Here is a 72,089-nt window from a genome sequence, read left to right on the forward strand (position 1 = left end):
GGAAAATGAAGGAAAGACAAAAGAAAGCAAGAAAAAAAAAGAGAGAGAGAGCGACAGAGAAGAGAAGATATAGAGAGGAGGAGGAAGAAGAGAAAATAAAATGACAATATATTTTTGAAAGCATACCACCAATGCATGCTTAAAAGCAAAACAAAACAAAATAAATATGCCTGGCAAGGGCTCTGACTGCTTTAAAATTCCTAAAATCTCATACATTGTTGGAGTCAGCGTTTTCTATTACATTGAGCAGTAGGGCCAGTGAACATTTCTAAATAGATTTAGAGGATCAAGAACCATCCAGAAAGAGTACACACAAAGGTTTTCAACAGGATGTTCATCTCTAGGTTCTGCTTTGGTTCAATTTCAGAAGCACTAAATAATCATTTATAACATGAGACCAGACTTCAGCAGCATGTATTAAAAATAATTTGTGGGGAAAATGTTGTAGATAGAAAAAGAAATATTACCAGAGTTATCAATGAATCAGACTTGGAATTTAAGGCCGGTTGGAACAGTATGGTAGTTAAGAATATGGACTCTGTAGCCAAATGCCTTGGTTTTAATCTTGGTTCAGATACTGACTGTATGATTGTGAGTAAATTAATTAGAGTATCTATTTCAATTTTCTTCCCTATAAAATGGGGATAATAACAGTAACTACCTCATGAGGTGGTTGTGAGGATTAAATGAAATAAATTTTCTAAATGATCGAAGAGATACATTATTGACTGTGTAAGTGCTTACTGTTATTACTGAGATGGGGTGGGGATAGTGGCCACTTGCTAAGAGTCTGCTAGTGTTAGAAAGGGAAGCCTGTCAGTCTAAAAGGAGAAACCGTCTGAATAGGAAAACCAATTTCTTAGAAGACTAGATCTGTGAGTGTAGATAAACAGAAGTCTGGAAGCTAGGTCAGAGGAAAAGCTATGGTCAGCTAATTTATATGGGAAAGTTGAAATGGCATTTAAAAAATTGAGACAGAAATTTTATTCCTGTCTGCTTATGTAGGTAAAGAAGTGAAAAGTCAAGGGGGAGTTTTATGTTGGGTTTTTCAGGGTAAACATATTATAGACACTTGAAACTATATTTTCTAACACTGAATAATTATCAGCACTTATGATCCAATCAAGTAGCTTTGTGACACTTTTCTGGCACAGAATTACTCTTATTTTTACTTTCGAATTTCAAAGTGATGTGTAAGCTAATTTTTTAGGTTTAAAGTCAAAACAGGAAACTTGAATCCTGATTTCTCAATATTATGACTGATATTCAAGAAAGAATTGTTTATGATCTCTGCATTCCTCCTACCCTGACCAACAAAATACTTTCATGGAGTTCCGAATGGTAAAAACATAATGTGGAGAGAAATTGTTGGACTTACTCAGAATCTGATTCACTATTTCACTTATGTGTGTGTCACTTTGAGTAAATCAGGTCTGGGTTACATTTTTGCAATTGCACCTACTACATAATGTTCTCTGAGAGCAATAGAGATAAAATATCTCTGACATTGCACAATGCCTGGCCCATATTAAGTAATGAAGCATAACACTGAGGCAGAAATAATGTCTCTTATTAAAAAAATGACATTGATTTTCAAGAACTATACCTTGAAACCCATGCAAAATATATCAGATCATTGGAGAGGTAATACTTTTGTGCAAATTGCCTACAGGAAGACAGCAGTCAGATCGACTTATATATTTAGTTAAGTTACATGTGTTACTCACAATTATTATGCTTCATTTGATTTGTATGTTTTGTTCTTTTTGATTATTGAGTCTCCATTTCTAAATCTAAACAACATGGATTTTCAAAAGATGCAAGATGGCCAGCAAGACCATCATTAGCAGGAAAGCTTGCAATGCAAAATCTGTAAGCACTGCAAAGCTTTTTAAGGCTTCATATTCCAAATACAGATTTTCAGGAGACAGACAAAATATATTTGTTTAATTTGAAGATAGTCAAAGTGGAACAAAAATATCATCTAAACCAAAAACATGATTTAGGTTTTTCTGGAGGGAAAAAATATTACCCAAGAGGTTGACCTTTTTCATTAATTTCTACTAGGAGCAGCAATAAGATTTCTTGCAGGTAATCTTTGTTTGCGAGGCATATGGCTAGCATCCAGATTGTAACACACCAAAGTGTTAAACCAACTGAAAAAGTCACAAATCATACCAAGTAGGATGTTCTCAGGTAAGACTTAATGCGTCTTTGCTTCAGAGTGGGGAGAGACAACTGAGGCAAACATTTTGTGATCCCCACATTCCTCAGCTGCCTTCTAATGTCTATCAGAGAATGAGGACATACTCTCCTCTCTGAAGGTATAGTTGCCCTTCATGGAGTAAAAAATGAACAAATGATTCTTACTATATATATTGAAAATATAGCCAGTTACTGAATACATAATGAGGAGAGAGGCCGTTTCTCTTAATGTCTCCTATCTCTGAAGAGAAGGAGGATGTAAAAGCTGAAAATCAACAGGAATGAAGTGAGTGGCAAGACCAATAGGTGCCACTGACCAGGCCTGAGGGTAAAGATTAATCCCCCCACTCTAACCACACGTGCTCTACATCTATCACAACCCTTTCACGTGGATCCCTTAGAGTTGTAAGCCCTTAAAGGGGCCAGGAACTCTTTCTTCAGGGAGCTCGGTTCTTGAAATGCAAGTCTGCGGACACTACCAGCCCAATAAAGTTTATTGGGGCACAGCAGGCCCCTGCAGAGGATCAATGCAGCAGCTGAACACTGGGAAGGAACCAGTGCTTGGAGTCTAGACATCTGGAATACGGTAGGATGGGTCCTGGAAACTTGCCCACTCCATTTGAGTAGAAGCGTGGCCTGATCACCCACGATGTGCCCGTATCGGCACTTTGGTCTCAGTATTGATTTTGATTTGGCTTGACTTGTTTGCAAACAGGAAAGTGAAAGTGAGTACTTGAGTCTGAACCAGGCAAGGCGAGTGAGCAACCCCTTTGCCCTTTCCTTCTTGTGGTGTTGTTTTGTCTCGGGAGGAAGATGGGTGGAACGCAAAGTAAGCCCACTCCGCTAGGACCTATGTTGAAAAATTTCAAGAAAGGATTTAATGGAGACTATGGAGTTACTATGACACCAGGAAAACTTAGAACTTTGTGTCAGATAGACTGGCGGGCATTAGAAGTGGGTTGGCCATCAGAAGGAAGCCTAGACAAGTCCCTTGTTTCAAAGGTATGGCACAAGGTAACTGGTAAGCCAGGACACCAAGACCAGTTACTATACGTAGAGAGTTGGTTACAGCTGGCTTTAGACCACCCACAGTGGTTAACAGGACAGGCAGCAGTAGTACCAGTGGCAAAGGGACAGACAGCCAAGGAAGAATCCTGCTCCACCCGTCGAAGGGAGTCGACTGCTAAAGTCCTGTCTGACCCAACGTCAGAAGATTCATGGCAAGAAACGGCACCAGTGGCCGCCGCCTTTCACCAAGAAGGAAGGCCTCCTACTCCTGAGCCCAATGCGCTTCCACAAGGCCTACATACCCTCAGGCCACCCACAGTAGAAAAGAAAGGATGCAAGACCTTAGGAGAAACCCTCCCTTGGCATCCCGTTTGAGGCCTAGAACTGGGATACAATGGCCCTGGGAGAGCAACAGTATACTGGAGTAAACGAGGATGGGCGTATGGTACAAAGGCATGCCTTTGTGTACCAACCCTTCACCTCTGCTGATCTCCTCAATTGGAAAAACAATACTCCATCCTATACTGAAAAGCCTCAAGCTATAATTGATTTGCTCCAAACTATTATCCAGAACCACAACCCCACCTGGGCTGATTGCCACCATTTTCTCATGTACCTCTTTAACACAGACAAAGAGAGGAGAGTGCTCCAAGCAGCAACTAAGTGGCTGGAAGAATAGTTCCAGCTGATTGCCAAAACCCCCAAGAGTATGTGAGGATCCAATTACCAGGAACAGACCCTAGGTGGGACCCAAATGTAAGACTGGGTATGCAAAGGCTAAACCGGTACAGGGAAGCCCTTCTGGAAGGGTTAAAGAAGGGAGCTCAGAAGTCCACAAATGTTAACAAAGTCTCTGAGGTCATTCAAGGAAAAGATGAGAGCCCAGCACAATTCTATGAGAGACTATGTGAGGCCTATCATATGTATCCACAAGGTGACTCTGAGCAGGAGGCCTCAGACAAGGACAAAGTGGCCTTGTTCAATCTGGAGAAGGGTTACTGGACTGAAGGGGACTGGGCTCATTTGTCCCCAAAGAGCCCATGGTCAGGATGACAGTCGGGGGCAAGGATATTGAGTTTCCTGTTGATACTGGTGCTGAACATTCAGTAGTAACCACCCCGGTTGCCCCCTTATCCAAAAAGACTATTGATATAATCAGAGCTACAGGGATTTCGGCAAAGAAAGCTTTCTATTTGCCCTGGACCTGCACTGTGTGGGGGGCATGAAGTGATTCACCAGTTTCTGCACATGAGTGAATGCCCCTTGCCTTTGCTGGGAAGGGACCTACTCAGCAAGCTGAGAGCCACCATCGCTTTTACAAAGCACGGCTCTTTACAGCTAAAGTTACCTGGAATGGGAATCATCATGGCCCTTACGGTTCCTCAGGAGAAGGAATGGAGACTCTTCTTAACTAAGCCAGGCCAAGAGATAGGACCAACTCTGGCTAAGCGGTGACCAAAGGTGTGGGTAGAAGACAACCCTCCAGGGTTGGCAATCAACCAGGCCCCCATACTCATGTAAGTTAAGCCTGGGGCCCAGCTGGTCAGGCAAAAACAGTACCTGGTCCCCAGAGAAGCTCTTGAAGGTATCCAGGTCCATCTCAAGTGCATGAGGGCCTTTGGAATTATAGTCCCTTGTCAGTCTCCATAGAATACTGCCCTCCTGCCTGTTCCCAAGCCAGAGACCAAGGACTACAGGCTGGTACAGGATTTGTGCTTGGTCAACCAAGCTACAGTGACTTTGCACCCAACAGTACCTAACTGGTACACATTGTTGGGGTTGCTGCCAGCTGAGGACAGCTGGTTCACCGACCTGGACCTGAAGGACACTGTTTTTTAGCATCAGACTAGCTCCTGAGAGCCAGAAACTGTTTGTCTTTCAGTGGGAGGATCCAGGGTCAGGTGTCACCACTCAGTACACTTGGACCCAGCTCCCCCAACGGTTCAAGAACTCCCCCACTATCTTCAGGGAAGCATTGGCCAGAGACCTAGGCTGCATGTTGCTCCAGTAGGTCTACAACCTCCTGCTGGGATACCCCATGGCAGTCGGGTGTGCCAAGAAAATGGACACCCTGATCCAGCACCTGGAGGACTGTGGGTATAAGGTATCCAAGAAGAAAGCTCAGATCTGCACACAACGGGTACCTTACCTGGGACTTACTATCCGGCAGGGGGAGTGCAGCCTGGGATCAGAAAGAAAGCAGGTCATTTGCAACCTACCAGAGCCTAAGACCAGAAGGCAGGTGAGAAAATTATTAGGAGCCGTGGGGTTCTGCAGGTTGATCCCAAACTTTGTAGTACTGGCCAATCTCCTGTACAGAGTCACAAAGAGGGGTAACAAGGAACCTCTGAACGGGGGTCCCAACAGCAACAAGCTTTTCATGAGTTAAAAGAGAAACTCATGTTGGCCCCAGCCCTGAGGCTGCCTGACCTGACAAAGCCAATTACAATGTATGTGTCAGAAAGAGAAAAGATGGTAGTTGGAGTTTTGAACCAGACTGTGGGGCCCTGGTGGAGGCCGGAGGCCTACCTCTCTAAACAACTAGACAGAGTTTCTAAAGATTGGCCCCTGTGTTTGAGGGCCTTGGCAGCAACTGCCCTGCTAGCACAAGAAGTGGATATGCTGACTCTTGGGCAAAACCTGAAAATAAAGGTCCCCCATGCTGTAGTGACTTTAACGAATACCAAAGGACATCACTGGCTAACAAATGCTAGAATAACTAGGTATCAAAGCTTGCTCTCTGTGAAAATCCCCGCATAACCACTGAAGTTTGCAGCACCTTGAACTCTACCACCTTACTCCCGGTATCAGAGATGCCAGTTGAACGTAACTGTGTAGAGGTGTTAGACTCAGTTTATTCTAGTAGGCCCGACCTCTGAGACCATCCTTGGACATCAGTAGACCGGGAGCTGTATGTGGACGGGAGTAGCTTCATCAACCCACAAAGAGAGAGGTGTGTGGGATATGCAGTGGTAACCCTGGACCTGTCATTGAAGCCAAATCATTGGCCCAGAGTACTTCAGCCCAGAAAGCCGAACTCGTTGCTTTAATTCAGGCCTTAGGGCTAAGTGAAGTTAACACAGTAAACATTTATTCTGACTCTTTGTATGCCTTCTTAACCCTCCAAGTGCATGGGGCATAATATAAAGAAAAAGGCCTGTTGAACGCTAGGGGAAAAGGCATAAAGTATCAGCGAGAGGTCCTGCAATTATTAGAGGCAGTGTGGAAGCCCCAAAAGGTGGCAAATGCATACATCAAGCTACTGAGGTAGGGCAAAAAGTTAAAACAGTCTTTCTGTTGTATAGTTATCATGAATGTACTGGAACTCTAAAAGGGACTTGTTTGTGTAATACCACCCAGTACAAGGTATGCAGCCCAGGAAGTGACCAGCCTGATGTGTGCTATAACCCATCTGAGACCCCTCTGACTACAGTTTTTGAAATAAGATTGAGGACTGGCAACTGGGGCAAAGCTCATATGAATAAAGTAATAATTAGAACAGAAGAAAAAGGAGTCTTCAAACAAATTATCTTAAAATTTGACTATTGTGCGGCAATCAACAGTAACCCATATGGAAATAGAATAAGATGTGGCTCTCTAGATTGGGAAAGGGGCTATAGAGTAGAAAATAAGTATGTTTGTCATGAATTAGGACTGCATAATGAAGATGAGAGTGAGAACTCCCACTAGTGAGTGAGGTTCTCAAAGAGGGGAATGAGGAAGGAGGCCATTTCTCTTATCATCTCCTATCTCTGAAGAGAAGGAGGAAGTAAAAGCTGAAAATCAACAGAAATGAAGTCAGTGGCAAGAACAATTTGTACCACTGACCAGGCCTAAGGGTAAAGATTAATCCCCCCACTCTAACCACATGTGCTCTCAATCTATCACAACCCTTTCAGGTGGACCCCTTAGAGTTGTAAGCCCTTAAAAGGGCCAGGAACTCTTGCTTCGGGAACCTCGGTTCTTGAGACGCAGTCTGCTGATGCTCCCAGTCGAATAAAGCCTCTTCCTTCTTTAACCCAGTGTCTGATGGGTTTTGTCTGTGGCTTGTCCTGCTATAATAACAAGGACTAAAATGGGCCAATTTTTACTGAAACAGGGACCCTTAGGTTGGAACTTATAGCTGTACATACAAAAGATTTTTCTAACTAATTTAAAAAATTTTATTCTGTGTAATAAAATTCTACTAGTACTAGAAATTCCCACTATATTATTTGAACTTTTGCTATTCATGGATAGATGGATCAATAGTACTCTACTTATTTAAAGACATATACAGTATTAATCAATTTTGCTACTATTAGGTTGGTACAAACATAATTGCAGTTTTTGCCATTAGAAGTAATGGCATTAGAAGTAACTTTTACACCAACCCAATATACTAAGCAACTCCAAAATCTCAGGGGATTACAAAATCAGATTTCTGTTTTTATTAATTACATGTTGGTGCCTATAATTCAGCTGCTCCAAGTCTTTTAATTCCAGAATCTAAGGCAGACATTTGTAATGTCTTTTCGCTATAGGAATATTTTGGAACAAAATAGCATGGAAAGGTAAGCCAGTGTATTGGTAAAAAACATAATATCTTTTAAAGCTCCTGCTCAGATGTGGCACATGTCTTATTCATACTTCACTGGCTAAAACCAACCAGTTGGAAAAGTGCAACAACATCATGGAGATATCGACCACGTCACCGAAGATGCTGCAAGTCACAAGGTGAAAGGTGGAAGTGTATAATCTTTTTGACAACAAAGAAGTTGGGAACAATAATTTAGAACACATACTCAAGGTATATTCTTTAAATATCATGGGTGTCAACCTTGCCAAAAGTCATCATTTCTCAAAGTCACAAATGGGTAAGCAGTTTGAGATCAGTTTTTATATTGTGATCAGATTGCTGGAGTTGAACAGAAAAAATCAGTTGATCAAATATACGAAGACATAATTTTTCCAGTATATAAATATAAGTAAATAATAAGATCTACCTAATAGGTTGCTAAAAAGTTGAAATAACATAAGTGAAACTCCAAAATATTTGATACAGAGTACCATGTATATCGATAAATTTTATTTTCCACCTGGTTTCTTACTAAGAATCAGTTAAATGAAAATTTCTAGTCCTCAAAATATTCAATATAAATCTGATATGCAGTATGTAACAAATGAAGTATTTGAATACATTTTATTGGGCTGTAACAGTGGACATAAAGCCTGAAATAATATAATGTCTTAAAAATTCTTATATGCTGCCTTTCATCTTTTTTCTTACACAAGAGAATGGAAAAAAGGAGGGAGGGAACATGTAACACTAAAGGCTAGATTGAGTAGTTTTATGTCATATTATATGTTCTATTTTTTTTTTAATGAAAGGATTTAAATTCCTGGTCAATATTTAAAAACTTCATTCAGCATAATATTATTACCAAAGGGTTGAAAAAAACATATATTCCACAACAATATTGATTTCTGACATATTTTTTACTTCTGTAGCTTCCTAAAAATATTGTCATTTTATAAACTTTATTCTCATAAAGAATTCCTACTATGATTTCTTTAGAACATAGCATTTTAAAATGTCTAAATAAAAATGCTAAGATCTGTCAATTGTTCACATTATTAACCATTTGGTACATTTATTTTATTCCAAACTTTTATGGAGAAGAATCAATATAGAGATTAGGAAAAAAAAAATCTGGTCCTAGAAGTGATGAGTTAAATTATTATGCAAATAATTGTATTGTACTTCATGAAATATAGTGATCAAGATGGACTTAACATTCTCTTCAGCTTGACTAAACTATAGACAGCCTTCCACAGCACTATAGGCTACTCACCTCCCTTGTCCTAGAGTATTTACTTTAGAAAACTTGCAATTGTAGATTCTTTGTCTGCCCCTTTGAGGTGTAAATCTTCTCCCAAATTCTTGCCAACTGTCATACCTAGGAATGTCTTCAAAGATCAGTGAGCCATTCCTTTGAAATGTAGTCACCCAAGAAAGATAAGATGTCCATGTCTTTATGAAACGATAGAATTCTATCTTTGATAAGTACCAATTAGCAAACACAGATGGTACAATAGCACTGACCAACTTTCCTTCCTTAAAGTCCTCCAGCACATGTCCACTAGCTCATCCCAGTGCTTAACACTCTCCAGCCTTTTGTTTCAGGAGAGTTCAGTTTAAATTCTTTTCCCTACTGCAATAACGACCTATTTCAATAGTCTTGAATAAAGTCTCCCATGCTTGTTTGACTCCATCTAGTGCATATTTTCTTTGACAATATAAATAACTCCTTCCTAGATTCATCTACATACAACCCTAATTAAAGGAAAGAAAACATATTAAAGAATTTCTTGAAGGCTTTAAATTTCTCAAATGGGGAAACACAAAGCAAAATGACTGTTAAGATCTTTGGTTATTTGAGAAGGTGACACCTGCTCCATAGTTTTAACAGAGTCATGGGGCTTTACTTTGCATCTCCCAAAAAACAAACTTTGAAAGTGACATAATTTGCTTAAGAGTAACTCAAATCCACGAAGCAGCCAAAGAAAATTAAATTTACTTGCAGCCATCCAAATGCTGTTTCACTGAACTGGTGTGTGGTAGAAATAATACTAAGACATAAATCCATTTTCCAATTTAGAAAGACAAGGCTTGGGTGATGAAATGGAGTGCAGAGAGCAGCATTATCATAAATTATCATTGAAATATATTTCCCTGGTGGTTTTGCCCAAAAAAGTATGAAATTGAGATAGAAAATAAAACAGGTGATGCTGTAGGCAGAAGGTTGGTGAGTATGCATCATCCAAAATGTGTGACTAGCTTAACACACTGTTGGTTTTCTGATTGATGGGAATTCAGATTATGTCTTTGAAAGTCCCACAATGAAGGTGATGATGGCCCGAGTGCATAAAGAGACTCATTTAAGCTTTACTGTTCCAATCTATAAGCAAGATAGGACACAATAAGTACATAGCGACAATTAGGGTCTTGCTACTGCTGGTGTAACTAATGGTCCTATAAGTGAGAGGGAACAGAGTGGGAGGAGAACAACCCTTCCTCATGTCTGTAGGAAAACTGCAAACTCTGTGAGACTATGTAGATTGCTTTGAGGAACCCACTCGGGTTAAAGAGACCTGCTCAGTACCCACATTATCTTTTGCTTGTTCAAAGCATACATAATCTTTCCAAATTATATACACAATTTTTAACAGGCATTTAACTTTTGACTGTTTATTTAGATTTGTAAAACTGGAAGATATTAAGTTTAGGGTTTCAGTTTAGTGTTTTTCTCAGTAAAAAGAGGGACGACAGAAATCGAGTAACATTGTGCCTATCTTCTAGTGCTGATAAATTAAGCGAAAATTTCATTTAAAAAATCTGTCTATTGTCATCTATGTCTTGATCCACTGATCTATTCTCTTTTTATATGTCTATGATGTACTTATCATCATCACATAGAATATAGTTATTTAGTAGTCATCACAGTTTCTGACACCTAACAGATATATACACATACAAACAGAACTTATGGTTCAACCCAAAATTTATTTTCACTTTGTCTCTTGCCATTGCCAAATATAATGGTTTACTGGATCTTAAGTAATATTTTGCTCATCTTCTAAAAAATGGTAAAACAGAATGAGAGTGGAATATGTGAGGGGAACCTTGATTCTTTCTACAGAAGCAAAGCAGGGGTATTTGTTGCCACATGCAAGTTCTTTAGCTATGAGTACAAGGACTGGGTAAACTCTCTCTGGGAAAACATTTATATTAATTTTTCATCATCCCATTTCCATAAGAAAACTTACATCATTTCTAACAAAAGAAAACAAGAATATGAAAGACTTTAGTCTTTGTATGTTGCATTGGTTCATAAGAATTAAAATATTATTAATTAAATATTTGTTTTAGGAGAACTGAAGATGAACACTTCGTAGGTACCTTAAATAAAAAGAAAAATCATATTTATTTTTATTATATAAAAATGAATACGTTGTCTCAAGAAATTAAAGTAGTAATCAGGATATTTCTACAAAACTTGACTATTACAAATCTCTCTTCTTTTTTCTATTTTTCTTCATAAGACTCATATCTTCTTGAACTTCATTCTCAAAAAGGTGATGGAATCAGTGAGAGAAATCGCTTAAGGTAATGTTAAGTAGGAAACAGCAGAAGTATATTTTAAAGACCAAAACAAATGTCAGGTGCAGTGACTCACACCTGTAATCTCAGCATTTTGGGAGGCCAAGGCAGCAAGATCGCTTGATCCCAGTAGTTCGAGACCAGCCTGGAAAACATAGTGAGATTTTCTCTCCATTATAAAAAAAATCAATTAAAATTAAAATAAAAACCTACTAAAACCAAACAAAACTCTTACTGATGTTTCTCCAGAGAAGCTGGACATTTCATTTATTGTCTGATTCTAGCATCCTCTTCATTGATTTTTGTTAAGATGAGTCAGAAACCTTCTCTAATCTCCAAAATAAAATGGAACATCTAAATTATCTACATATTCAGTTCACATATAGTCATATTGCTACCAAGATGGGCTCACAAAAGATGACCTACCACGGTGCATGAGCTGTTATAATAAACAATCCTTTCTGATCACCTGTTCAGATAAAGGCAGCCTGTTCAGATAAAGGCAGCCATTACTTTCTACACAATTTGCTTTCTATACTATGTTTATTCATTCAACAAGTAATTGCTAGGATTCTGCTATGTATGAAACATAATACCAGACACTAAGGATATAAAGATGAGAAAGACAAGTCTAATGGATAAAATCCCTGACCTCCTGGATAATATGAAACCCTAACCTACCTCACTAAAAACTGTTAAATGGAATTAGTGTCTCAACCTAAGACAACTGTTTGTGGACTATTCAATGGCTAATATAGTGGCCAGATGAGGCAAGTCTGCTCATTTGGGGAGTCCTATATCATTTTTGGCTAGCAGAACAAATTAGACACTTATCTGAGAGTGTAAGTTCTCTGTTTGGCAGAGCACCCTAGGATTGTGTCTATCATAGGAACCCCTGTGTCACATCTATTATTGTTTACAATCATTTGTCGCTTAATATGAATATTAATTCATTTATTAAGCATGTATTTGTTGAAACATTACAAGATGCCAGGCGCTATGCTAAGAGTGAAGAAATTAATCAAATGAAACTCACTTTAATTCGGTGCTTTAGGAATTTACAGAAATTCCAAGTAAATTATATTTGTACAGAATGAAAACATGAAGATTAGGAGATAGCAGGGGAAAAAAACGATATTGGAATTCAGAAATGAGAAGCCTGGATTTGAAGATCTGAGAAATGCTGCAAGAAGAAAGTAAGCTTAGGTAGGATTTGACTGTAGAAATTAAGGCAGTGGTATTCCAGGCGGAAAATATCACCATAAGAGAACAAAAGTTTGGCAGCAGTAAATTGTATATGACCAAGAGTCTTCAGAAAAGAGGCTTGACAGTTTAGATGGGGATAGATTCAAAAGAATTTTGCTTGACCATTGTAATGTTGTTTTTCTGTGTATAATGGCTGTACTGAGATAAACTTCACATGATATAAAATTTACTCATTTTAAATGCAGAAATCAATGGTTTTTAGTACATTTACAGTTGTGTAGCCATCACTATAATTGGTTGTAGAACATTTCCTTCACTCCTAAAGGAAACCTCATACACATTAGTAGTCACTTCCCATTTACCTCCAGTTCATTTCCCTGTTGGGTCTCACAACCTAAATCTACTTCTATCTCTATACATTTGCACATCTGTATATTTTATTTAAATGGAATGATACACTACGTGGCCTTTTGTGTCTAGCTTTTTACACTTAAGCAAAAAAATTTCAAGTTGCCAGTGGTGGGGCATGTATCAGCACTTCATTGAATCCGATTTTTTATTTTTTCTTTTGAGGCAGTCTCACTCTGTTGCACGGGCTGGAGTGCATTCGTATGATCTCGGCTCACTGCAACCTCCACTTCCTGGGCTTAAGCGATCCTCCTGCCTCAGCGTTCCCACTCTGTGTTTAACCAATTGAAGACATGAAAATCTGTTTTCCAAAGTGTCTCTAGCATTTTATATTTCCAGCGGCTATGTATGAGGATAAACATTTCTTCACATCCTTACCAACACTGGTTATTAAGCATATTCTAGATGATAGCCATGTGAGTGAGTGTGAAGTGTATACTTTTGTGGTTTTCAATGTATTTCCCTAATGACTAATAATTTTGAGCATTGTTTCACGTGCTTACCGAACATTTGTTAATTTTCTTTGGAGAAATGTCTCCTCAGATCCTGTATCCATTTTGAAAATGGTTTATATATCTTTTTTATTGTTGAGTTTTTATACATTCAAGCTGTTTTATACATTCTAGATACTGGTCTCTTTTCAGGTATATGATTCGTAAGTACTTTCTCCCATTGTTTCTGTTTTCATTTTCTGCATGATGTCCTTTGAAGCACAAAAGTTTTTAATTTGATGGCATTTAATGTATCTATTTATATTGTTGCTTCTGCTTTTGGTGTCATATCTAATAAAATTTCTAACTAAAGATCATGAGGATTTACTCCTATTTTTCTTGAACCAGACATGTAGGTTTAGCTCTTACATTTAGGTCTATTATCCATTTCCAGTATTTTTTCTTTTGCGATAACAGGCACAAATGTATTCTTGTCCATGAAGGTAAAGAGCCATTCTGTACTAGTGGCCAAAAATATATTCTTCCCCACTGAATTGTCTTAACACACTTGTCAAAAATCAATTAACCAATAAATGTGGGGGTTTGCTTCTACACATCCAATTGTACTTCATGAATCTATATTTCTATCCCTATTCCAATGACATACTGTCTTGATAACTTTATCTTTGAAGTTTGAAATCAGGAAGTTATAATCATTTAACTCTTTTAAAAGATTTAGACTAATAGTTTTCATTTACATTTTTAAAATAAATTTGTCAATTTCTTCAAGCTCACAGATGAGCCTTTTAGAGTGATGTATTGAATCTGTGGATTATTTTGAGGAATATTGCCATATTAACAATATTAAGTCCTACCATCCACAAACAGAAGGTATCTTTCAATTTAGGATTTCTTTCAACTATGTTTAACAGGATTCAGAGCGCAAGTTTTGCACTTTTTTGGTCAAATTTAGTTTTAAGCTTTTTTTAATTTTATGCTACTTTAAGTGGAATCATTTTCCCAAGTCCATTCACGCATAGTTGATTCCCAGTGTGAAAAAAACATGATGGATTTTTGTACTTTGATCTTGTACCCTGCAATATTGCTGAATTCATATTAGGTCTACTAGAATTTAGTGAATTCCTTAGAATTCTGCAAACATAAATAGCTTTATTTCTTGCTTTTCAATATGGATGCCTTTTACTTCTTTTGCTTGCCGAATTGTACTACCCAGAACTTCAAGTACAATGTTGGACAGAAATAGCTAAAGCAGACATTCCTGTCTTATTCCTCACCTTGAGGGGAAAGCTTTCAATCTTTCAGTATTAAGTGCTATGCTTGCTGTGGTTTTTTATACATTTCATTTATCAGGTTGAGAAGTTTTCCTTTTATTCTAGCTTTACTTATTTATACTTTAATGAAAGAATGCTAGGTTTCTTTGAAAAGTTTTTACTGTGTCTATTGAGTTTTTTTCTTTATTCTATAGACCTGGTATATTAATATTAATGAATTTTTGAATGTTAAACCACCCTTGTATTCCTGAGATAAATTCCAATTGGTGATAATATTATCATTTTTCTATGTTATTGGACTCAGTATGCTAATATTTTGTTGAGGATTTTTGCATATGTAAATATAAGGTCTATACTGTTCTTGTAATGTCTTTGTTGGGTTGTGGTATCAGAGTGGTACTGCCCTCATAGAATGAATTATGACATATTTCCTTTTCTTATTTTTTGGAAGAGTTTGTTCAGAATTGTTATTAATTATTTTTACAATATTTGTTAGAATTTATCACTGAAGCTACTTGGTTCTGAGATTTTCTTTGTAGAAAGGTTTTAAAATTACTAATTCAATTTCTTACATGCTGTAGCCATTTTTAGATTTTTGTTGTCTTTTTCAGTCAGTTTTGGCATTTGTGTCTTCCTCAGGATTTGGAAATGTATCTAAGTTAATGCACTGGCATATAATTGTTCACAATATTGCTTTATAATCCTGATCATGACTGTGTTATTAATAACGATGTTTCCAATCTGATTCCTGACGACAATAATGAGTCTTTCTTTTGTTCTACCTAGCTAAAGGTGTGTAAACCCTGTTGATCTTTTCAAGAAAGCAAATTTGATTTTGTTTTCTCTTGCATTGCTTTTCTATACCATATATCATTAACTTCTGCTTTATGCTTTTCTTTTTTTCTGTTTGCTCCAGGCTTAGTTTGTTCTTTTTTCCAGTATATTGATGTACACAGTTAACTTATTGATTTGATTTTTTTTTAATTATAGGCATTAATTCTACAAATTTCTTCTAAACACTGTTTTAGTTGCATCTCTTAAAAGTGACACATTTCATTTTATTTTCATACTACTCAAATCATATTCTATTTTTCCTTGGGATTTTGTTGTTCACTCATTAATTATACAGATTATGTTGTTAAATTTCCACATATTTGCCTACTTCCCAAATGTCCTTCTGTTGTTGATTTATAATTCAAAAGAAATTAGAACAATAGAAGTAATTGCAGAACATACTATGGATGATTGTGATTCCTTTTAATTTATTGGGGCTTGCTGTACGGGTTAACTTATGGTGTATCCTAGAGAATGTTTCATATGCACTTGATGAGAAAGTGTATACTACTCTTGTTGGTAGAATGTTCTGCAGAAGTCTTCCAAGTCTGGTTGGTTTAGACTGCTGTTCAGATGATTATTTCTTTGTTGATCTTAAACTTAGTGGCCCTTTCTATGTTTGAAAGTGTGTTATTCAAGTCTCTATTTTTGTTGAATTGTCTGTCTTTCCCTCTAATTATGTCAGAGCAGACTCCATGAATTTTGGAGTCCTTTTTAGGTGAATATGGAATTACTTTATTTCTAGATTTACTGATAAGTGTATCATTATAAAGTGTTACTTTTTTGTAGGAAAATTTTTATCTTAAACTCCGTTTTGTCTGATGTTTATACAGCTGTTCTTGCTTCCTTATGTTTGCTTTTTGTATGATATATAATTTTCTATCCTTTTGCTTTTAGCCTATTTATATCTTTAAATCTAAAGTGTATCTCCATATATTTGGAATCTTTTTTTAAATTTAGTTTTCCAATCTCTAACTTTTGATTAAATTGTTTAATATGTTCACTGTGTTAATTTGTTCTCATACTACTTAGAAAGACATACCTGAGAATGGAAAATTTATAAAGAAAAGAGGTTTAACTGACTCACAGTTCCACATGGCTGGGGAGGCATGACAATCATGGGGAAAGCACAGAGAAGCAAAGTTATGTCTTACATGGTGGCTGGCCAGAGAGCATGTGCAGGGGAACTCTCCTTTATAAAACCATCACATCTCATGAGACTTATTCATTATCATGAGAATAGCAAGGGAAAACCTATCCCCATGATGCAATTACCTCCGACCACATCCCTCTCATGACATGTGGGAATTACGGGAGCTACAATTCAAGATGAGATTTGAGTGGGAGAAGAGCCAAACCATATTATGCACATTTAATGTTCTTATTGATGTATTTGATTTTGTCTGCAATTGAAGTTTTGGTTTTCTACATATCTCATGTATATTTTATTCATCATTTCTCTTTTAACTTCTTTTTCATGTAGTGACTCCAATATGACCTTTTTTTAGCCATTCTAAAGTTAGTTGGGTTATGTTCTGCCTAACCCTGTTGAGTAGACGATTATTGTCATACTACAATTACTTGTTTAGGCCAAGAGTTTGCTAACCAAAATTTCCAACAGAGTATATATAAATCCCTAAGAGTTGAATCAAAGTAATGCATGATTCAGAATGTCACTATTCAAAAACCCATTTTATACAAGATTTTACATACATTTCATTATGCATAGTTAACAATAAGATATTTATTGTTGTCATACTTTATTCAGTACTTCCCTCGTTGTCTTCTTTTTTTGAGACAAAGTCTCACTCTATCACCCAGGCTGAAGTACAGCGGCACAATCTAGGCTCACTGCAACTTCCACCTCCCAGGTTCAAGCAATTCTCATGTCTTAGCCTCTCGAGTAGCTGGGATTACAGGCATGAGCCACCACACTCAGCTAATTTTTTTTTTTTTTTTTGAGATGGAGTCTTGCTCTGTCCCCCAGGCTGGAGGACAGTGGCACAATCTCAGCTCACTACAAGTTCCACCTCTTGGGTTCATGCCATTCTCCTGCTTCAACCTCCTGAGTAGCTGGGACTATAGACGCCCGCCAACACGCCCAACTAATTTTTTTTGTATTTTTAGTAGAGACAGGGTTTCACCGTGTTAGCCAGGAGGGTCTCGATCGCCCGACCTCGTGATCCACCCACCTAGGCTTCCCAAAGTGTTGGGATTACAGGTGTGAGCCACCGCACCCGGCCACTTTTTGTATTTTTAGTAGACACAGGGTTTCACGATGATGACCAGGCTGGTGTCAAACTCCTGGCTCAAGTGATCTGCTCGCCTTGGCCTCCCAAAGTGCTGGGATGACAGGCATGAGCCACCATGTCTGGCCAGTACTTTCCTCACTGTCATAGAGTGTGTCTTAAAAGACAAACATAAATAAATAAATTACATTAAATAAATATCTAGTAATGATAGTGATTATAATTTTTTATTCATTACAGTACTTAGAATATTCTATGCACAATAATAAAAGATTTCCTCTGGGTCGAATTAGTTGATTACATCTTGCATTAAAATTAGAGTGATGTATTAATTATAATTTGATATCATGAATATTTACCTTGTCTTGGATACTAAACTTTGATTTACTTGAATTTCAAAAATACATAGCCTCACTGTAATTTCATTTCTAAAAATAAAATGCAAATGCCCTTTATCAGAATTTTAAAAATTGAATTTTCAAGCATTTTGTTCTTATACTATTAAAAAATGTGTACAAACACTACCCACATGTAAAGACATTAGCAGCCTATCATTTCTAAGGTCACACATGTTTCTCCTCTTCTCAGTTACATATACAAAACCATTGGAAAATTAAGCTTTTTGGATTGCTATTGCCCCTACCATCTTAGCAATGAGATTATTATAAATTCACCTCTAACGGGAATAGAATTGATATAACAAAAACATGTTAACCAGCTGTTATTTTTAAGTCAACATCTTTTTATAGGCTACACAAAAAAGTTGTCTTTTGAAATTTGATGAACAGCAGATACTTACAGAGAAATATAAAATACAATGAATTTCATTATATGCTGTGGATTTTCAATTGAAGAGAAGATCTTTAAGATTTTAACATTTTATGATGTTATGCTTTTTATTACTGTTTTCCTGCAGAAATAAATTATCATTTGCAGATTTCCTTCTCTAAAATTATAAAAACATATTGTATTCTGAGCAATTGATCAATGTGTCTGAACTTTTTAAAATGAATTTTCATAAACTGTGATACAAAACAATTTTAAATGTTATTTAGTTATTTTTAAATGTTTTTAAATTTTCAAATTGCCAGAACTTTAAAAAAATAAGTCTGGAAATTTTCTTAAGTCTATTTTTTGATATTTTACTTTTCTTTGAATATTATAAATGTAATCTTTCTATCATTACTTATAATTGCTTATGGTCATATAAAATGTTTTTAATTCTATGTTTTAGTTATGTTAACAGTCATCTTATTGAATGTTCTTATGATTTGCAATAGGTTGTCTGTTGTTTTGATTGGATTTTCTAGGTATGCAGTGATGTTAATATCACAAATAGATACATATTTTCCCTCTTTGAGAATACCTAATTCTTTCATTTTGATTTGATGTCTTCATACACTGTCTAAAACTTCCTGAAGGAAATGTTAATCATAGTGGTAGAAATTCCCTTGTCTTCTTCCTAATTTACTTTGGAACAATTTTATATTTCACCACAAATCAAGAATGTAGGTATTATGTTCATTAAGTGTTCTCGTGTTTCTATTTTGCTTCCAGCTTAATTTTTAGTTATAAATAATTTTAGTTTTCAGGAAATGGTTTTAATGGGTACCTGTCAAAGTGGTTATATATATGTATTTTTTGTTGTTGTTGTTCTTTATTAATCTGTTGAATTAAATTAGATTGTCTTAAATTTGCTCTTTTTATTCCTAGAATAATATCACTTTGTTATACTTCTACTGAAATTTATTTTATTTAGCTTCTTAAAATTTTATTTAAGTACTTTAAGTATGTTTTATTGATATTTTTCTTTCCATTTGTGAGGTAATGGTTTAAAGAGTGCATGTCTATATTTTCTTCTTAAATGTTTGAAAAATTTATACATGAAACCATTTCATCCTTCACCCTCCACCCTTTTCTTGTAAAAGTTAAATATATACACATACACACAGAGTAAGAGAAATATTATAACACTTATTTTCTGACCATGCAAAATAGATAATTTGTGTTCATTAATATTTGGCAATTTTATCTCTTTAACTTTGGCCTTAGATTTTTTTAAAATTATAACATAAAATATTTTTGATTTGTCAGTGAAGTATCTGGATTTTTAAAATATATAGACATCTATTTTTTTCTGAAAATGATGCTTTTCTTTAACCCATATGCCCTTTGTGTATTTTTTCTTGGTTTCCTACTTTTGCTAAACCAGCAGTACAGTATCAACAAATACTGATAACAGAAGTATTTTTCTCTAGCTTCTAATCAAAATTCTAGTAATGTTTCACCATTAATTTTATATTTTGTTTAATATAAGATTTTAACATATTTTATTGTGGTTAAAAATATATATGATATTTACTATTTTAACCATTTTAAAAAAAACAGTTCAATGGCATTGAGGATATTCGCCATGTTGTGCAAGCATCACCATTGTCTATTTCTAGAACCTTTTCACCACCCTATCAGAAACTCTGTGGATACTGAGTCTCAGCTGGAAGTAACTTTTAGTGAAGAGCAACATGGACTGGTGTATACTAGCTTTATGTGCAAAGTATTATGGTAACAAGAGCAAGAAGCAAATGAATTTGATTGACAGGTTTGAGAAAATACCAGAATAGATGTGAAATAAGTTTTCTCTCTGAAACATGAGCAGATTAGCAGTAGGTTAAGAAAATGGCAAAGCATATTACAGGTCATAGAAACATTAGAAACAAAGTCCAAGAGGAAGTGAAGTCAATGCTAAGTTTATGAAACTGGATGCAATCCAGTAAACAATGGGTGAGGAGAGTAGATGAAATTGCAAGAAGTGAGATTTTAGAGGATTTTGAAAACTATTTTAGAGTTAGATTTTATTCTGTTAGTCCCAGGAAGTTTATTTGCTATTTTTTACTTGTTGCATGGGGCGAAAGTACCTTTGTTTTTGAAAGTCATTACGGCAGCACTGTAGTGAGAGAAAGGAGGTAAAGAGGCAGGTGGAACCAATATCACCATTGTGAAGCACTGACACCAGGCAGTGGCAGTGGAAATGGAAAGAATAAAACAGAGGGTATTTTAGAATCAGACTCAGTGCGCCTGTAAATCTCCTTCACCCCTCACAGTCCCTCACTCACCCTTCTTCCTCACCTGCCTTGCCAGTCCTCTTTCAAACTGCTGCTCTCTTCATTCCTCCAGTCACGGAAACGAAACCTCCCTATAGCCAATGTTGATTGTACTATTCTCATACTTGAAAGTACTGATGTTGTTCCTCCATACAGATAAATATAATCTTATCTTTTAAACTTGCATTCAAGAGTCATAATGATCTAACTCTACTACCTTTGCAGACTTGTCACATTTCTAAATGCATCCTGTTTCAATAAAACTATCCTCTACCTCTCTCTAAGACTACTCTTCATTTTCTGCTTTGTGTTGCCTTTGTTCCACGAAATAAAGCCCTACTAATACTTAAAACCTCAACTCAAATATTACCTCTTTAATAAATGTGCACCAAAAGTATTCAGTTAGGTATACACTCTTCTAAATTCTTACAGTGTTCTGCTCTTTTTTTTTTTTTTTTCTCATGTGAAGAGTTACTGTACGTATGGTACCCCATATAGGATTTCTACATGACATCTATGTCTTAATTTCTTAACCAAGTCTCTCATAGATGTTTACAAACATTTAACAAATTAAAGAATTAATACACCCGTTTGTGTTCCATTACACTTAGTGTAAAGTCCAGACTTTTACAGCAGCCTAAAATGCCACGCCTAACCTGGGCTTCCTATCTCTCCAACCTCGTCTACCACCAATTACCTTTTTATTGGGCATCCGCACCAAGTTTGTGCCCCCATTAGGACTTTTATATTCACTACTTCCTCTGTAGGAGGCTCAGCTACTAGGAGGATCCTCGCTACTCTTTTAATTCAGACCTTGCCTTCCTCAATGAGGCCTTCCTTGACTGCCCCAATTACACTCAGTCACATCAGGTCTTTCTTTTCTGTTTTTTAATTATCACTACCTAAATTGTCTTTTAAACTTTTAAAGTATTATTAATTTTCCCTCTACATTTTCTGAAATCTAAGCTCTGTTAGAGCAGAGATTGTGTTTTTCACAGTCACCTATGTATTTACTGGGCCTGTAATAGTTTTTAATCCTCAGTACTCTACACATTTGTTGAATGAATGATATGTATCACACCTTTCAAATTCTTCTTCTAACTAATCTAAAATAAGTAGTAAGCTGGAAATGGGAGTTTAAAACATGAGAATAATTTTCTCCTGACAAACTTAGTTTCTCCTAAATCTACTTCAGGGGATCAACTGATCAAATTATTTTAGAGGAAATTTTATTTAAGGGTTCATGACATATCCAATGGCCACAGTGATTGAATCAGATACTCCTAGTTGTAATTCACCAGTGATCTGAAATTCTATAATTAATTATCTTTCCATTTGAGAGAACATGTTACCATTACGTGAAGATCAGTCCCAGGAACTGGTTTTCAAGGCAGGTTTAACTTGCATACATTGGCCAGATGCAGTGGCTCACACTTGTAATCCCAGCACTTTGGGAGGCCAAGGTGGGTGGATCACTTGAGCTCAGGAGTTCAGGACCAACCTGGGCAACATGGTGAAACCCCATGTTTTGTATTTTGTAAAAATACAAAAGACAGAGTGAGAATCTGTCTGAAATAAATAAATAAATGACATTATATATAATATGTTTCTGCAATAGTGCTACTTCTTTTCCTTTTCTAACTCTTATATTATCCTTTTTGTTTGGTTTTAAACATAACTATTCTTTATGTTCTACAAATAAATATTTTAATTTTATAGTCTCTTAATTTTTTATTAGTTATAATCAGTTAGGGATATTATAAGTCACATAGAAAGTTTGTTCACACTTAGATGATAATACTTGTGATCAATGAATCTTAGAGCAAAAAGTGAGGAAAATCACATTATCTTTTTAACCCTTCTAAAAGTTTCCTTTGTGAAAGCAATAATGAATATGTTCTTTATCCTTATCTATTTTAAACCAACAAAAATTCAGTATAAATCAGAGGATGTCCAACCATCATATTAACAACCCAAATGTTAATATTTAATAACAACAGGTGTATATAATGAGCAAAAACAATGCTAGACACTTTGCACACCTTCTTTAATTTTCATAACATCCCAGTGAGTTTGTATCATAAACATGTTCTTTTAAAATAAGAAAACTAAAATCTTGTGAATGTTAAAAAATTACAAAGGTCATTTGGCAATCTTTTTAAAGATAGTCTCTTGTTTAAATCCATGTTCTTAATTGTTAACCCACACTGTAATTTTATAACCATGCCAGCAAAACGGAGGAGTGTAATAACATTTTCAAAGGTCAACCAGTGCTTACCTACAGTTCTAGTTATTGGGTAATATTCTAAACATGCCAAAACTGACCTACAATATTATGCCTCAGAATTACGGCTCAAAATTTTTCATTATTCAAACATATATTTCTGTTAATACATAGTATGTGCCTATGTTATGATCTACATACATTCCCTTGCAATCCTTGATATAAGTCCATAAAATCATCATTAATTTCCAGTTTTACCCAGAGTACCACAACACCTCAATGCTGACTAACTAGTAAGGAGTGTGGGATGTAGAGGAAGGAATTAGTATATGCCAGCTCACACATCAACTCACAAATATGCACACATACATATATACACATACACATTTAAAATCGATGACAAAATGAAATTAAGATATTATCCATTTTACACAAATAAGCCAGAAATAGTCACAATAAAATAGGTGAAGCTTCAACAAACGGCCAAATAAAAGAGAAGCAGATAATAAATAATTCAGAGAAGGATAAGAAGTAACTGCTCTACACTGGGGAGACGTCCCCCTCTGTGTGCGGTAATTTAGCTGGGTCTGATAAGGCCATTTCAGAGGCATGTACAGTTGCAAAAGCAGGTGCAAAAAGTGGGGGGAAATACTAAAGTAATATCATGTAATTAGTTGCCCAAGAAAAGGCAATAGCAGAGTTAAACACAGCTAACAAAGAGGATCTGCTTTGCCTTTTAATTCCTTTTATTTTTTCTTTTTAGCCGTTTTTCAAAAAAAAAAAAATTCAGTAATTTTCAGACTTGACATTTATAAACTAAAATATCAATTTCATTTTAGGTTATTCAATATCATCCTTTCCCTGAAATACATCTTCTTATAGATTTTAAATAATTAAAACAAAACCGTAAATTAGTATTGACTCCCCAAGGTGTCCCACCTCAGTCTTTTTCCTTTTAATTCCTGGAATAATCAAGAGATTTGAAAAACTATGTTATGAAACAGGGTGATTATAAATGTTCTACTACTTTTAGGAGAAAAATAAGCTGATTAATAGTTTATGTCTGTCATTTTATATAGCAGCTTGGGAGAGCATTTTCCCTGAATTATTAATAACAAATATAAGCTTGACAAGTCAAATAAATAATTAAACAAGAACCATCTGAGATACATTTGATACTAAATTGGATAGAGATACTGTGGTATAATTAAAACTGCCTTTGCAAATATTATAAGTAGTAAGGAAAACCCAACTTAACTGACTCCATCTTGCTTCTACCAGTGTAGACTACTTTTGCTCATTCCTGTATGAAAGCCATAATAGTCTTTTGCTGATCCCTTCCTTGTTGAAAAATTGAAACTGTATTTGAAAGGTTAACAAAAGGTCACAAGGTTAGAATTATGGCAGGAGCTGAACTTTCCTCAAGAATGGGCGTGGTTAAACAGTAACTATTCATTGCTTATTTAGCTTGCTTTTCTACAAGTTGCCTTCTGCTCCAGACTCACGTAACTAGAGGTCACAAGATTTATTACCTCCCCAACTACTCCTATAGATAATATTACTATTGTGTAACCTAAAGAAGTGGTCTTTGAGATATTTTTCAGATTAAGCATTTTGGCAAACCAAGACCCACTAGGTAGTCCTGAGACCCACACCAACTCAGGAGCTGACACAGTTGAGACATGCCTGTGATTTCATCTCCAGTCAATCGTTTCAGTTCCCCAGCCCTCTGCAGGTCAAAGGATCCTTGAAATCCCCAGCCTCTGAATTCTCATGAAAGTGGATTTGACAAATTTCTCCTATTCTCCTTGCCTGGCTGGCCCTGTGATAATTAAACTCTGTCTTTCTTGCAACACCTGCTGTTCTTAGTGCATTGGTTTTTTTTCATGGAAAGCAAGTAAGAAGAACCCATTGGGTTATGACATAATGAGAAATGTATCTGGTTTTTGTCCTTGCTTCCCAGCCCAGAGCTCCTAAAATCCTTAGAATTTCCCTAAGTGGTAGGAGTGTCTTTTGTTATTCATAAGGAGCCCCTTGTGATCACATCAGAGTTTATGCTAATGAGATTTACTTAGGATGGGACACTTAGATAACCTCAGGATAGGACCATTCTTCAGAAAGGCCAAATGATTAAAGGGTTGGAACTTTCAGCCCTACCCAGGAACCTCGAGGAAGTGGGGCTAGGGAGACTGGAAATAAAGTTCTATAAAAACTCTCCAACAACAATATTGGATGAAATTCTAGATTGGTAAGCACATTGAAATACTTGGAGGGTAGCACTCCTGGAGAGGTCATAAAGAAGAAATAAGGCTATCTTGATTTGCAGATTACATGTTTGCCTATATAGAAAATCCCAAAATAGCTATCAAAAAAAATTATTGAACCAGTAAATGAGTTCAGCAATATAATGGGATATAAAATAAAATGCAATACCATTTATAATTACCTCATATAAGACAAATACTTAGGTATAAATCTAAAAATACATGTAGACATCTATACAATTTAAATTATAAAATGCTGATTAAAAGTTGATCTGCCTGTAATCCCAGCACTTTGGGAGGCCGAGGCGGGCAGATCAAAAGGTCAGGAGTTTGAGACCAGCCTAACCAACATGGTGAAACCCCGTCTCTACTAAAAATACAAAAATTGGCTGGGCGTGGTGTCACACACATGTAATCCCAGCTACTCAGGAGGCTGAGGCAGGAGAATTGCTTGAACCAGGAGGTAGAAGTTGCAGTGAGCTGAGATCATGCCATTACACTCCAGACTGGGTGACAGAGCAAGACTCCATCTCAAAAAAGAAGTAAAAATAAAAATAAATAATAAAATAAAACTTGATCTGTCTACAGTGGTCACAACCAGCGAACCAGGTAGGCCAGTCTATTCCCCACAGCGCATATTCTGATATTCTGCTCACAACAGCAAAGTAAATCCTAGGACAGGACTCATCTCCTAATCTACAGATTACATGCCTAGAATCACAGTCCTATTCTGCTGCAGTGTCAGCATGAGCACGGTCAGCATGAGCAAGGTCTCTACCTGCAACAGTGAGTGGGCCAACTACCCAGAGTTGCAGTATCCGAAGAGTCTGGCAGGATCCATTCCTAGCTAGTTCCCACTGGGAAACCTAACTTACCTGCAGGCAGCACAGAGAGGTAAAGCACAGCAGAATATCACTGCCAAGGTTCTGAGAAGTAAACTGTCATTGAAACTAAAACTTACAAAATATAGGACTTACATGTAAGCCTAATAATGTGACTCCCTGATAAAATAGAAGTTTTAAATAGGATCATGAGTACCCCATGAAAATGTGCAAAATGTAAAGGATAGAACTGAAAAATCTCTTGTAGTACTAAGAACTAAGAAAAGCATAACTTGACAGAGGAAAAAAAAAAATCAATCAAAATCAACTCTGAGATTATTCACATGTTGGAATGATATAACCAGGATTTCAAAGCAGCCATCACTAAATTGCTTCAGGAAGCAGTTTCAAATTCTTTTGAAACACACGAAGAAAAACTAAAATCTTAGAAATCTTAGAAAAAAATAGTTATAAAAAATAAATGAATGAAAATGTTAGAACTGAAAAATATATTTTAATAGCCAAATAAAAACCTGACTAGATGTTCTCAAAAGTAACGATGACACAGGATAAAATCAGTTAACTTGAGGAAAGATCAATAGTTTACTCAACCTAAACAAACCTAATTTGCAATTCTAATGCTCCTCTTCCCCAGAAATCTCTAGGTTTAGATGTTTTCACCAGCAAATTTAAAGAATTAACAGATTTGCTCACTCTTTCAGTATATAGAAAAGAAAGGAATGCTTCTGACTCATTTTGAGGACAATATTACCTGTTAACCAAACCATATAAAAATCAGCAGGAAAAAATACTACAGACTAATATCTGTCATGAACTTAGATGTCAAACCTCTCAACAAAATATTACAAATTAAATTTATGAAGTATAACTATCATGACCAAATGGGATTGGTTTCAAGTATGTGAGAGTGATTGCATATTTGAAAATCACTCAATGCAATTCAACATAACAGACTAAGGAAGAAAAATCATACAATCATATCAATTAACACAAAAAGGTTTGAAAAAATCCAATACCCATTTATTGTAAAAATTCTCAGCAAACTAGGGATAAAAGAAAACTTGCTCAACTTGATAAAGATCATCTACAAAAACACCTACAACAAAACATCATACCTAATGAGCTTCTACTGAGAACAAGGCATGAATTTCTGCTATCACTACTCTTGTTGAATTTAAGACTGGAAGCTTCAGCCATCACAATAAGGCAAGAAAAGGAAACAAAAAGTACACTGATTGGAAAGGAAGAAGTAAAACTGTCTGTATTTGTAGATTACATGTTTGCCTATATAGAAAATCCCAAAACATCTATCAAAAAATTACTGAATCAATAAATGGATTCAGCAAGATAGTGAAATACAAAATAAAATGCAATAGCATTTACATTTGCCTCATATAAGATAAATACTTAGGTATAAATCTAAAAACACATGTAGACCTCTATGTGCTTTAAGTTATAAAATGTTGATTAAAGAACTCACAGAAGACAGAAATAACTGGAGAGACTTACCATGTTTATGTATTAAAAGACAGCATAATAAAGTTCTCAATTCTCCCCAAAGATGTAGAGGTTTAGTGTATTCCTATCAAAAATACAGCAATTATTTTTTTGGGTATAGAAAAGCTTATTCTAGAATTTATATGGACAGGGATTAGCCTTAGAACAGCTGAAATGATTTTGAAAAAAAAAAATAATAATGTGAGAGGAATAACTCCTACTAAGTTAAAACTTGCCACATACCTATAGTAAAACAGACAATGTAGTACTACTAAAGAAAGAGTCACATAAATCACTGGGACAGAAGAGAGAACCCAAAAATAGACTCACACAAATACGCACAATAGATTATTGACAAAGGTGCAAAAGAAACTCAATGAAGGAGGGATACCATTCTAACAAATGATATTGGAACAATTAGATATTCTTAGTCAAAAAAAGAAAAAAAAAACAAGCAAACAAAAAAATCCTTGACCTAAATCTTGCACCTTCTAGAAAACTTAACTGGAAATGGATCTCAGGCTTAAATGTAAAATGTAAATGCAAGGTGTTTGAAAAAAATAACTAAAACTCTTTGGGACTCAGAGTCAGGCAAAGAGATTTTATATTTGATACTAAAAGCATAATTCATTTAAAAAATTATAAATTTGGACTTTATTAGAGGAAAAATTCTAATTTTTAATTTAATGTTCTAATTATTAAATGAAAATTATTAATTGGACCTTAATAAAATTAGAAACTTGTATATTGTGAAAACCTATGTTAAGAGGATGAATACAAGAGTCACAGACTGGGAGAAAATATTTGCTAACCACTTATGCATAAAAGGACTATTGTCTGTAATTTACAAGTACTCACAAAGGTTGACATTAAAAAAAAGATAATTCAATCAGAAAAATGGGCAAAAGACATACTAGTGGGAAATATAGAAATTATATTATTGAAGACATTACATTATATTTTTATCTGCAAGATAGAACAGTTTCTTTTAAAATTAAAAATAGGCTTACCATACAACTTGGCAATTGTGTCCTTGGGTATTTTTCCCAGCAAAACAAAAACTATGTTCACACAGAAAGGTGTCCATAAAAGTTTATAGCAACATTGCAATCATAGCAAAAACATTAGAAACTACCTACATACCACCTCTTGAGGTGGGAATGTTTCAAGCAACTGTGATACACATCCATACCACGAAATAGTACTCAGCAATAAAAAGGAATGAACTATGGATACACACAGAAACTTGTATAAACCTCTAATAAATTATACTGAATGAAAAAAGCCAACATCAAAAGTTTAATACTAAGACTATGATCTGACTTATATGGTGCTCTTAAATAACACAGTTAAAGAGATGGAAAGCAAGATTAACGGTTGTCAGCATTTAGAGTGGGAGAGCCTGGGGGTGTGGCTACCAAGGAGCTTATGATGGTAGTTACAGCTTCATTTGCACCATTTCCTCCAGGCTATTTCCTCCAGGCTATTGGTGATAAAATTGTGATAAAATTTTATAGAATTGCATCACAAATGAATGCATTTATAAATCGTAAAATCTGAGCAAGCTCTGTGAATACTGCCCATGCCAATCATTGGGTTCTGATAATTATACTATAGTTACACAAGGTGTTCACATAGGGAGAAGGTGGGAAAAGGGTGCAAGGGACTACCCTGTACATTTGATTGAAAAATTCATTCAAATTTAAAAATTAAAAAAAAAGCTAATTGTACTATAAGCTACATAGAATCACCTTTTCACGGTAAAGGTTCAATCAACTTTGAATTGCTTTATTGTCTTCACTGAATCCTAATAGAACATCTTTATTAGGCCCTATTATCTGTCAGATACCTACAGTATCTCAATTAATCCTTCCAAAAAATACTGCCCCATGCTATATGAGGAATGATATAAAAATCAAAGTATTCTGATGTAATGGAATAATGTTTTCTTCTAATTTTTAAACTCATGCTTTCATCTCTATAAATATGGTTATCTCTGTGAATTTTTACTCTTTTAAAAAGTCTCAAGTTGTGACCTTCATTTTCTCATTTCAAAGGGGAAGTGATTATAGTTCAAAGGATCTTTTAACCACTGTGGTTACATGTAACACGAAGAAGTGTCAGAGGTAAGAGCTGAAGGAGAAAAATGTTTTAACGGCATATATGTTGTGGGAGAGAAATGAGTAGTTATAAATACTCGACTCCTGCAGAAGCAACCTAAACTATCTAACTCAAAATTTCCATCTTCCATCTTTTCAAATATGAGCATATTTCTTTTGCCCTGAAATAAGAATCTCAGGTCAATCTGAAAATAAAAGAAGAATTTTGCTGCTGATATGTCACATTATTCTTTGAGTGCAGGATGAGAACTGAGGGAGTGCTAGGGGCTTGGCAGCTGGCTTCTTGTCAGCAAGCCATCTCTTGCTTGGTTAGCAAGATTAAAAATGGTTATTGCCTTAGGAAGTAAAGAGTAGCCTGGAGGAAATGGCCTGAAGGAAGCTAAAATGCAGCACTGTAAAATCAATAATATGGCAGAAATAAGGTTATTTAGTCAACAGAGGACCTTTGAAACCTCTTTATGTTCAGAGGGTGCTGTAGCAGCAGTGACAGGTTATAAGGTAAACAAACTCACTAAAATTTTTGGAATTATTTTAAATGTCAGTGCTTGTTTTCTGGGTTGTCTCATTACAACATTCTAAGAGAGAAAGACTTGGGCCTTTCTTTGACTTAGTTTTAATAATATTTCCTTTTATGTAACAACATATACACCTAATATGACTATTAGTATAGTAAGTTTCCATCTGTGGAGCTTCATTTTGTGAGAGGATGGTTGTGTCACACTGACTAGCACATTATACCTATTTGTTTAATTTAAAGCTGAAATTGAGATGATACAATTAAAAATGCAAAGCTAAAGATAAAAGGGCAATAGTGAAGAGAGGTTTTCTTTCACTAGAGAAACCACAGCAAAAAAATTATTTTCCACATCCATGAATGTAGATGGATGAAACATTGGGAGTATCCAATAAGGGAAAGGGTACAGAATGTAGGGATAAGTGGGAATTCCATTTGAACTGAGTAGTAGTATTTTCTGATTAATACAAAGACTCATTTGAAGACCACATGCAAAAGCAATAGCTACCCATAGAAAAATATCAGGGAAAGCATTATGCAGTCTAAGTAATGCTGGGAAAATAAAGCCTTGTAAAGAATGAGATAAATGAACTCAAATTTTCCCAACTGTAATGGCTGAATGACACCTTCAGAATAACCATTAGCACAGGATGAGCTATTAGAAGGAACCAGTCGATCAGTATGAAAACAAAACATAACTAAACAATAAGCAAGAACTTAACTAGTTCGATCTGTTGATGCCAGAAGAGCAATGGGAGAAAGACTAGTGATATCCAGTCTGTATTGCTATTCCCTAGAGTTAAGGGTTCCATTACTGGCTACTAAATTATATAAAAAGGAGAAACTAAAAAGCAGATAGATGTGAATGGGTTGACATAAACTCATTAGCCTGCTTTAGAGTCATCTCCAGGACCAAATGTGAGCCTTTCTTAAAAACGAGAGATTTTAAACAGGATGTATATTTATGATGAACATACAGAAGTAGAATACATAGATATAAATTATTAGATGTGACAAATAAAGGCCTTTTAGATTGGAATGAGATATAGAATATTTATTTCCCTTGCCATCTTTATAGTCTTTGCCTTTATCAGCCTAAATAACAGAGAGAGGCTCTCTAAAGGAGAAGATACGTATTTGGGTATAGAGCATTGCAATGGGAATATGCATGCTATAGTAAATTACGTGTGTATGCAGAGAGGTAAAGGAAAACAAGTATTTCTAAAGGAAAGTAATGAGGAAGATTACATAATTTTTTTGAAATAATTGTCCTTGGCTACAAAAATCAATAACAAGGGTGCTACGAGTTCAAGTTTGGACAGGCAGTTGCTGGGCAGATGTCCTTGTAGAAATATTTATTGTTTAAGGTTGCAATGACCTGTGTGTAAGGTTGTGGCTTTTTTCAGCCTTTTTTGATAGTTTTTGTTACCAGGCACATATGCATGAGAACCCTGCTTTCATGGCCTTCTCCAGCTCTATCTGTCTATTTTTGCTGTTCTTGTTTTTCTTAACATTAGTAACAACATTTTGATTCTGACAACTTTCACACCTTAATGAAGTTCAGTGACAGGCCCTTCAAGAGACAGAAGAAGAGGAAAATTCATTTCTGGGGACTGTAATTCTCCAGTGCTCTAGTCTCCATAAGAGATTTTGTGGTTATGCAAAGTGTCAGGGACTTAATGTTAGAGTTAGGGCTTTTTACGAGTCTTACATGGAGGAGTAATTATATTGCAAAGAAAGGATAGCTGTTGTTCCCAACTTTATTCTAACATTCACTTACTACTGTTCATTTCAAACACAAGAAATAAATACCAAAAGGAGACTGAACTCACCCAGTAACTGGGTTCAGAATATTCACTGATGTGTCACTAGTGACATTAATCACAACTAATCTTGTTAATGCATAAGAAAAATCTGCAGCCAATTTTTTTTTTTTTTTTTTGCAAACCATATATCTGAAAAGGAACTTGTATTTCAAATATATAAAAACTCTAACAGCTCAACAGTAAAAGGCAAATAATCCAATTTAAAATATGGACAAAGGCATTTCTCCAAGAAAGATACCTAAATGGCCAATAAGCATATAGAAAGAATGCTCAGCTTCATTAACCAGAGAAATGCAAATCAGAACCACAATGAGATAACACTTTATGCTCACCACAAAACTATAATAAAAAATTACATAGTAATGACTATTAAGGAGGATATGTATAAATCAGAACACACATACACTGATAGTGGGAATGAAAAATGGTGGAGCCGCTTTGGAAACTAGTATGGCATTTCTTCAAAATGTCAAATAGAGAGTTAGCATATGACCCCGCAGTTCTACTTCTAGGAGAAATAGGAGAGTGAGAGCTAAAGGACATGGAGTTTCATTAATTAATTAATTTATTTATTTATTTATTTATTTATTTAAGACAGGTCTTGCCCAGGCTGGAGTGCAGTGGCACAATTACGGCTCACTATAGCCTTGACCTCCTGGGATCAAGCAGTCCTCTTGCCTCAGCCTGCCAAGCAGCTAGAACTACTAAAAAATTTTCCATTATTCCTGGCTATTTTTGGGTATGTGTGTATAGACACAGGGGTCTCCCTATGTTGCCCAGGCTGGTCTCAAACTCCTGGGCTCAAGTAAGCCTTCTGTTTCTGCCTCCCAAAGGGCTGGGATTACAGACATGAGCCACTGGGTATGCCTGGAATTTTGTTTGTTTTGTTTTTTGAGGTGATGAAAATTAGCCAAACTTGACTGTGGTGATGGTAGCACACCCATGAATATAGTAAAAAACACTGAACTGTGTACTCTAAATGAATTGTAGTGCGTACAAATTATATCTCAATAAAGTTTTTAAGAACAAAAGAAAAACCTATAACTATTCGGTTAATTCCTACCATTTTCCAAATATTTGGCAAGATGGGGGTGGGATGGGAAAACAAAAATACATCCTGCCCAGCTAAGCAAATCCATTAAAACACAGCGATGAACACAAGTAAAACACCTCATGCTTTAGAAATTAAAAATGACTCATGACAAGAGCTAATGTGATATGCCTTTATGACAGATAATAAGAGACAGGAAAGAAATAGGATGCACAGTATTTGATAAAGCATTGAACTCTAAAATATGGAAAGATTTCAGGGAGGGAATTGATGATAAGTATCAGAGATACAAAATGCAGAAAAATGTTGGGTGCTACTAGATCCATCTTGATTCAGTAAACTGCTTCAGTCAATTGTAATTCACTTGTGACGCTATACTAATTTTTTTTGTTTTGATTCATTTAAAACTATGTTTTCTACACTCTCAATTAGGTTTTCAATGGATATATAACAAAATAAGAAGTCTGAGACCAGAAATTGTTTTTAAAAAATTAAATGAGTTAATTCCCAGTTAATTACAATAGAGGTATAACAATTTATTGGTAGACTAGATAATATAAATGTTGAAACATAATGAATACTTCTCTGAACTTCATTAGGCTTTCATATACTCATTTCTATTTAATTATAACTAAATCACCACCATTTATTGCCAAGTTGGAAATACTTTCAAATAATAGCCTGGTTAATACTGAATTAAAGTGCAATCTTATGGAAGTTCCTACATAAAAACAAATGAACTAACTAGGAATAAATTTGTCACTATAAGTAACAGCAGACTTATTATAATTATATCATTATTGCAACATGATATGTAGAAACATTTTAGGAATTGAAGGCTCAAAACAAAAAAGATGTATTTAAAAAGTTAATTTTGCTTTCTTAATGGTTTCTCATATCAGTAAAATATTTTGCTTTGGATCATTTGTCATTTGAGCCATTTTATACTGGATTCTCCAGGACCCTGACTGAAAGATATTTCAAGAGTTATAGATGAAAATGAAGCATAACTAATTTAAAATGATTGAATTAAAAACATTTATCTCCATAATGAAAATTACAGTATGCCATACTAGGTTGCAGAAAGTTTGCTTTCAATTTTCCCTGTTCAAAAATTTTACATTTGTGAAAGATTTGTTGCTTCAAGATTCTGCTACTAAAACATAAATGAATAAAAAAGTGATTGTAAATTGTTTTGTTATGATTTTTTAAAATGTGGTATCTTTTGTAGTACAGCAAACTTACTGTAGTGTAGCAAACACACTGCTGATCTCCAAGCCTTACATTTAATGTAATTATCCTTCCTTAATATTTTCAGACGGCCGGGCTCGGTGGCTCAACCCTGTAATCCCAGCACTTTGGGAGGCCGAGGCGGGTGGATCACGAGGTCAGGAGATCGAGACCATCCTGGCTAACATGGTGAAACCCCGTCTCTACTAAAAAAATACAAAAAACTAGCCGGGCGTGGTGGCGGGCGCCTGTAGTCCCAGCTACTCGGAGGCTGAGGCAGGAGAATGGCGTAAACCCAGGAGGCGGAGCTTGCAGTGAGCCGAGATCGCGCCACTGCACTCCAGCCTGGGTGACACAGCGAGACTCCGTCTCAAAAAAAAAAAAAAAAAAAAAAAAAAAAAAAAAAAAAAAAAAAAAAATATTTTCAGAAGCATTTTTGCAAATTGGCCAAAATTTGCCGCTGGTGCATGCATTTGAACACAAAGGATATAGAAAGAATTTTTGGCCTTTCTTTTTAATACGTGCTGACATCTTAGCACAGGGTTGAGCACATTCTAAAATCTAAAACTAAATCTGTCACTTAACTGACCCTCAGTCATTAACAACTGGAGCTTGGAAACAAACCGGTGCAGTTTCAAACTTGGCTGAAATGCCTGGGAAGCAGCAAAGCCCTTTTCACTCAAAGGCCTTTCAGGGACAGCATAATCAGTATTAAGATTTCTCTATCTTCTTTGGCCTCTAGCAACTGGAAACGTCTACTTGGTCATCTCTGTCTTGTGAGGTAGATATTCTTTCTTATTTTTCCAGATGGCATCCAGCTTGTTGTCCCAGTTAACTTCCCATTTTGTATCTGAATGTGACTGTTGTTGAGACCCTGACCCGCTAAGCTCCTTTCCTGCTTTCTGAGTCGGAATCCCCTGTTTAGAGACTCACTGCATCCTTCAGGTTAAGAGTCCCTTCTGCTGCCATCATCCTACTCCATCTCTTCAGTGTCTACTCAGCATTAAGCCAGACTCCAACACACCAGCCAAAGGCAGAGTTATTATTTCTCCTCTCCTCTACACTCTATAACACTGCACTTCTGAATCAAAGCAAGCCCATTTACACAATGTTGTAATACATACTTACCTATGAATACTCTCAACTAGACTGCGAGGTCCTCTGGGCTCCTGGTTTTTGTGTTTGGTCATTTAGCACTATCAGGCAATTTTAATTGAGCCTGAGTTTAATATAGAGGGGGGAAAAAAAGCAGGCAAAAGCATTTGACAGGCTTGGAAAAATACAAAGATACAGGTAGAACGATTCTGAAAGTTTGCTTTTGTTAAGTATATTTGATAGAATTCAATAGAGTAAAATGCAAAGGAGAGAAAGAGGTATAGGAGCCAAATGAACTATTCTTATGCTCTCTGAAGGTTTAATAGTCTTGGAAATAAACTTGATCGTAGACAGATTAACAGGAGAAAACGCACACAAATTTATTTTGTGTGTATTCACGGGAGTCCCACAAAATGTAAGACTCAAAGAAGGACCAGATGGTTGAAGCTTAAATAGCACTTTCAGCTACAGAAAGAAATAGAGGCTTGAAGGGTCCTGCAAGGTAGTGGTGACAAGGTATGGGAGGGTGAGGCGAGGAACTACACTGCAAAACAAAGTTGCCTTATTAAATGCAGATAAAGTCTCTTAGAAGAATAGGTAAAAAGTCTGTTTGGTCGTGGTGTTCTGGGCATGGAGGCTTTAGTTTCCTCTCCTGCAATGCAAGTTAATGTTCTCCGGTTAATGTAGATTCCAGGGAGAGTGTTGACGGCAATCACATTCCTTCTGGAGAAGTTTCTTTAGTCAGATGAGGGAAACCTCAGAGAATCCCCTCTCCTTTGCACGAAGAAGAGACTTTAATGACAGGTGTGCAGGGGAATGTCAGAGAGACCTGTAATTCATTTTAATTACAGAATGATTCCTTCACATTGTAGTCTAAAAAAAATCCAAAATATAGTATGAAGCAATTATAATTGTTAACGACATGTGTGAATGTTTGTATTTCCCTCCCTGACAACAACCATCAATTCTTGGTCTTGTTTTATCTATCTAGTAATTTCTATAACTCTCATAAGTGGGTGTCTTTCTTCCTCTAACCTTCTCTTATTTCTGATTAAATGGATCTTTATATCAATATGCACCTTTAGTTTTATATGATAGTTATGTTTTTAACTATTACAACATTTTTTCTCTTCAGATATAAATAACGAATTGATGTCCAGTTGTGGAATTAATCACTCCCTTATCCCTACACAGATGCTAGGAGATTCAGCAAGAAAAACAGAAAGAACAGACTTTAACACCTCAAATAGTGTGCCATTTAAAGGTAGTTTTCTATGTACCTTGAGGCATTGAAGGCACCATTTGCATGTATACTACCTAAAACTTAGCAATTTGGATATCTCAGGTGTACATATTATTGCTTTCCTTCTTTGACAAAAAATAAATGCAATTCAGAATATAACTATCAGTTTGCGACCATCCATGCTTCTAGATCCTTTGGTTTTCCAAATTTCCTCAGCCGAATTTTGAGATAAACCTACAACAATGTATTTCAGCTAACCCAACCACTTTTGTCTTTTGGATGTATAAATTATTTTTGCGGTCTTAAGAAAGGATTTTATCATAGTGGAAAAAAATGAACTGATTCTAAGAGAAAGCAAAGGGTGAAGCATTGTAATTATGAGCTGGAACTTTAGAATTCAATTCTTCTTTCTATCATTCTAGTTCAGTGACTTATAGAAAATTATTTCACTTCTTTTGGACCTCTTCTCATAAAACGAAATAATACCTGTATCAAAAAGTTGTTGTGGGAATTACATAATGCAAATAAAGAGAGCATTGTGAAAGCTATGTGGTAAGCCCTCATTGAATGTTACTTATTATTTTACTATTCTGAATGGCTCTCAGGGAGAGACAACTGCCACAGTGTCACTTCATTTGCTGCTAAAAAAAAATTAAAAGCTAGAAAACAGGCTAGGGAACATTAACCACATTCCATTTATGAAAATACATTTATTGGAATTTATTTTGATATAATTTCAAACTCACAGGTTGATATGGTTTGGTTCTATGTCCCCACACAAATCTCACCTTGAATTGTAATAATCCCTTGTGTCAAAGGCCAGACCAGGTAGAAGTAATTGGATCATGGGGGCAGTTTCCCTCATGCTGTTCTTGTGACAATAAATGAGTTTCATGAAACCTGAGGGTCTTATAAGCGTCTGGTATTTCTCCCGTTTGCACTCATTCTCTCTCCTGACATGCTGTGAAGAGGTGCCTTCCATCATGACTATGTTTCTAGAGGCCTCCGCAGCCATACGAAACTGTGAGTCAATTAAACCTCTTTTCTGTATAAATCACCCTGTCTCAGGCATTTATTCATAGCAGCATAAGAGCAGACTAATACAGTAAATTGGTACTACAGAGAGTGGGATGCTGCTATAATGATATCCAAAAATGTGGAAGTGATTCTGGGACTCAGTAACAGGATGAAGCTGGAACAGTGTGGAGAGCTCAGAATAAGACTGGAAAATGTAGGGAAGCTTGGAATTTGCTAAAGACTTGTTGAATGGTTTTGAACAAAATGCCGATAATGATATGAACAATGATGTCCAAGCTGAGGTGGTCTCAGATGGAGATGAGGAATTTCTTGGGAATGGGAGTAAAAGTCACCCTTGTTATGCTTTAGCAAACAGACTGGCAGCATTTTGCCCCTTCCCTAGAGATCTGTAGAACTCTGAATTTGAGAGAGATGATTTAAGGTATCTGGCAGAAGAAATTTCTAAGTGGCGAAGCATTCAAGAGGAAGTTTGAAAAAATAAAAGTTGAAAAAAATTGCAGCCTGAAGATGCACCAGAAAAGAAAAATCCATTTTTTGGGGAGAAATTCAAGCCTGCTGCAGAAATTTGCATAAGCAACAAGGAGCCAAGTGTTAATTACCAAGATAATGGGGAAAATGTCTCCCGGCCATGTCTGAGACCTTTGCGGCAGCTCGTCTTATCACAGGCCCAGAGGCCTAGGAGGGAAATAGATGGCTTTGTGGGCTGTGCCCAGGCCCACCCTGCTGTGTGCAGCCTAAGGACTTGGTGCTCTGCATCCCAGTCACTCCAGCCATGGCTAAAAGGGGTCGAGGTACAGCTGACACTGTGGCTTCAGAGGGTGCAAGCCCCAAGCCTTTGGTAGCTTCCATGTGGTCTTGAGCCTGAGAGTGAACAGATGTCAAGAATTGTAATTGGGTAACCTCTGCCTAGATTTCAGAAAATGTATAGAAACACCTGGATGTCCAGACAGAAGTTTCCTGCAGGGGTGGAGCCCTCATGGAGCACCTCTGCTGTGGCAGTGCAGAAGGGAAATGTGGGGATGGAGCCCCGACACAGAGTCCCCACGGGAACACTGCCTAGTGGAGCTGTGAGAAGAGGGCCACCATCCTCCCGACTCCTGAATGGTAGTTCCACTGACAGCTTGTACTGTGCACCTGGAAAAGCCACAGACACAATGCCTGCCATGAAAGCAGCCAGGAGGGGAGCTATACCCTGCAAAGCTACAAGGGTGGAGCTTCTCAAGACTGTGGGAGCCCACCCTTTGAATCAACATCACCTGGATGTGAGACATGAAGTCAATAGAGATCATTTTGCAACTTTAATGTTTAGTGACTACCCTATTTAATTTCGGACTTGCATGGGGCCTGTAGCCCCTTAGTTTTGGCTAATTTATTCCATTTGGAACAGGTGTATTTACTTAGTGCCTGTACCTTCATTGTATCAAAGAAGTAACTAACTTGCTTTTAATTTTATAGGTTCATTGGCAGAAGGGACTTGCCTTATCTCAGATGAGACTCTGAACTTGGAATTTTGAGTTAATACTGGAATGAGTAAAGACTAGAAGACTACTGGAAGGGCACGAAATGTGAGGACATACGATTTGGGAGAGTCCAGGGGTGAAATGATATGGTTTGGCTCTGTGTCCTCACCCAAGTCTCACCTTGAATTGTAATAATTCCCACGTGTCAAGGGCAGCACCAGGTAGATAATTGGATCATACGGGGGCAGTTTTTCCAGGGCTGTTCTCATGATCACGAGTGAGTCTCATGAGCCCTGATGGTTTTATAAGCATCTGGCATTTTCCTTGCTTGTACTCATTCTCTTTCCTGCTGCCCTGTGATGACATGCCTTCTGCCACGATTGCAAGTTTGCTGAGGCCTCCCTAGCTATGCAAAACTGTGAGTCAATTAAACCTCATTTCTTTATAAATTGCCCAGTCTTGGGTATTGCTTCACAGCAGCATGGGAATAGCCTAATACAGTGGTAATTTGCAAGAACAGCACACAGCACCATCATATGTTTTACCAAAATTTGTCAATTGTATACTTTTCCCCAATAATTATGATTCTTTCTGTGTGTGTGTGTATATATATCTATAGATATATACACATTAATATATAAGGAAGCAATTACATGGAATATATATTTATATATTTGCATAGTTATAGATATCATGATAGTTTAGAAAATACTTATGTAATATATAATTACTTCCAAACATTTTAAGAATAAGTTGCATACATTGTGATACATTATTTCAAAAAGCTTAATGTATGTATCCTAGGCATCTGATTTTTTATAACTACAGTATAACTATTAAAATCAGATTCTTTACGAATTATACAATGCTATTATCAATTCACAATCTGTATTCAGATTTTATCCAATATCCCAATAATGCCCATTATAGTATTTTAAATCGTTCTTTCTTCAGTACCTCAGCCTCTCTTCATTTTTTGTTTATGACATTGATATTTTTAAAGAGCAAAGACTAGTTATTTTGTAGAATGTCATACAATTTGTTTTCTGCAGTTTTCCTGTAATTAAATGTTATGCAATTTTGCGTAGAATACCAGAGAAGTGATGCTATTCCATTTTTAGTGCACAGTATCAAGAGGTACCTGATGTCAGTAGATTTCATTACTGATTATGTTAACTTTGATCACTAAGGCAAGTTGTTGTCTACCAGGATCCTTCACTCTCCTATATTTAGCAAGAAGTAATTTGTGGGCAAATAGTTTGAAACTTTCTTGTTCCTCATCCAACTTTCTCCTATTAGTATTAGCATCCATTTACGATTCTTGCTGAGATAAATAATTATTCTGATAACTGCAAAATTGTTCTTTTGTAATCTATGTCATTTCTTCTACCTTTACTGGAAGAGCTTTTCATTCTTCTCCATGTGGTTAATCCTTGTTTTATTTATATATTTATATGAATATGGGCATATATATTATTTTATTAAATGATTTTTTATTAATAACACTCAGCATTAATTTTGATGCCTAGATTGTCTGAAATTTGGTCAATGTGAGTCTCTTCAGGCTGGCTTCTGTTACTTTTTAACATGTTCTCACATTATTTGAGCATTTCTTTTCATTCTGAATATGAAAGATGTTTCTGCCTTATCTTATACTTTCCAATCCCAGCTCTAGAATCAGCAATTTTTCCAAGGCAATCAGACTTCTTTTATGATAAATATTTTGGGAATAAGATCAGGGCTTTTGGTAATTATTTTTAGTTTTATTTTGTCTAGGCACTCTTAATAGCAGGGCTAGGTAGTAGTATCTGTGTGTGAATGTAGATATATGTATGTATCTGTATCTTCTATATCTATCTTTGTATACTAAAACCACAAGTTGCTATTGATATCTCCAATTCTAATTTAATACCATAAGGTGTGTTAGGATGTAGAGAACAATACCCCAAAGTGCAGTGCTGTAGCATGTTGAATATTTTTGTATTAAAATAAATTAGAAAACCCTAGAAATAGTAAGAACCAAAAACTTTGTTTTTGTAAACCACAAACATATTTATTCCTCTACAAAGAGTATGCCATCTCTTCAATTTTAAAATATTTTTATCAATTGCCTTTGGAGATTTCTTACTCTTCCTAACCTGATTTTTAGAAATCTCAGCCTGAGCAGACCAATTCATCAGCACCATTGTCCAGCAAGCTATAAATCTATCCTTTGCTAGAGCAAGAAGACACTTAAGATCTACTCAACAACATAGCTCTAAGTGTTTACACAAGGGGTACTCACACATTCCAGAGCTTCATAACCCCCTTTTAAATGCTCCAACTCCTAACCCAGTTTCTTTTTATAGTCTATAAACGATGAATTACCCAAGTGAGATATTCCTTCAAAGCATTGTTGAAAATGGATCAAACATGGAGATATCCCAGATCCTTGGTCTCAAGTGTTAAAAATATTTTATATTAGCAAATAGAACATCGTTAAATATATTCTGTTACGTTCTAATGAGTTTGTATTTCCCCTTTCTGATAACGTCTTTAATTTGTTCTGAGACCTTTCTTTTATATCAATATGGTTTATTATATCAATATGGTCATTTGGTTCTATTGCTTTTAACTACTTTTGATATTCCAGTGGCAAACTCTTCTTTTGTACCCAAATTACCTTTTTATACTATAGTGATGGAAGTGCACTCTCATACTTTCTCATCAGGTAATTTTGACAGGTTATTTTTCTTCTTTGTTGAGTTGAAACTTTTTCTATTACAAAAGCTGTTTCACTATTAACTTTTCCTTGCCTGCATGCCAACTTTGACTAGTTTGGCCTTGGTAATTGCCAAAGTCAAGCTTAAAATCCTGCAGGTAGGCCATGAAGAAGAATGCCACTGAGGTTGCTGCTGTAGGTGAAGTATAGAAAGCTCTCCTCATCCTGGCCTGAGACACCCTCACAGCCTGCATGGGAGTCAAGAGCAGGGCTGTGAGGAGTGAACAGAGAGCACTGTGCAGTGGCCAGTGACACCACCCCAGTGACCACCACACCACCAACTCAGGGTTAGTGGACTCTAGAAGCAAAGACTTTCTAATCGTGTCATGTTTCTCCCTCTTCATCCTCTACAAGAGCAGGGAGAAGCTTGCTCTGGAAATTCTTTTCTCTGATGGCACTTACAAAAGAAATGCAATTGTTTTAATCTCCTCTCTAGGAATCTCATCTCACTGATATGTGGGAGCTAAGCTATGAGGATGTAAAGCCATAAGAATAACACAACAGACTTCAGGAACCTCGAGGGAAGAGTTGGATGAGGGTGAGGGATAAAAGACAACAAATATGGTGCAGTGTATACTGCTTCAGTGATGGGAGCACCAGAGAGCACCAGGCTCTCACAAAACTCCACTAAAGAACTTATTCAGGTAACCAAATACCATCTGTACCCCAATAAGTTATGGAAAGATAAAATTTTAAAAATAATAATAATCAGGAAGGATAAACCCCTGAGAAGAGAAGAAACTAAAAGTTGTCACCACACCCAGAGATACTTTTTATCTATTCTTCTGAGGACAGCTCCAAATCATTTCTGAAGAGACATCTGAATAATAAGACAACCTTTGTTCACAGTGCAGTTTCACCCCTCACCTTTCTATAACTTGTTGGTCTCATTCAGCTTCCAAAGACAATCATTTACAAACTATTGCCTGCTCTTTGGACCCATTCAGTTCTCCTAAAAATTATTTATAACACTTCAAATTTGTCTATATTCCCCCCACCTCCCTCTTCTCTATGAATAGGGTATATGAGCTTTAACCACTTGGCCTTTATTTGAGACTCATTTCAGGTATTTGAGAAGGAAATAACAGCAACAAAATATAAATAGTTTTTTTTTATTATACTTTGAGTTCTAGGGTACATGTGCATAATGTGCAGGTTTGTAACATATGTATACTTGTGCCATGTTGGTGTGCTGCAGCCATCAACTCGTCAGCACCCATCAACTCGTCATTTATATCAGGTATAACTCCCAATGCAATCCCTCCCCTCTCCCCCCTCCCCATGATAGGCCCCGGTGTGTGATGTTCCCCTTCCCGAGTCCAAGTGATCTCATTGTTCAGTTCCCACCTATGAGTGAGAACATGCGGTGTTTGGTTTTCTGTTCTTGTGATAGTTTGCTAAGAATGATGGTTTCCAGCTGCATCCATGTCCCTACAAAGGACACAAACTCATCCTTTTTCATTCATACAGCCAACAGACACATGAAAAAATGCTCATCATCACTGGCCATCAGAGAAATGCAAATCAAAACCACAATGAGATACCATCTCACACCAGTTAGAATGCTGATCATTAAAAAGTCAGGAAACAACAGGTGCTGGAGAGGATGTGGAGAAATAGGAACACTTTTACACTGTTGGTGGGATTGTAAACTAGTTCAACCATTATGGAAAACTGTATGGCGATTCCTCAAGGATCTAGAACTAGATGTACCATATGACCCAGCCATCCCATTACTGGGTATATACCCAAAGGATTATAAATTATGCTGCTATAAAGACACATGCACACGTATGTTTATTGCGGCACTATTCACAATAGCAAAGACTTGGAATCAACCCAAATGTCCATCAGTGACAGACTGGATTAAGAAAATGTGGCACGTATACACCATGGAATAAATAGTTTTTAAAAGCATAATATTTTTCTTGGCATGCCTCCATTCTAATTATCATAGTTTTATTTAAACAAATGGCCTAAACACCTGAACAATCAAGGTAACTTTTAAAATTATCTTATTTAACACTTTCATCAGAGTATTTGGGATGGTCTTGTATCACAGGCAAATTAAAATGGCTAAAACATTTGCAAAACATAAGAAAATATGAGTCAGAAAATTATGAAATACATATATATACCTATATATATGTATATATATATATCTGCTATTTTCCACATTTTAAAAGGTAAATGATGAGCTTAAATTTCTGAATTTCTGCTTTCTCTCTCTGTCCCCAATCACTTAATGTTATTTCAGGAAGGATTTGGAAACTGTTAAAATAACGTGTTTACAGGTAATTGTGTAATAACAACAACAGCTGTTCTTGACTCTTGGACAACTTTCTAGTCATTTTGCTATGATGTAATAGTAGAAGTGCTGACTACCATAGGGATAGTTAAGTTACCGTGGTGTGTACTCACATATTGATAGATGCAATCTATTCAGTTTTGAAACCACAGCAGAATTAACCAAACGGAAAGACAGAGGTCATCACAAAACACTTTAATTTTCTCCAAAGAGAAAATTAAATGGCTCTTATCAATTGCCTTTATCAACTAATTTGTCTAAATATCTGCAAGCAGAGCTGAAGTCATCAATAGGGTCTGTGATTTGAGGGGGAAGTAGGGAAGGTGATCCATTAGCTGTATCATCAGTATTTTCCAAGTGCACATTTCTATAGAAGCACATTCTGGTATTGTCTACCCACAGACTGGGAACAAGCATAATACATCAGAGCAAGACTGCCTTTGAAACATCTTTCACTTTATTTTTCCTATATTACATCATTACTTTTTTCTTACAAAGGAAACTAAAATACTTCTTAACCTTCCTAACCAGCTTGACTTCATCACTTCCAATGTATGTTATCTTGTTAAATGCATCCTCTCAGACCTCTTTATGTGCATTATATATGCACATACATGTCCACGCCAATATTCTTTCCATTATTCAGGTCACCTAAAGAAAGAACAGCCTTGGGCAATTCAAAGTTTGCACCCAGCCACATGTCTTATTTTATCTAAGTTTATTTAAGTGAAACGTAACACACAGTTCACTGAGAAAGAAAATAAGGTACAGAGAGATACCCTGTAGTTTACAATATGAAGAGTGTGGAAAGAGTGTTACACTTTATCTTTCCAATGGTGAGAGTGGTTGAGGTAGAAATGAGAGAGGCTGAAGTCTTTCCTCCTCTTTTTTTTTTTTTTTTTTTCAGTTTCTTTTCTCTATTTTTATACAACTCTGGTAGTGAACAACTTCAGAAAGCCAGGCTACTACATCAATTTGAAACATTCTATGGATAAAAAATGCTTCCAAAATAGATGGTAGATGGCAGTGTTTTCTGTCCCTCTTGATACTTGGTATTATTACTATCATTATAATAAATAGAAATACTATTCTCCACAGGTGACAGCTAGCAATCCTGTCCAAATCTATTGTGAGTACAACTACTTTTGGTAAAATAGTTCAACTCAAAGTTACATTATAAAACCCCCAGTGCATGCCTATATGTCCAAATACATAAAGCATTAGCTAGCGATCAAATTTATCCTAGACGTTGTAGATGCACACTTCAAATAATAAAATAGGAGAATACCAGAAATGACCTAAGATTTGAGTTAGATTGTAACACCAGCCTTCATCTCATGGACACAGCAGCCCCAGAGATGCATCACTCACGTTCAAGCTTCAGTTAGGGTCCTCCACACAGGCTATCTGAAGTGACAGTTGAGATCCTGGTAAAATGCAGCTTCTAATCACTTTGGTTTCTTTTGTTCACATTGGCACTGCATGATTAAAGCTATTTTGTATTTCACTTAGAAAAAACAAAAGATAAAGACATTTCCAGAAGGCCCAGGTGCTCAAGGGCAGGGTAAGGTGCCTGAATCCACAGAGGGCTTGGCACAGCTCTCTTCTGCTACAACTGGCTTAGAACAACACAGATGGGTTGTGTGCGAGGTGATAAAATGCTTGGGAAGGTGAAACAACTCCTGAGGAGAGGAGCCGGCAATAGCAAATAAGGCATTAAATTGGCAAAGGAAGTGAAAATTTAAACTCACAAACTCTAACAGGAACCACTGAGTATATACAACTCCCAAGTGCCCAACAATTTTAGATGAGTTAAATGGTTTCAGGAGTTTACAAAAAGAGGCAAATGTACTTACATGGATCAGTACCTAAATAATTTTGCTTTATTATTTTTAGTTTATTTTACTAATGGTAATTTTATTTGTAACCCCTCAATTTGTGTAAAATAAAAACAAAGGCACCATCACAGAACACCAAACGACTATGGTTAACATGCAACATAGTTTTAATTCAAAATTTGTTTCGAGATAATTGTAGATTTAAATGCAGTTGCAAGAAATAATCTGGAGAAATCTTGTGTATCTCTTACCAGTTTACCCAATGACAACATTTTATAAAATTATAGTACAATATCATAACCAATATATTGACATTGATGCTGGTAAGATACAGAAGAGTTCCATTACCACAAGGATCTCGGATCATGCCATGCATTTTGTTTTTTATTTTATTATTATTATTATACTTTAAGTTCTAGGGTATATGTGCACAATGTGCAGGTTTGTTACCTAGGTATACATGTGCCATGTTGGTTTGCTGTACCCATTGCCTCGTCATTTACATTAGGTATTTCTCCTAATGCTATCCCTCCCCCAGCTCCCCAGTCCTCGACAGGCCCCGGTGTGTGATGTTCCCCACCCTGTGTCCAAGTGTTCTCATTGTTCAATTCCCACCTATGAGTTAGAACATGTGGTGTTTGCTTTTCTGTCCTTGTGATAGTTTGCTGAGAATGATGGTTTCCAGTTTCATCCATGTCCCTGCAAAGGACATGAACCCATCCTTTATAAAGTCTGCATAGTATTACCATGCCATGCATTTTAAATCACTAGATTAGCATATCTAAGTGTTAGCTTAACACATTAAATAAAAGCATGGTGCTGGGACCCATATAGACTATATTTGCTGTTTTTAAGGAATTAAAAATACAATTGGGTAGAAGGTACATAAATTTGCCAAGAGTTGACAATATCTGGCACTGAGAATTATGGCAAGAATTATTATTTATTTAGTACCATTTAGGTATCAAACATTCTTACCATTTAATCTTTATAACTTTTTGAAATAAGTATAATTATTATTGCCATTTCATGGATGAGAGAAATGAAGTTCTTCAGTTAGGTATACATGGAGCTAGAATTTAAAGCTGTCTAGACGATGTGTCAAAAGAGTGAGAGGAGGCAGAGATCTCTGGGGAACCCTCAAGATGGATACCCAGAAACTGTGAAATGTGGAATCCACTCAAATTGTAATTAGAACCCAGTTAAGTAAGGAGAATCAAATTGTGCTCAACAAAAGGAAAAAGAGGAAGATGTGCAAGAAGAATAATCAATAGTACTGACTAGAAGAATTTGTCTAGGGGCTTGAGCAGATTGGTAGAGTTGGGAGAAAAAGAAATAAAGTAACTATTTTTGTTGATTCTATGACCTTAATTAGGAAAGCCATTATATTAAAATGATGGTGATGCAATAAATAAATCAAGTAATAACAACATTTATTAATGTTGTGACAGACCACATTCTTGGCACTTTACATGTATTACTCCATTTATATTGCACGATAACCCTTTTCCTAATTTCCTCAAAAATGTTTGCTGCCACAACTATTGCTATTACAATAAGTAAACTATGTACTTTGGCTGAATTGAAATAGGCAAATAGTGACTGAAGCACAAAACAAAACAGATTCAACTCTCAGTCTTAGTTCATCTGGGCTGCTATAACAAAATACCATCAACTAGCAGGCTTATAAATGACAGCCATTTATTTTCCACAGTTCTGGAGGCTGGAAGTCTGAGATCAGGGAGCCAGCATAGTCAGGTTTTGGTGAGGATCCTCTCCCTGGTTCATAGATGGCAGATGATATGGTATACCTGTGTCCCCACCCAAATCTCATCTTGAATTTTAGTTCCCATAATCCCCAAGTGTCACGGAAGTGACCGGGTGGGAGGTAATTGAATCATGAGGATATTACCCCCATGCTGTTCTCATGATAGTGAATGAGTTCTCATGAGATCTGATGTTTTTATCATGGACTTTTCACCCCTTGCTCAGCACTTCTCCTTTCTGCTGCCCTGTGAAGAAGGTACCTTTTTTCCCCTTCACCTTCCACCATGATTGTAAGTTCCCTGAGGTTTCTGAGCCATGCAGACCTATGAGTCAATTAAACATCTTTTCTTTATAAATTACTCAGTCTTGGATATTTCTTCATAGCAGCATGAGAACAGACTAATACAGAAGTCTTCTGGTGTCCTCACTTGGCAGAAGAAATGAAGGTGCTCTCTGTGGTCTCTTTCATAAAGGCACTAATCCCTTCAGTAACCCTCTTGACCTAATGACCTTCCAAAGGCTGCACCTTCAAATACCGTCACATTGGGAATTAGGTTTCAACATATGAATATTAAGGGGACATAAACATTAAGTCTACTGTGCTCAGTTATTCAAGATCTTTCAGGTATTCTTGGCTCCAAACCCATTGCACTGCTCACTTGCACTCTCCCCAGATGAGTGGGAATTTTGAGATGGGGATATGAGGAGATGATTATGTAAATATGCTTGCGGTCATTGCTACAACTAACATGTAAGAATTTTATTTTTTACTTGCTCCCTCTGCACTACCATATTTCTTGCAAGCTATTTAGTAATGTTTGGTTTATCAATGTTTTTCTTATAATAGACATGTTGGTGCAATTACTTGATATTACAAAAAGTGTCAAAGGAAAGTTTATAGACCACTAAGTCACAACTACCACCTGGCAGCAGACAATTTTAAGACTTCACAGATTTTAAGATACATCTGAATTTAGGAACAGTTTGAGTGTGCGGAAAAATCTATCTTGGAATCAATACAAGTAATTAAGGGCTAATAATTACTAAGCACTTATACCTTTGTTTTTATATTCATTTTGTCTCTCTTCTAATTATAGAAGTTTAGGAACTAATCCTCCCCCAAACCACAAAAATGGTCTTGGTATGCACTTTCTTGAATACCTGACTTGTCCTCTCACCTCCTTCTCCCCAGACATTTCTTCCCCCATCCTTAAATCATTTCTCCTAAAATTCACATTCACGCGTATCTCTTTGGACCAACTTTTTAAGCTAGTTTCTAAAAGTTCAATTCCCTGAACTACTGCTTCTGTTCTGGTGTGTCTTTAAAGCTGCTCATCCATTCTAAACTTTGCTCTGTTCATAGAATATAGCCTCAGGGGCAAGTTGTACTATTTCCCAGAGTCAAACTCTGCCCTTCAACAAAAGTCAACAGGTACCTACAAACTCCTCAGGACACACTTTAGCAGCTAAATTTTTTTCTACCACCTTATAGGTAGCTGTAATTCCAGTTTGCAAGCCATGCTTTTTTATATAAAAGTGCTACTAGAAAACAACAGAATTTAGGAAACAAAGCTAGTAAACAGCTTTTTCAATGACCCAAGACAGGGCCAAGGTGGTGAATTTGAGGGTTGCCAGGAGAACTCCCTTGGGGCAAAAAAAAAAAAAAAATTTCCCCAGACAAAAGAAAATGTCTGAAACCATTTGATTACAGAATTGAAATAACCATTACTAAGGCTCATTAAGGCCCCTTTCTTTCATGTGAGGGTTGTCAGGTAAAAAACAAGATGCCCAGTTAAATTGAAATTTCAGATAAAACAGACAATTTTTAGTACAGGTGAATTATTGTTTATATGAAATTCAAATTCAGCTTGATAATCTGCGTATTTGTTGGCTAACTCTGACAACCCTACTCTAGATATAAGAATGATATACTCTCCAGCCCCAGAAAACAATAGATCAGGTGACAAATTTTGGCTAGAAAAATGTCAAGTTTTATTTTATATTTTAAATATTTTAAAAAGATGGTCATGGCAGAGCTATACTAAAACCCTTGGCAATGTTTCTATTCTAAACACAGAACTTATATTGAGTTCAGTCACTCTGTGACATATAGTGGCATATTTGCCTTCATGTACTCCTTCCTGTACTGATAATCACATTAATATATAGCATATATGAAAATATTTTAAAGGATTTTCTTCAATATAAACTTTCAGTTTTTCTGAAAAAACTAAAAAGAAATTGAAACACTTTCAAAGACCCCTAAGTATATTGTGGGCTTGCAAAATAGCACCTCCTAAGCCTGATGGATGTCAGTCCTGATTGTTATTCCCTGACTGCATTCCTCTTCTTTAGGATGTTCATCTAAACCAGGAAATTATTTTTCCTTGCAGAGACTCAATCAAATAGTAAGTTTCTTTAACATATCTAGAAGTGTGATTGGTGATGTCAGTGTGTTAGGGGTGGGTAGGATGAGTGTCTTTGGCAGGAAAATCACTGTGTTTAATGAGTTTGCTTTCTAATTGGAGATTAAGACTTATGCACAGTCATACAATCAAGACAGTGGTGAATCACTAAATTTGTAAAAAATATAAAAATGTGATTCTCTAAATACCTTTCATGCTGACCACAATATGGATTAATATGAAAATATGCTGGGTTATTGGAAGTTAGAAATTTCATATCAAAGGCCTCTAATCCTTTAAATTTTACTTGATGTTGAGTCTCCGTACTCTACCTAGAAAGGTTAATCTCCAATGCCGTAAGCAAATGTTTACTGACTTCTTCCACATGAGTTGAAGAGAGGCACAAAGAATACAACTGGCACTGACCTTCCAGTATAAAGTGGAGGTCGCCTGTCTAGGACTGTAATTAGGATTATCTTTGCCCTGGGTCCTTAGCTCTCACCACAGGCTCTTCTTAAACAGGAAACTCAACTATCTGGAAGACTAGAGCAGGCTGTCATTACTCAAAATTTGTTGTCCATCCCTGGGTAATTCCCTGATTAGACAATTGGTTGAATGCCAGCTGTTTTTGACATGAGATTGAGAATTTATTCTTTCCTCATAATCTTTCAGAGTATTATTTGACATAAGCTTGGTAGGTTACATATGCTAATGGTTCTCAGGTTTAGATCTGGGGACTAGTAGCAGATATATTTTTTGTAGTATTTTTTGGAGTTCTTCTCTGATCCAAACCGCTGCTTGCACCCAACAAATAATGGGACAGACATGGGTGAAAAGGAGTCCATTGGCAAGGTGCTTTACACTAAAACACTTCACCTCTTATAATGTTTCTATGAGGTAGCTACCTCTATCCTACTGAGAGTACTGAGCTTGAGTGTATTCATGAACCTTGCTCCAAATAATATAGAGAGTCAATGAGAGAGTTGGATATTGATCTAAATTTAAGAGTTAAGTGCACATGCTCTAAGCCACACTGTTTGGCTTCCAATTTAGGCTCCATCGTTGATTTGCTTTTCTATTATTTTCACATCACTCATTCTTTCTAGCTACACTGGCATCTTTGCTGGTTATGACTCCTGGCTTCGCTTTTTGCACTTTCCATTCCCTCCTTCTGGAACATGTTCTCCGTAGATATCCTCATGATTTATTCTCCTACTACATTTATATCCTTGCTCAACTGTCAGCTTCATTTTGTCTATCAATAAATATTTATGGAGCACTATTACGAATTGAGTATGGTTCTAGGAACTTCAAATAAAACAGAAAACAAAACAAAAATGTTCCTGTCTTGACAAAGTTTACCTGTTAGCAGCGAAGGGGAAACAATGGTTGATTAAAAAATAAGTCAATTATATTATATTAGAATATGAGCATGCTGTGAGAAAAGAGAGACTCTAGGAAGTCAGGAAAATTCAGTATCAAATCAGGCAGTAATAATGGGACTTGTAGAGATGTCAACAGAGATTGGATAGGGGGATTGAGTGAAATCACACTAGGATTTAAGACTTCAAAGGTTTTGGCCAAACTAATGGAATTATAAAATTTTCAATACTTTATCTTGGTTTCTCTAGTTTTTCAAGCCCCTAAGACCTCCCCAGCCATGCCACTAAGGCTGTGAACTTCTCTGGAGAAGAAGTTCAGATACCCTTTAACCTAAGTTTACGAAGTCTTAAACTATGTGTAACAGAAATTAGTTTATGTATGGCTTGATTCCCTTCCACTCAGAAAAATTAAGGGAGCAATGAAAATGATCTTGTTTAAGTAAGTTGCAACTGTTTAAAAATGACCCACAATCCAGCAGTTAAGATATTTTTTCCTATATGAGGTGAGCAATAAGCACTGTTCATGATAATGCACATTTAATGTGAGCTGTCTACTTCTATGAGGGTCTCATTTTATATGTAGGTGTATTTGTGTGTAAGAAAAGAGCAAGGAGGCAAAAAGTAAATAGACTGTGACACTAAAGATATTTCTGGAGTCATATATTGGTAAGAATTAAAGTACAGTAATTCTTGCAAAAATGAGTTAGTGCTTTTGTAAGTAATTTGTTCTCAAATGAACATGAAGACCTAACATTCAGTATCTGCAACCAATTTTGGCTAAAAACACATTTTTGGATGTGTAATCCAGTATACCTATATTAAGTTCTGCTTGAAGAGTTTCATTCTACTGTAATATAGGCAGGGATACCATGAAAATAATTAAAAGTAGAGGAAAAGTATAAAAAAATTACTCAGGGCAGGGTATGATATCTCACACTTGTAATCCCAGCACTTTGGGAGACTGAGGTGGGTGAATCACCTGAAGTCAGGAGTTCGAGACCAGCCTGGCCAACATGGTGAAACTCCCTCTCTACTAAAAAATACAAAAACTATTTAGGCGTGGTGATGGAGGTACCTGTAATCTCAGCTACTTGAGAGGCTGAGGCAGGAGAAATGCTTGAACCCAGGAGATGGAGGTCGCAGTGAACTAAAACTGTCTAAAAAAATTACTCAGCACATTTAGCTTTTCTTTTATAGTAGTTAGTTCCTTGTAAATGAATTTCTGGTGTAAAGTGTTCTTCAGTAACTGTATCACAATAGAAACAGCAAAGGACTCACTATTTTGCCACTTAATACCTGTACCGTAATTCTGAAGAGGTGTAATGTAAATTCTGTCTTATAGTATCTTTTCAATACATGTTAATTCCATCATCCTTAATAATTCTATCATCCTTATTCATGTACTTAAGAGTGTTGTATTGGCAGCCTGGCCCACAGTCAGATGAGACCATTAAACAACAGGATTCTGTTTCACTCTGCCCTCAACTCTCTACTCCCCTCCCTAGTACCCTTCCCCTGGCTCAATCAACCAGTCTAAAAATCAGAGGTACTTTTTATACATAATGTCAAATATTAAAATATATTTTTTATTGATTTGTCAGGTATTAGGTAATTTTCTAGGACTCTGAGCTTATGAGGTATTAAACTTTGTCTATATCATTTCAAAGAATATATGGTAATAGATGTTTTTGACTACATTAATTAGCTATTTGGGCAAATTATGTGAGAGATTGTCTGAAAACCTCTATGGCTATTTTTCTTTCTAGAGATTTGCTCTGGACAGCAGTCTATCCGTGCCCCACTAAAAGTAGCAATTTTTTTTTTCATATTGCAAGTTTCCAAAGACTGTTTCTGGAGATATTTTGTGAAAGGAATATCCTCCCTCATTGTATTGATATAATATTTTGCTCACATATTTATTATAGTCTATAGGACATAACTTAAGGCCCTTGGAGTCAGAATGAAATATTTTATATTGATATCACCAGTGACTCTGGAAGCACATGTCACATAGAAGGAATGGAAAAAATGGCTGTTAAAATAAACTGGTATTTTTATGAACTCTATCCAAATATTTTATAAGTTTCATAGTGATCTCCATTACTGGAAAGACAAAATCAATGCAGTGCTCACACAGGCAAATCAGTATTGACTGGTGAGAGAAGACTGGTTTCTTGTCAGTTCTTTGACTGGGACCCAAATAGTTCCCCTCTCGGTTTTGGTTTTTTGTTTGTTTGTTTTTTGCCTTTTTTGTCCAGCTTTTAAGTTCTGGAGTACATGGGCAGGGTGTGCAGGCTTGTTGCATCAGTAAATGTGTGCCAGGGTTTGCTGCACAGATCATCTCATCACATCGGTATTATGCCTATTATCTAGTAAACTATTCTTGATGCTCTTCTTTCACTTCCTGACAGGCCCCAGTATATGTTCTTCCTCTCCATGTATCTCTGTGTTCTCATTGTTCAGTGTCCACTTACCAGTGAAAACATGCAATGTTTAGTTTTCTGTTCCTGCGTTAGTTTGCTGACAATAATGGCTTCCAGCTCCATCCATGTCCCTGCAAAGGACATGATCTCATTCACTTTTACAGCTGTGTAGTATTCCATGGCATATGTGTACCACATTTTATTTATTCAGTCTATCATTGATAATCATTTGGATTGATTCCATGTCTTTGCTATTGTGAATAGTGCTGCATTGAACATACACAAGGCATTATGGAATAACTTACATTCCTTTGGGTATATACCCTGTAACGGGATTTCTGGGTCAAATGGTATTTCTAGATATATGAGGAATCACCACACTGTCTTCCGTGATAGTTAAATCAATTTACACTCCCACCAACAGTGTAAAAGCATACCTTTTTCTCTGCAACATCACCAGCATCTGTTGTTTCTCGACATTTGAATAATTGTCATTCTGACTGGTGTGAGATGGTATCTCATTGTGGTTTCGGTTTGGATTTCTCTAATGGTAAGTGATGCTGAGCTTATGTTTGTTGTCCACAAGAATGTCTTCTTGTGAGAAGTGTCTGTTCATGTCCTTTGTCCACTTCTTAATGGGAGTTGTTTTTTTTTCTTGTGTATTTTGCTTAAGTTCCTTGTAGATGCTGGATATTAAACTTTTTTCAGATGGAAAGATTACAAAAATTTTCTCCCTTTCTCTAGGTCGTCTGTTCATTCTCATGATAGTTCAATCTTCATGTAATTATGTGGTTTTGTATTTTTTGCTGTGCAGGTCTTCAGTTTAATTAGATCGCATTTGTCAATTTTTGCTTTTGTTGCAATTCCTTTTAGCATTTTTGCCATGAAATCTTTGCCCCTGCCTATGTCCTGAATGGTATTGCCTAGATTTTCTTTTATGACTTTTACAGTTTTGGGTTTTATATTTAAGTCTTTCATCTATCTTACTTTTTCTATAAAGTGTAAGGAAAGGGTCCAGTTTTAATTTTCTGCATATTGCTATCCTATTTATTAGTAAGGAATCCTTATTAAATAGGGAGACTTTTCTTCATTACTTGCTTTTGTCAGGCTTCTTAAAGTTCAGATGGTTCTAGGTGTGTACTCTTATTTCCAAGTTCTCTATTCTGTTCCATTGGTTTATGTATTTGTTTTTGTACCAGTACCAAGATATTTTGGCCACTGCAGCCTTATAGTAAAGTTTGAAATCAGGCAGTGTGATGCCCCCAGCTTTGTTCTTTTTGCTTAGGATTGTCTTGGTTATCTGGTCTTTTTTTTGTTTCCATATCAATTTTGAAATATTTTTTTCTAATTCTGTGAAGAATGTCAATGGTAGTTTAATAGGAATAGCCTCGAATCTATAAGTCACTTTGGGCAGTATGGGCATTTTCACAATATTTATTCTACCTGTGAGCATGAAATATTTTTCCATTTGTTTGTATCCTTTCTGATTTCCTTGAGTATTGGTTTGTAGTTCTCTTTAAAGAGGTCCTTCACATCCCTGGTTAGCTGTATTCCTAGGTATTCTATTCTCTTTGTAGCAGTTGTGAATGGGAATTCATTTATGATTTGCCTCTCTACTTGCCTGTTGTTGGTAATATAGGACTGCTAGCAATTTTTGCACATTGATTTTGTATCCTGACACTTTGCTGAAGTTGCTTATCCACTTAAGGGTGACATGATGGGGTTTTCTAGATACAGTATCATGTCATCTACAAATTAAGATAATCTGACTCCTTCTCTTCCTATTTGCATACACTTTATTTCTTTCTCTTGCCTCATTTCCCTGGCCAGAACTTCCATTACCATCTTGAATAGGAGTGGTGAGAGAGGGCATCAGTTCTTATTCCAGTTTTCAAGGGGAATGCTTCCAACTTTGCCCATTCAGTATGATATTGGCTGTCGATTTGTCATACATGGGTCTTATTATTTCAAGGTTTGTTTCAGTACCCAGTTTATTGCGAGTTTTTAGCATGAAAGATGCTGAATTTCATTGAAGGCCTTTTCTACATCTACTGAGATAGTCATACTGATTTTGTCTTTAGTTCTTTTTATGTGATGGATTATGCTTCCTGATTTGTGTATATTAAACCAGCTTTGCATCCTGGGGATGAAGCCAACTTGATTATGGTGGATAAGCTTTTTGATGTGTTGCTGGATTCAGTTTCCCAGTATCTTAAGGATTTTTCATCGATGTTCATCAGGGACATTGGCCTGAAGTTTTCTTTTTTGTTGTGTTTCTGCCAGGTTTTGATATCAGGATGATGCTGGCTTCCTAAAATGATTAGAGAGGAGTCTCCCCTTTTTGATTGTTTGGAATTAAGTACACATGGTACCAGCTCTTCTTTACACCTCTGGTAGAATTTAACTGTGAATCCATCTGTTCCTGGGTTTTATTTTGGTTGGTAGGCTATTTATTACTGCCTGAATTTCAGAACTCTTAATTGGTCTATTCGAGGATTCAATTTCTTTGTAGGTTCAGCCTTGGGAGAGTGTATGCTTCCAGAAATTTATACACTTCTTTAGATTTTCTAGTTTATGTGCATAGAGGTGTTTATAGTATTCTTTGATGGTTGTTTGTATTTCTGTGGGGTCAGTGGTAATATTCCCTTCATCATTTCTTATTGTGTCTATTTGATTCTTCTCTCTTTATTTCTTTATTAGTCTAGCTAGCAGTCTATCATTTTTTTTCCCCAAAAAACCAGCTCCAGGATTCACTGATTTTTTCCAAGGGGTGTTTGTGTTTCTATATCCTTTAGTTCCACTATGATCTTGGTTATTTCTTGTCTTCTGCTAGCTTTGGGATTTGTTTGCTCTTGGTTCTCTAGTTCTTTTAGTTGTGATGTTAGGTTATTGATTTCAGATCTTTCTAACTTTTTGATGCAGGCATTTAGTGCTACAAATTTCCCTCTTAACACTGCTTTAGCTGCATCCCAGAGATTCTGGTATGTTTTCTCTTCATTCTCATTAGTTTCAAAGAACATCTTGATTTTGGCCTTAATTTCATTATTTACTCAGGAGTCATTCAGAAGCAGGTTGTTCAATTTTCATGCAGTTGTGTGGTTTTAAGTGAATTTCTTAATCTTGAGTTCTAATTTGATTGTTCTACTGTCTGAGAGACTGTTATAATTTCAGCTCTTTTGCATTTGCTGACTAGTGTTTTACTTCTGATTATGTAATCAATTTTGGTGTCAGTCCCATGTGGCACTGAGAAGAACGTATATTCCTTTGTTTGGGGTGGAGATTTCTCTAAATGTCTACCAGGTCTGCTTGATCCAGAGCTGAGTTTACTGAATATCTTTGTTAATTTTCTGTCTCAATGATCTAATATTGTCAGTGGGGTGGTAAAGTCTCCCATTATTATTGTATAGGAGTCAAAGTATCTTTGTAGGTCTCTAAGATCTTGCTTTATGAATCTGGGTGCTCCTGTGTTGTTTGAATATATATTTAAAATAGTTAGCTTTTCTTGTTGAATTGAATCCTTTACCATTATGTAATGCCCTTCTTTGTCCTTTTTTAAATCTTTGTTGGTTTAAAGTTTGTTTTGTCAGAAACTAAGATTGCAAACCCTGCTTTTTTCTGCTTTCCACTTGCTTGGTAAATTTACCTCTGTCCCTTTATTTTCAGCCTATATGTGTCTTTGCATGTGAGATGGGTCTCTTGAAGACAACATACCAATGGGTCTTGACTCTATCCAGCTTGCCATTCCGTGTCTTTTAATTGGGACATTTAGCCCATTTACATTTAAGGTTAATATTGTTATGTGTAAATTTAGTTCTGCCATCATGATGCTAGCTGGTTATTTTGCAGACTTGTTTATGTGGTTGCTTCATAGTGTCACTGGTCTGTGTGCTTCCATGTGTTTTTGTAGTGGCTGGTAATGGCTTTTACTTTCCATATTTAGTGCTTCCTTCAGTAACTCTTGTAAGGCAGGCCTGGTGGTGACACATTTCTTCAGCATTTGCTTGTCTGAAAAGGATCTTATTTCTCCTTCACTTTTGAAACTTAGTTGGGTTCGATATGAAATTCTGGGTTGGAAATTCTTTTCTTTAATAATGTTGAACATCAGCCCCCACTCTCTTCTGGCTTGCAGAGTTTCTGCTGAAAAGGCTGCTGTTAGCCTGATAGGCTTCCATTTGTCAGTGACCTGGCCTTTCTCTCTTGGCTGCCCCTAACATTTTTTCTTCATTTCAACCTTGGAGAATCTGAGGAGTATGTGCCTTGTGGTTGATGGACTATCTTACTGGGGTTCTCTGAATTTCCTGAATTTGAATGTTGGCCTCTCTTTCTAGGTTGGGGAAGTTCTCCTGGATGATATCCTGAGGTATGTTTCCTGAAGTGGTTTTGTTCTCCCCGTCTCTTTCATTTACCCCAGTCAGTTGTAGGTGTGGTCTTTTTACATTATCCCGTATTTTTCAGAGGCTTTGTTTCTTCCTTTTTATTCTTGTCTGCCTGTTTTATTTCAGAAAGATAGTCTTCAAGCTGTGAGATTTTTTCCTCTGCTTGGTCTATTCTGCAATTGATATTTGTGATTGCATTATGAAGTTTTTGTGTTGTGTTTTTCAGCTCCATCCAGTCAGTTATGCTCTTCTCTAAATTGGCTATTCTGGTTATCAGTTCCTGTATTGTTTTATTATGATTGTTAGCTTCTTTGTATTGGGTTAGAACATGCTCCTTTCGCTCAGGCAAGTTTATTATTACAAACTTTCTGAAGCCCACTTTTGTCAATTCAGCCATCTCAGCCTCAGCACAGTTCTGTACCCTTGCTGGAGAGGTGTTGTGGCTGTTTGGAGGAGAAGAGACACCCTGGCTTTTTCAGTTTTAGTGATTTTGCATTGAATTTTTTCTCGTCTTTGTGGGCTTATCTACTTTCAATCTCTGTGGTAGCTGACTGTTGAGTGAGGTTTTGTGGGGTCTTTTTTGCCAGTGTTGTTATTGTTGCTTTTTTTTTGTTTTTCTTTTAACAGTCAGGTCACTCTTCCATAGCACTGCTGCAGTTTGTTGGAGGTCTGCTCCAGATTCTAGTTGCCTTGGTCTTCCCATACCTGGAGGTATCACCAGTGAAGCCTGTGAAATAGTAAAGACGGCAGATTGTGGACTGCAGTTGCTTCTAATCAGCCATCTTGGCCAACTGTCACTATGTATTTTTTTCAGTTTTATTTCAGACTTAGCCATATATCTCATCCTGTATTTTTATTTAGATTTCAGGGAAAATGCTAACAAATGATTTTGATTAAGTGTGAAATAATCAGTAGAGATAGCACAAAAATATAAATTAAGGGTACTGCATAATCCAATAAGTAATACACGATTTTGACAAAGTCAACCATTACAAGAATTTTGTCATCACAAAGCATACTTCCATGGTCTCTGGGACCACCTTCCTCTCTTAGAACTCATTGCTTCAGGTTTGCAGGGCTCTAATAGTGTGTTCCAAAGATAGTGAAATATTGGAAACTATAGTTTTCCAATCCTCGAATTGTTCATGATCTTTCAAAAAAGACAACTTTGGACTTCAGTGACATCAGGTCCTATTTTTTTTTTTTTTTGGCACAACAAAAATTTTTATTTTAATTATTTTAAAAACAGAAAAGTTTAGAAACTAAGAGAAAAGAGTAAATAGCAAACAAATCCATGTTATTTCCTTCCACTTCAGATTTATTAGTGATTGGCTTTGAAAATTATTTACTGTGATGTAGGAGGAAAGTCAGACATATTTGGAAGGCCCTTTTCAAAACATAGAAAACTATATAAGGAGGCAAAATCGGAGAATTTTTGTTAAGTCATCCCAACTTGTCAATGATTGTTCAGCATAAACAAACAAAAAATAAATAAGCTTAGATTTGGCCACTTTTCTGCTCTTGGGCATTAAATGCCAGTCATTTTTCACTGAGCTGTAGTCAACAATATGTAAGTCACACCAGCTGCATATATCTAGCCATGGACATTTATTTTCAGAGTCAAATTCTGATGGATTTCCTGAGTGCTATGGGTAACACAGAAACTCAGGTAAGAAAGATAGGCTATGTGCATGCTTGTTTGTTTGTTTGTTTCTTTTAATTGACATGGTATGGCAAAACATCAAATAAACTTACCCATAATTTTAGTTAAATGCTTTTTACCATACCTCTTGCCAACATAAATCTGCATGCTCTGCTTAGTTCTGCAAATAAAATCACCCATAATTCTAATTAAAAGCTTTTTAGTGTACCTCCTTCTACTACATGCTACTTAATATTCTTCAGTATAATTAAAATCTAATTCCCTTTGAAATTTTTGGACTACTTTACTACTTCCTTGTCCATTTTGTTCTCCAAGGTGAAATAATACTGGAAAATTATTTTCCAAAATCCCTTCCTCCAAAAGGAGAGAAAAAGTGATTTGATTGTTGAAGATACGAAAAGGCTCTTTCTGGTTCTGCTTCCCTGCAGCACTCAGTTTACCCAGCCCCTTCTCTAATGGAAACATGCTTGGGTAGGCACACATTATTCTCTACACATCCCAATGCAGACAGCAGTCCCAAAATTAAAGCTAAGGAACACCATTAAGAAATATAGTTTCGACACAGATTTAAACCACATCATTCAATGTGGCTTTTTATCTTTTTCAGTTGAAGCTGATATTTTGATCTACAGTATATAAAATTTGTGTCATTTTCTCAATTGATGTGGAACACAGGGGGCTAAGAAGGGTTGTTTGTAATTATTACCCACAAACCACAACAGAAATTGCAAAAAAGTAATCCCATAGGCACATAACTTAAAAATCACAGAATAAAATCATACGTGTACCACCATTGCAAAGAACAGCTATCATATTTTTTTTTTTAAATCAATTTGGATGGAACTGCATTGTTCTATGTAGTAACCTCTAGCTACAAGTGGCTACTGAGTATTTCAAACATGAATGCTACAAATTGAGATATACTGACAATGTAACATACACCAGATTATAAAAACTTGGTTAATAAAAAGTAAAATAGCTCAACAATTTTTATATTGATTACATGCTGAAATGGCAATATTTTAGATATGTTAGATTACATAAAATCTATTATTGAAATTAAGTTTACCTGTTTCTTTTTTCTTCTATATTGTAGCTGCTAGAAAATTTAAAAATCAAAATGTAGCTTATATTTTATTTCCATTAGACAGCCTAAATTAAAACAATGGAGAAAGTGCAATTTCTTTCAATTTGTGTATAATGTCAATATCTGGGAGGTCTTGAGCAAATGTAATTAAAATAAAATCAGGAGGGCAAAACAAAGACAGTTGTAACCAGTGGCACCATTATGCAGTAACTATAACTGATTCCAATATTTAAGTTTCTGTTTGGGGTCAAATTATTACTTTATTTGCATGGTATTCTATGTGACTATACATAGAGTTTCCCCAAAAGTTTCAGTCTCAACAAACAAAAAAGGCAGGAACCTACGTTCTTCTTTTTTGTTGTTGTTGAGGCCCAAGTAATTAAACCATATTAGATTATTTACTGTAAAAATAAAAATAAGCTTCTCTGTTATAAAGGGCTAATAGAGCAATTTATCTCATTCTTTTTCCAGAGGATTTCCTTAGAAACAGTATATTTGAAGTAAATTTTTCAGGGATTAAGCCTAATCTTTGGTTTTTATAGTGTTGGGATACCTCTAAAGTCGTGGGCAAAATACTGTACAGATATAGGTAAGAATTTACCCTGGCTGGGCATGGTGGCTCACGCCTGTAATCCCAGCACTTTGGGAGGCCAAGGTGGGCAGATCATGAGATCAGGAGATCAAGACCATTCTGGCCAACATGGTGAAACCCGGTCACTACTAAAAATACAAAAATTAGCTGGGTGTGGTGGTGCGTGCCTGTAATCCCAGTTACTGGGAAGGCTGAGGCAGGAGAATCGCTTGAACCAGGGAGTTGGAGGGTGCAGTCAGCTGAGATCGCACCATTGCACTCCAGCCTGGTGACAGAGTGAGACTCTGTTAAAAATAAATAAATAAATAAATAAATAAATAAATAAATAAATAAATAAAATAAAATAAAATAAAATAAAATAAAAAAGAATTTACCTTTTAAAGCAGCTTCGGAGTTCCCCATGAGATACAGGGGACAGGAGGTGCACCTTTTGGTTTCTTGGGGGATATGAGAATTCTGTTCTCTTTCTTCTTCTTTGCTATATAAAATATGTGAGATTTTGTCCTAAATTCATAATCACTGTTCTACTCCCTTATAATGTAAATCTGTTAATGTTTACACAGTAATATGTTGTGTTTTTGCTCTCTCTTCCATTGGTATGAAGGAATATTTTTTATTGATGGGATTGTTTTAATTCCTAACATTATTTAAACTATAATCTGAGTCAGAGTACATACAAATCCCAACTAAATACAAATGCCAAACAGTCACTAAGGAATTTTGATGTAATGAGACAGAGCTAAAGTGGTTTTCTTTTGAAATAATGAAAGGATGTTCCAGAAGCTGTCATCACCATAGTTGCTGTTGAAACATTATAGAAAAACCTGTGCCAAGACACATTCAATGTTAAACAATTGAAGCTGGAAATTATTCAGGATTTCATTGAAACCAGTAATTTACTTTAAAGTTAAGCATTAGTACAGAGAGAGCTGAAGTTACTTACTTAAGGACACGTTCTAAGCAAAGTTGGAGTTAGAACCCAGGGGTCAAAGTCTTGTAAAGTGCAATAGTGATTTTTTGTCTTTGATTCAGTCCTACTTTGTTTTAACTTGTCTCATCTCTCTGATGATAATCAGTAAATTAAAACTTGGGCTTTGTCCCAACATGGATGCTTAATACAGGTAGGCCATGAAGTAAAAATGAGTGTTATTCCCCAGGTATGGTCAGCAATCGCCACTAGGCAACACAAATAACATTTTCACCTGCCAGTTCACACTGCACTACTATTCTTTTAAAATAACATTTCTAAATTCCTTTTGTGCTCTTTCTGCATTGATATATTATTCTTTTTAATTAACTTCTTTTATGACAGCCTTTAAAGATACTATTACTGGATGAATAAAAATCTACAATTATTTTGTCTCCTTCTGGACTTCATCTCATTATTTAAGTACTTTTAGCTTGACTCCTTTCCTGCGTCTCCTAAATCTCTCATTTCAACAACACTCTTGGTTAAAGAGAAGAAAATAGCATCCTCAGTAAAATTTCTTAGAAAATTGAGACACAGAATTGACCATTCCCTGTATTCCAATCTTGTGAGACTGTAATCTATTCCAAGGGAATGTTCACAGCATTATAACCAAGTGGTTTAGAATAAAAATCACATTACATTTAGAAACAATGGACATTATTTACAAATACAGTGTTTTATAAATATTCTCAGGTGACTGTTAATGAAAAGATACAAAGTAGGATATATTTATTCCAAACTGTGGGATTCTCCAGCTCAAATAAACTGTGTGACATTCTTTGATATTCAATATATATCATTCTTAGGCCACTAACTTCACTGGAATTCACCACAAAATGTTAGAGTAGATAGAAATGATTATTTTTAAGAAAGGATAGGGAATATATTTTCAACATACTTGCAGATTACAAAAAAGATTGAATAGCCATATAGATATACTTCTCCCAGGACACAATCTCTACTTTTTTGAAAGTATTAAAGGAAGACGTCTACTCTGTACATTAAAATTTCTAAGCTGCATAATAAGCCAACTGGCGTTAGGACAGTTTTAAATATCTATTTTCACGAGTAGAAGCCTCTCTATTCCTGGGATCCAAAAGGACCTAAAGGAATTGGTGTCCACATGCAAATGTTATTACCTTTTTATCCACCTTTTGTAGCAAGAACCCATTTCATATAACCTCCGTCTTGATGGTTTATTTACAAAGAAGGGGCACATTTGTTCAAGAAAGGCATCAAGAACCAGAATTTTCTTGCTATTTTACATGTCTTGAATTTAGTAACAGATACTGATTTTTAAAATACTTCATAGTTATCACAGAGTACTAGATTCATTTAGAAATGGGCTGTGTTTCTATTATGACTTCATTAAAGCAACAATTTATGGGTTGCTTCATTTAAGCAATCTTTAATCCAATAAAACATCAGAACTTTCCTGGAATACAAATTAATTTAGTAAAGTCCTGAAATCACGAACTTCAGGAAAAGTCTTGTTTTTCTTTTTGTTCCACCTCCATCACTGTGGGTCACTATCTTGTTAGCAACCTATTTATTACCTGTGCCAAATTAATAACCCATTGCCACAACATGGCCCTCAGAGCAGATAGTGAGCATTTTAATTATTATTTAATGACTTAAACCTTTAAATTCCATTCATAATTGTGTAAACTAAACAAAATGTCCCCATTTAAAACAATTATGTGTTTCAAAGCAAGATTTCAGCTTTTTCCTCATTTTTTGGGTTTTTTTTTTCTGTTTTTTGTTGTTGTTGTTGTTGTTGCAGTAAATATTTGCTGTCCTAAATGTTTCTGTAGATGCTCTTGCAGACACACATACAAGAACACACAAAAGAATCTACCATGCTCTGACATTTAATTTTATGTGTAAACTTACTGGGTGACAGAGGGGTAGATATTTGTTAAATATTGTTTCTAACTGAGTGTGACTGTGAGAGTGTTTCTGGATTAGATGAGTATTTGAATTGTTAGACTGAGCAAAGCAGACTGCTCTGCCTAGTGTGGAGGAGATTCATCCAATCCACTGAAGGTCTGAATAGAACAAAAAGGCAGAGAAAAGAAGAATTCATTCTCTCTCTGCCTGACTCACTGCTTGAGCTAGACATCAGTCATCTCCTGCCCACAGACTGAATCTTACACCACCAGCCTTCCCAGTTCTCAGGCCTTTGGACTTGAACTAGAACTTATACCATCAGCTTTCATGATCTGCAGGCCTTATAACTCTGATTATAACTATACCACCGATTCCCCTAGGTCTCTAGCTTGTTGCCTGCATTGTGTGGGATGTCAGAGTCTGTATAATAATACAAGCTAATCCCTTATAATACAGTCTGTTTCTCCGGAGAACTCTGATTAATAATCATTTTGTGGGATGCTGTGAAAGCTATCTGAATGTGTGGAAGCAGCTTTGGAACTGAGTAATGGAAAGAACCTCAAGAGCTTTAAAAGGCATTCTAGAAATATAGGCATTAAAAGTGAATCTGGTGAGGTCTCAGACAGATATAAGAAACATGGTAATGGAACCTGGAGGAAGGTTATCTTTATTATAATGTGACAAAGAACTTGGCTGTTCTGTATTCATGTTCTAATGTTTTATGGTAGGTAAAACTTGCAAGTGATGAAAGTGGATATTTAGCTAAGGAAATTACTAAGTAAAGTGTTGAAGGAACAGCTTGGTTGCTACTGTGTGTAGTAAAATGCAATGAGAGAACAATGAATTGAAGGAGGAATTGCTAAGAAAAAAGAGTCAGAACTTAAGGATTTGAAAAATTCTCAGTCTATCTATATTGCAGAGAACTCAGAAACTAAACAACCATTTGATAAGGAGATAAATATGGGTATTACCCATGGATATAATAAGCCACCCCAGCAGAAACATTGCCAATTTGAACTAAAAAAGGTGGAGATAAAACAAAAATCAAGGGATGCTGTCAGACTTCTTAGATTCTACAGCACAGGATGACAAAGTTATTTGGCTGCAAACACATGTTATTCTTTAAGAAAAGGAGATGATGACACTGCAGGTAATTCAAAGATCATCAAAACTGCCACTCCCATTGGAGGCACAGGGGCAGAGTCAGTCTCAAAGGGCATGTGTACCTCTGTAGTTTTGGTGGCCCAGGTGGCGCTGCCCAGTTCATCAGGGTGGGGTCACCCTCTCTGAGAGCCATGTAGTGGTGCCATGCTAGGTCAAAGGGCCAGGGCCACCCCCTAGAACAGGTGAGGTTTGCACAGCTGATGAATTTCAATAACATAACTTGAGATAGAGAAGACAAGGAACAGAATCAGTTTGAAATGGAAGGAACAATGTGTTCCTAATATATTAGTCATAACATTCATTTAAAACATCCTAAAAGAGATTTTCCTCAGACAGTTAGACATTGGCTCAAAGAAAGAACCTTGGCTGAAAATTAATTATTATATAGATTGTAACACACTTGCATAATTGTACTTTTAAACAAAGAGAGAATACAGTAAGAAGTAAAGAGTGCCTATAATGAAACTTTGAAAAACTCTTGAATAAGGAAGAGCTGAAGAGAGTTCAAAGACAGAGTAGAAAAACAAGTATTCTATGTATTCTATGTGTCAGAGGAGGTAAAGCAGTTAAAGTAGTTAAGAGTTTGCGTTTTGAATCTAGTTTTGACAGGTTCAAATCTCATTGCTTCCTCTTACTGTATGAGCTTAGAAAAATTACCTGTTCTGGCCGGGCGCGGTGGCTCAAGCCTGTAATCCCAGCACTTTGGGAGGCCGAGACGGGCGGATCACGAGGTCAGGAGATCGAGACCATCCTGGCTAACACAGTGAAACCCCGTCTCTACTAAAAATACAAAAACTTAGCCGGGCAAGGTGGCAGGCGCCTGTAGTCCCAGCTACTCGGGAGGCTGAGGCAGGAGAATGGCGTGAACCCGGGAGGTGGAGCTTGCAGTGAGCTGAGATCCGGCCACTGCACTCCAGCCTGGGTGACAGAGCGAGACTCCGTCTCAAAAAAAAAAAAGAAAAATTACCTGTTCTTTCTGGGCCACTATCCTCTTATATAAAATTGAAAAAAACATAGTAACAATATCACAAGTAGCTTTGAGAATTTAATACATGATATTTTAACTGTGGCAAGTATGTACCAAGTGCTTATTTGATGGTTTTATTTATCCTGATAAATCTTTACTACTGATCAATATGTCTTGAAAATCCATCATGAAAATCTACTTTGAATTAAAGCTTTAATTTCTGACAAATACTATTTCTACCATAAACATAACTAACAATGTAAGTTATTACATTATGAATTTTTATGTGAACAAGAACTTGGAAAAATAATACACACTGTTATAAACACTAAAATGGATATGCTCTGTGAACATAAAAATATAGAGAGGAAAATTATACTCAAGAAAAATTTTAAACAAATTATCCTTCAAGCTAAAATTTGAATTGCACCACTTCTATGAGTTTCTTCTCTTTGAAATGGGTATTTTTGGGATCACAGGCATCAAGTCTATACACTTTGGCCCACAGGAGGGAAGCAAAAAAGTGGAGTGCAAAGATGTGAACTAAAATCTTACATATTACTTTTTCACATATCAAAGTGGTTGGAACTTAGTCACATGCCCACATGAAGGTTTGGATTTTTGTGCCCGCCCAATTCTCATGAATTGTAACCCCCACTGTTGACGAAGGAGCATGGTGGAAGTTGCTTGAATCATGAGGGTGTACCTCTTCCTTTCTAGTCTCATGAGAGTGAATGAGTTCTCATGAGACCAAGTTGTTTAAAAGTATGTATCACCTCCCCCTCCTCTCTCTTCCTTCTGTTCCAGCCAGGTAAGACATGCCTGCTTCCCCTTACCCTTTGGGTATGTTTGTGTTTCCAGAGACCTCCCCAGCCACGCTTCCTGTGCTGTCTGCACAACCATGAGGAAATTATATCTCTTTTATTTATAAATTACACACTCACAGCGAGTTCTTTATAGCAATGTAAGAACAAACAATGTAGAAAATTGGTACTGGGAATGGGGCATTGCTATAAAGATACCTGAAAACGTGGAAGCAACTTTGGAACTGGGTAACAGGTAGAGGTTGGAAAAGTGTGGTGAGCTCTGAAGAAGACAGAAAGATGCGGGAAAGTTTGGAATTTCCCAGAGACTTGTTAAATTGTTGTAACCAAAATGCTGATGGTGATATGGACAATAAAGTCCAGACTAAAGAGGTCTCAGATGGAGATGAGACCTCCCATCTTATTGGGAACTAGAGCAAAGGTCACTTTCATTATGTGTTAGCAAAGAGGTTGGAGGCATTGTGCCCCTGGCCTAGGGATCTGCAGAACTTTTAACTTGAGAGTGATGAGTTAGAGTATCCGGTGAAAAAAATTTCTAGGCAGCAAAGTGTTCATGATAAGGCCTGGCCGCTTCTAGCAGCCTATGCTCATATTAGTGAGCAAAGAAATAGCCTGAGACTGGAACTTATATTTAAAAGGGAAGCAAAGCATAACAGTTAGAAAATTTGCAGCCTGGCCATGTGGTAGTAAAGAAAAAACCCATTTTCAGGGGAGTTATTCAAGCCTGCTTATTCAATTTGCCTAAGTATTAACAAAAAGGAGCTGAACATTAACAGCCAACACAATGGGGAAAATCTATGAAGGCCTTTCAGAGACTTTCACTGCAGCCCTTCCCATCACAGCCTTGGACGTCTAGAATTGAAGAATAATTTTGTGGGCTAGGTCTAGGACCCCTCTGCCCTAGACAACCTTGGGACACTGTTTCCTGTGTCCCAGCCACTCCAGTGCTAGCTATGGTTAAAAAAGGACCCAGATGCATCTCAAGATCCTGGCCCAGAGGGTGCAAATGGAAAGCCTTGGCAGCTTCCACATGGTGTTAATCCTGCAGGTGCACAGAAGGCAAGAGTTGAGGCTTGGAAGGCTCCACCTATACTTCATAGGATGTGTGGAAATGACTGGTGTCCAGGCAGAAGTCTGCTGCAGAGGTGAAGGTCTCATGGAGAACCTCTACTAGGACATTGCGGAGGGAAAATGTGGGGATGGAGCCCCTACACAAAGTCCCTACCAGGGAATTGTCTGGAGCTATGTGAAGAAGGCCACCATCCTCCCAACACCAGAATGGTAGATCCATCAACAGCTTGTACCATGGCCTTAGAAGAGCCACAGACACACAATGGCAGCCTGTGAAAGCAGTTGCAAGGGTTGTACCATGGAATATGCAGAGGGGCAGAGCTTCCCAATGCCTTCAGAGCCCACCTCTTGCATCAGTGTTACCTGGATGTGAGACATGGAGTCAAAGTAGATTATTTCGGAGCTTTAAGATTTAATGACTGCCCTGCTGGGTTTTGAACTTGCACTGGACCTGAAGCCCTTTTGTTTTGGCCAACTTCTCCTTTTTGGAACAGGAGTATTTAGCCAATGGCTGTACCTCCATTGTATCTTGGAAGTAACTAACTTGTTTTTTTTAATTTTATAGTCTCACAGGTGGAAGGCATTTGCCTTGTCACTGATGAGACTTTGGACTGTGGACTTTTGAGTTAATGATGAAATGAGTTAACGCTTGGGGGACTGTTGAGAAAGGATTATTGTATTCTACAATATGAGAAGGGCATGAGTTTTGGGAGGGGCCAGGGGTAGAACAATACGGTTTGGATTTGTGTCCTTGCCCAAATTTCATTTCAAATTATCATCCCCAGTGTTGGAGAAAAGGCCTGGTACAAGGTGAATGGACCATGAGGGTGGACTTCCCCCTTGCTGTTCTAGTGATAGTGAGTTCTCACAAGATCTGGTTGTTTTAAAGTGTGTAGCACCTCCCTGTGCTCTCGCTTCCTCCTATTCTAGCCATGTTAGATGTGCCTACTTCCCCTTTACTTTCCATCTTGACTGTGAGTTTCCTGAGGCCTTCCCAGGCATGCTTCCAGCACAGCCTTCAGAGCTGTGAGCCAATTAAACCTCTTTTCTTTATAAATTACCCAGTCTCAGGTAGTCCTTTATAGCAATGCAAGAACAAATTAATACATCATGTGTTCAGCCCAAACTCAGGAAGTTTAATCGCTAAAAGACAAAGACAGAAAATTACTATCAACAGAAAATGGGATATAATAATATTGTCAATACATAACAATTCTAATATTGTGTGGTATGAGCATAGTTGGAATAAGGATGGAGAGACAGAAAGTAGAAATATAAAGAAGGGAGAATGAAGGAAGGTAGGGAGGGAGGGAAGCAGACAGGGAATAAATAAAGGGTATGTTTTCAAGATATTACCTGAAAATTTTTCTATTGATAGCTCAGAGTGAAAACATTGATTATAGATGAAACTGTAAACAACAAAAAAACCTATGCAAGAAATAGAAATTATCTGGGAGTTGACACTTGGGTAAGGTATGGAAAGATCATGGGAACATCAATATAGCTATAACGGAAGAAGGATATCTCAAGTAGTGCTGGGGAATTTATGCTTAATATGGAATGTATTGGGTATGAAATAAGAAATTTTTTTTTTCTTAAGAGAGTAATTTAATAAGATTTTATTAAGAAGATTCCATAGCAGCAAATGTAGAATTGATTTGGAGAGGACAACAATAGAATCAGCAAGCAAAGTGAGGAGTCTCATGATGAGCAATGGAAATAAGGCAAGAAGAGAGGAACAGAGAAGGGATTAAACAAGGAACGCTTCTAAGGAGGAACTGGCAACAGCTGATAGTTACCAGGGTGTGGAAACCAGATATTTTGAAATTAAAGACCTAATGGGCACATAAAGGAATGGGGTCTAAGGAAGAATGGACAGAAACCCACAATCCTAGGAGATTATGAGTGCCAAAAAAAATGTTTCTTTCCTGATATTTTACTAAGGAAAGAAAACTGCCATGAGAAACTTTTACTTTAATGGCACTTTCTCCTGAGAAATATTGTCTTAGTTTCCAATGACAAGACTGACTCTGAGAACCACTGAAATTTTACTAAAGAAGTGGATCACTTCTTTAATAATAATAGCATCTTCATTGAAATTCAGGCTTTTATAAGCCTCCAAATAATGATAATAAAAGGTGGTTGTTATTCTTTAAAAAAGAAGTAATCAAATATTTCAAATTCCAAGTAAATTAAAATACAAAGTTAACCTCTTAAATCATTCAGTGAGAATATTATTTAAGTGTTATAAACTGAGCATCAACTAAAACTTCAAATACAACATCTGTCATTTATTTATAATAAAATATTGTTTTTTGTTTGAAAAGATTCTAAATATATTCTGGATGTTAAATAAAGTGGCTCTGTCATAAAAATGCATTAATAAATTGAAAGTTAATAACTGTATTTTTTTAAAAAATATACAATTATAGCATTTTTAATCCTTGAAGCTTTAGGCACTTCACCACTTTTAGAATTAAAGTTAATTAGGAAGCTAAAATTGAATTGCTGCATTAATAGAGGTTACATTATTTTTCAAAGGAGAATTCTTAGATCTTTTACTGATACTGTTACTTGTGAATAACATACCAGCCTAAATTACTTTTATTCTGAGATATTTTCAAGCCAACTAATGACTTCAATTTGTCTTGGATTTTTAACTGTTTGATGACCAAAAAAAGAAAGAAATACACTTAGAAATAAAGAGAAAGAAAAGAAGGAAGAATAAAGAAAAAAATCAAGTTATTTGGATAATTTCAAATCAATGGGAGGTAAAAAAATAAAGTCAGGTAAACCACTCACTAGAAGAAATGCCAAGACATCAGACATGGGAAAGACAAAGGTGAAAAAGGCAATGAATTCACTTTACTGGAAACAGTGTTTACATTAATGTAGAAATGGTAAATAGTGAGACTCCCATGTATCTTCTACTACTTGTCTCTCAAAATGCCAGCTGCCAGAGAAAGTGGGCCAAAGGGGGGAAAACAAACATAGAGATTAAAATTTAGTAGTCAGCCAAAAAGCATCTCAGTCTTATTACTATAAAGTCTGACATTCAAAAGTCAAACTCTCACATATTAATAGAACTTCTAGTCATCTCTGTATGCTTCATTTTAAATGTGAATGAACATTCAAAGATCACCATGATTCAGAGGAATGAGCAACAACTGCACACATAGACCCAAGAACACTTGTAAATAGAAGAGGATGGCATGGATCAAGAGAATATTCGAGATGATGTCAGTTGTGTTAGCCAGAAATAGGGTAAATCAGCTTGCCTTGCTGCAGTAAAAAAGAGGGGCCTACACACGTTGTTTATA

Source organism: Theropithecus gelada, chromosome 13 (assembly GCF_003255815.1).
Source record: "Theropithecus gelada isolate Dixy chromosome 13, Tgel_1.0, whole genome shotgun sequence".
NCBI classification, from domain to species: Eukaryota; Metazoa; Chordata; class Mammalia; order Primates; family Cercopithecidae; genus Theropithecus; species Theropithecus gelada.